Source organism: Azolla caroliniana, unplaced genomic scaffold (genome assembly GCF_043228905.1).
Source record: "Azolla caroliniana isolate FFs.n. ecotype wild unplaced genomic scaffold, voAzoCaro1.0.p SCAF_21, whole genome shotgun sequence".
Lineage (NCBI taxonomy): Eukaryota > Viridiplantae > Streptophyta > Polypodiopsida > Salviniales > Salviniaceae > Azolla > Azolla caroliniana.
In genome coordinates this window covers 5036187-5108275 of record NW_028230456.1, presented here as the reverse complement: position 1 = coordinate 5108275, position 72089 = coordinate 5036187, and the positions used below count along the sequence as shown (strand labels likewise).

The 72089-nt window shown below is 38.1% G+C and overlaps 3 protein-coding genes across 4 annotated transcripts; 1 reads left to right on the top strand and 2 right to left on the bottom strand.

Moving 5' to 3' along the window:
* Nucleotides 1-20454: 20454 nt before the first annotated feature.
* On the bottom strand, nt 20455-25275 carry LOC147850462 (tRNA (cytidine(32)/guanosine(34)-2'-O)-methyltransferase-like). The gene is made up of 11 exons (XM_087336757.1): nt 25204-25275; nt 25011-25104; nt 22937-22986; nt 22743-22792; nt 22415-22529; nt 22259-22319; nt 22069-22121; nt 21884-21976; nt 21186-21249; nt 20992-21093; nt 20455-20898 (listed from the first exon to the last, which is right to left on the bottom strand). Exons 1-11 carry the CDS (start codon nt 25228-25230, stop codon nt 20678-20680), a joined length of 930 nt encoding a protein of 309 aa, XP_087192883.1. The 5' UTR covers nt 25231-25275; the 3' UTR covers nt 20455-20677.
* An 8754-nt stretch (nt 25276-34029) lies between these two features.
* LOC147850461 (uncharacterized) lies at nt 34030-38031 on the bottom strand. The gene is made up of 3 exons (XM_087336575.1): nt 37946-38031; nt 36179-36977; nt 34030-36068 (listed from the first exon to the last, which is right to left on the bottom strand). The coding sequence occupies exons 2-3, from the start codon at nt 36965-36967 to the stop codon at nt 34284-34286; spliced, it is 2574 nt and encodes an 857-aa protein (XP_087192701.1). The 5' UTR covers nt 36968-36977; nt 37946-38031; the 3' UTR covers nt 34030-34283.
* A 3824-nt stretch (nt 38032-41855) lies between these two features.
* Nucleotides 41856-49271, top strand: LOC147850460 (protein ROOT HAIR SPECIFIC 17-like). Of its 2 annotated transcripts, none has more exons than XM_087336302.1 (10): nt 41856-42438; nt 44906-44956; nt 45074-45185; nt 45365-45441; nt 45610-45698; nt 45784-45970; nt 46149-46330; nt 46584-46686; nt 46764-47095; nt 48103-49271. In XM_087336302.1, exons 1-10 carry the CDS (start codon nt 42244-42246, stop codon nt 48623-48625), a joined length of 1851 nt encoding a protein of 616 aa, XP_087192428.1. In that variant the 5' UTR covers nt 41856-42243; the 3' UTR covers nt 48626-49271. The 2 variants fall into 2 exon arrangements, with proteins under 2 accessions (XP_087192428.1, XP_087192429.1); XM_087336303.1 differs by having other exon boundaries at nt 41858-42438; nt 45058-45185.
* Nucleotides 49272-72089: the final 22818 nt, after the last annotated feature.

Sequence of the window (72089 nt, the reverse complement as noted above, 5' to 3'; positions counted from 1 at the left end):
AGGAGAGTTTTAAGGCTAATAAGAATATAAATATGTTGTAAGAAAGAGTTATAGCAAACTCGTGAATCCCACAAGTGTATTGTATTAGATTAATCAATATGAATATAAGAATATAAATTTGGGTTGAAAGAGAATGATATAGAATCCTCGTGAATCCCACGAGTATAGTTTATTAATTGGTGTTTGTTTTAGAAACATATCCAGTTTCCAAGTATTTTTACACACAATTACATTGTGCTTCCCATCCTTATGTAGTGATGAGGAAGTCTTAGTAATCCATGCTTTTTCTCTAACTATAGACCCCATGCTTTTCCTATAGATAGACTATATGCTTTATCTAAAGTGATCATGCTTTTTCTAACTTGTGCGTTTTTTATCATGCACGCTAGATGTGTATGTGTAGCTTTTTCTTTTGTTATGCGTTTTTCTAATGTTTATCCTAGCGTGAATTTACCTTTCTATGTGGGACATCTATGCTTTAACACTAATGAAATGCTAGTGTAATGGTAAGACATTACATTATTAACATGGAGGTGCAAGGTTCGAATCTTGCCCTATGCATGTTCCATTTATTTTGCTATTTTCTTCTATTTCTTCATTTTTTATTGAATCTAATACTATATACGTTTTTCACGTAGTGTACAAAATACACTACGACACTCACCCCCTCCAAACCCGCACATCCTCCGGTATGTGCCGAAGTTGTTGGTGTTTGTTAGTCTCCTCCGTCCGGGCTCTACCCGATTGGTTTCGTTGCCGGCTCGTAGTACCCTCGACTTCTCTTGTTATGTTGACTTTGTCTCTCCATTTGGAGCACATCCATTCTTTCCACCCGAACCATTGTCGACATCCGATCCACCATAGTCTTCGTTCGCTTTTTGCATGGCCCGCTTGGTCCTTGTCATCCGCGGTAGTATCTTTTCTTGCCCTCTTTCTTTTCTTCATCAATCTCGACTTCTTTTCGGATTTTCGGTTTAGTCGGATTAGCTTACTTCCGATTCGGTCTCGTCGGATCGTCTTTCGTTTAGTTCGGCTTCCTTTCCGATTTGTATTCGGTCGATCCGGACTCGGTTGATCGGTTTTTACCGATTCAGTGCTCTTTCGGGTCGGTTTCTTTTCTTTTCTTTTCGTCCGGATTTGCTTTCTTTTCTTCGTTTTCACCTGCCTTGTCCGGTTCGACTTTCGGCACTTCTTTCCGTTGTTCGCCACGTAGGTCCTCCGATATGTGCTCGTTGTTCGGTCCTCGTGTGGTTGTAATGCATGCTTCTTTTCTCGCCGTAGCGCGTGCTTCTTTATTCGCCATAACACGCGTTTCTTTATTCGCCGTAGAGCGTGCTCTGTATTACGCGCTTCTCCCGTCGTAGACCCGACCTCCGCATTGTCGCACTTTCTTTTAGATTGGAATTTCGGATGGATCATTTTCCATCCGAACCGACTTCCGACTTTACCTTCCTCGCCGCCATCTCCCGTCTCTCCGGTCTCACGTTGGTTCTCGAACACAACCGCCGAAGTCTCTAGATATTGTTGGCATGAATCCTCGGTATTACCTTCTTTCGTAGTTTCACCCTTAGCATTATTCTCGGCTATCTCTTCATCGTATTCGTCGGCTTCGACATTCGTTTTCTCTCCGCCACCTTCCGTCTCTTCGGTCTCACGTTGCCTTTCGATCGCAACCGCCGGAGTCTCTGGAATCAGTGGTGGGGAAGTCTCGATATGGCAATCCGCCATTGATTCGTCCATAGCCACCTCCGATTCGATTTCGTCTTTTGTGGCTACCTCCTTAATCACATCCGCTTCACACTCTTTATCTGCATCAATTATGCAAACATCTATTATGCTTACCCCTTTTTGACCCGATGTCTCGGGCACTTGTATCCCGAAATTTCCTTCTACACTTGAATTATCGGCCTTATCCTTCGCCATCGTTCTTTCACAAGACGAGTGGGTGTCTTGTTCCACTCTTTCTCCCGTGGTACCATCATGTTGTATTTCGGCCTTCATATTGGCTTCATCGTTTTTCCTCAATCGACCATCCTTCATCGGCCATGTCGTTGACAAGATTCTCATCTTCCTCTCATCATGTCTCCGGCATACCCTTTCGACTTTAGCCCAATCCTCGGTAAGACCATTTGTACCTTCATCGTCTTCGAGTTCGATCCCAATGTCCATCCTTTCTTTCCGATCGATCGATCTTACGAACATTAAGACTTTATCTCCTCCCACCAATCTTCGTTCCCGCTCCGAGAGTCGAGCAAAACGATGCTCGAACTCTAGGAACGCTTGCGTTGCACTTCGGTGAGTCTTCTCCGACGCCACCCATTCGTCAAATTCTCGTCGATCTCGTCCCGTCCATCTCTCATAGTCATATGCCTCCCGTAAAGCTTCTTCAAAGGACTCCCATGTCGAGTTTTGTTGTTGTATCTTGTGGATTCTCTCTTGTAGTTCGTCCGAGGCCACCCGACTAAAGGATATCACTTGCAATCCTTCCGGTATCCGATATTGCATCATCTCCGCCTTATATTCACGTAGGTAGCGTGACACACCCTTACCGTTGAATTCCCCGTTTCGTCGCAGAAGCCGCTCTACTGCCGCCTTCATCTCCGACATCGCACGTTGTTCTTGTTGCATCCGCTCAAACATTATCATCATCATGTTCATCGCCTCTTGTTGATTCTCCATCTCCTTGCCACCCGCCTTCACGTCGGGTTCACCAACTTGTGTCGTGCCTTTCGGCTCCAGATCGTTTGCGTGAGTCGGGTGGGAACCGCCGAGGTTTTGGACTAGGAAGAGGAGAGTTTTAAGGCTAATAAGAATATAAATATGTTGTAAGAAAGAGTTATAGCAAACTCGTGAATCCCACAAGTGTATTGTATTAGATTAATCAATATGAATATAAGAATATAAATTTGGGTTGAAAGAGAATGATATAGAATCCTCGTGAATCCCACGAGTATAGTTTATTAATTGGTGTTTGTTTTAGAAACATATCCAGTTTCCAAGTATTTTTACACACAATTACATTGTGCTTCCCATCCTTATGTAGTGATGAGGAAGTCTTAGTAATCCATGCTTTTTCTCTAACTATAGACCCCATGCTTTTCCTATAGATAGACTATATGCTTTATCTAAAGTGATCATGCTTTTTCTAACTTGTGCGTTTTTTATCATGCACGCTAGATGTGTATGTGTAGCTTTTTCTTTTGTTATGCGTTTTTCTAATGTTTATCCTAGCGTGAATTTACCTTTCTATGTGGGACATCTATGCTTTAACACTAATGAAATGCTAGTGTAATGGTAAGACATTACATTATTAACATGGAGGTGCAAGGTTCGAATCTTGCCCTATGCATGTTCCATTTATTTTGCTATTTTCTTCTATTTCTTCATTTTTTATTGAATCTAATACTATATACGTTTTTCACGTAGTGTACAAAATACACTACGACAACGTTATGTGTACATAACATACTCCCCTACTTCAAAAGATTGCACTCTTGCAATATAAAGTGAGGAAATTGTGCCTTAAGCGAATGCTCGCGTTCCCATGTGGCATCATCAATAGGTTTATCCATCCATTTGATCTTGAATAGCCGAATCTCTTTAGAACGTAAACGTTTAGTACGAGAATCAAGAATTCGTTCAGGAACATGAGGTTTGTAAGAAAAATCCTCTAATGTTACAAGATCTTGGATTGTGATGGTGTTATCACCAGAGCCTAAAAATGGTTTTAGACGACTGACGTGAAAAACAAGATGAATACCAACGTTACGAGGTAAGGCAAGGTGATAAGCAGATGACCCAACTCGCTTAAGGATTTCAAATGGGCCACAATATCGTGGGGCTAACTTAGCGCACTTGCCCGTAGATAATGACGTAGAATCAATCGGGACACGCAAAAAAACTTTTTGACCAATAGTAAATGCACGAGGACGTCTATCCTGATCAGCATAAAATCGAGCACGATCTTGAGCTGTCTTGACATTTTCTTTGGCAATATGCAACATTTGGTTCATGTCTTGCAAAAAATTGCGTGTACTGTCTAATGTATCACGATGAATCGTGACATCAACTGGGGCACGTGGCTGAAAACCATACATCAACATAAAAGGACTATATCCAGTGGATGTATGTTTAGAGCTATTATAGGCAAATTCTAAGATAGGAAGGTATTGCTCCCACTTAGAAGGGGTTTTTGCTACATAAGCTCGAAGCATGTCCTCAATAATTTGATTAACTCGTTCAGTTTGTCCATCAGACTGAGGATGATCTGCGGAACTCATGCTCAACGTAGTTTCTAGTTTCTTAAAGACCTGAGTCCAAAAGTCACTAGTAAACTTGGAATCTCGATCACTAACAATATCCATCGGTAATCCATAAAAACGAAATAACTCATCAACAAATTGATAAGCCAATTGGTGAGCGGTTACCGTGGTTTTTGTAGGAATAAATCTAGCTAATTTTGTTAGCCTGTCAACGACAACCCATATGGCATCATGACCCCTCTGTGTACGAGGTAAACTAACAATAAAATCCATCGAGATACTTTCCCATTTATTGTTGGGAATATCTAAGGGATGTAAAAGACCAGCAGCTTTAAGTCGTTCCGACTTATTAATCTGACATTGTAAGCATTGAGTTACGTATTTATGCACGTCAGAGCGCATCTTAGGCCAGAAAAAAGTACACGAGATGAGAACGAGTGTGCGTTGTATTCCAGGATGACCAGCAGATGGTGCATCATGACATTCATGAAAAAATTTCTGTTTAACATTTGGTAAATCTGGAACACAGACCTTTCCACTACGGTAGAGCAAACCGTTTGTAATGTGAAAGGTCGCCTTCGAGGGTAGGGTGCTAGTATCGGCATCTAAACCAGATTCGGCTTTCGTCTAGTATTTTGAGAAATAACTGTCATCAAGGTATTTCCCTCGAAGGTGATCTAAAAGATCAGATTTTATTTCCGTGAAGCTAAGCATGTTAACTTCTTTAATGCGACTAAGAGCATCAGCAACGGTGTTCATAGAACCCTTGCGATATCGTATGGAAAAATCAAAATCTTGCATAAGGTCAACCCAACGGCCTTTACGACCAACAAGATCGGGCTGGTCACAAAAATACTTTAATGATTGATGGTCTGTTGTAACCACAAATTTATTTCCATAAAGATAGTGCCTCCATGTTTTAAGTGCGTGTATCACCGCAAACAACTCTTTCTCTTGAACCGAATACCGAGATTGAGCAGCATCAAGCTTCTTACTTTCAAAAGCAATAGGGTGACCACCTTGATAAAGAACGGCACCAATAGCATAATCACTAGCATCGGTTTCAATTGAGAAAGGCTTAGAAGGGTCTGGTAATAGAAGAGTGGGAGCCTGACACACATGCTCCTTGAGTGTCTCAAATGATTTGTCAAGTTGTTCATTCCATGAAATTGGTTTGACAGAGTTACGTGGATGACCTTTTAAAAGGTCAGTTAATGGCGTAGTCAATTTGGAATAGTTACGAATTGATTTTCGTAAAAATCCAACAAACCCTAAGAATGATCTAAGTTCACGAATATTACGAGGAATGGGCCAAAGTTTAACCTTTTCAATACGAGAAGGTTCAATTTCAACGCCATTTTCTGTAATTAAATGACCTAGGTACACAATAGATTTTTGGAAGAAGTCACATTTTGAATGTTTTGCATAGAAAGAGTTGTCACGCAACTTTCGCAAAACAAATCGAACATGTTGAACATGATCTTGCAAGGTACGGCTATATATCAAAATATCATCCAAGAAGACGACAACAAAATCACCGAGTTGATCTCGGAAAACATCATTCATCGCTTGTTGGAATGTGGCTGGAGCATTAGTCAACCCAAATGGCATGACTAAAAACTCATAATGGCCATAGCGCGTACGAAAAGCGGTTTTAGGAATATCATCCTCGGCGATGCGAATCTGATGATAACCAGTTCGTAAGTCAATTTTCGTAAAATATCGAGCCCCGTGCAAACGATCAATCAAATCATCGGCACGAGGTAATGGATATGCATTCTTAATTGTCATTTTATTCAAACGGCGATAATTGATACACATTCGCCACGAACCTTCCTTCTTCTTGACTAATAGAACTGGCGCACCCCAAGGTGATTTACTATACCTAATGTGGCCCATACTCAAGTATTCCTTAAGTTGTTTAGCGATCTCATCCTCTTCTAATCGACTAAGTCGGTAAGGTGGAATGCTCACAGGAGCAGCCCCAGGGATGAGTTCAATTTGATGGTCCACATTACGTTTAGGTGGTAAAGTAAGCGGTAATTCAGTAGGAAACACATCTTGAAAATCCTCTAAAATAGAGTCGAGTAATCGTTGCTCAAAATGTGGTAATTGTGTGGCGTCAATATTAAAATAATAAAATTGAACCGCAGGATCAATTACACACGAATAAATTAATGAACTAGAATACTCACTTAAAGATTTAGAAGACACAAGTGAATGAGAAGGAAGTTTGGAACATTGAATAAAATGTTTACAATTATTAAGTTCAAATGTGATTGAGTGATTAACCCAATCAATGGACAAAGAAGGGTTTTTATTAAAAAACCAAGGATATCCTAAAATGACATCTGCGGATTGTAATTTCATAACATGAAAGTCAAGCTTCTCCAAATAAGTATCTATTTGAATTGGTAGTTGACAAACAATGCCACTGATGTATTGAACGTTTCCATTTGCCATGTGAACTTGATAGATATGATCACTTGCGTTTATGTGGAGCTCCATTTGCTGCACAAAGTGATCATTAAGAAAATTGTGAGAACTACCGGAATCAAACAAGAAATGTGCTTGTGTTCCATTGATATATCCGACTGCTCGGAGTAAATCATTAGGTCCAAGTAAATGTGAAGGAAAAGTGCATTCACATAAACTTAAGTGATTGGTATGAACTTCAACAATATCAAAAGACTCACCTGTGTGACTCGTAGATTTGTCTTGAGGAGGGGTGTTCATTGACTTCCTCTCAAGACGACGACAGGTATCCTTTGTGTGGCCCCGCTTCTTGCAATATGCACAGAAGAGGTTCGGTTTCTTTGAGTCGCGGTCAAGAGTGTCACTGGATTGCTTACGTTTCCCAATGAACTTGACATTCGGAGTTTTGGCGAACTCAGGTTTATTGTGGTCTTTCTTGGAAGTCCTATGGTATCGCAGCACAATGTTGACGGCTTCCTCGAAAGTTGTGGGGTCCTTGTCATGGACAATCCAATGATAATCCCCATTGGGAATACCATTCAAAAAACAAGCAACAAACCATTTCTCACCCGTAAGTCCCGATTTTTGGATCTGGGTCCGAGCGTGATGCACATAATCCTCGAGAGAGGTAAATGGCTTACTAGACAATGTGAGCAAGTGTTGCGCTTGTTCGGTTTGAGAAGGTGGCTGCAAGAATTGTTTCTTAAAAACATCAACGAAACCTTCCCAAGTTGTGGGTAAGTTTTTTGCGGTCCTTAGGCCACGCCACCAAGCAGCAGCTCGGCCACCTAACTCACGACCGACATAACCAATTTTTACTGCATCGGGCTTGGGATGAAGCTCAAAGTGAGACTCCCAACGACCAAGCCAAGTGCTAATGGCCTCCTCGGTTCTTTCTTTCTTATCTCCCTTGAAAGGCGTGACTACGAAGGAAGGTTCACCTTCTTTCTTGGACTCAATAGTTAATTCTTGGAATTTCTTTTCCAATGCCATATTGGCCTGTCTCATTTCGGCCAATTGATTCAAGGCATTAGCTTTTAATTAGCATAAAATAAACTTAGCTTGCAAGGATAATATTTTAGACCTTCAAATTTAATTGTTATAGTAGTGAGCAATTGCTCAATAGTGATCTCAGCTTGTGTGCGAGATGCGGATTGGGGTTGAGAGGTCTCATTTGGAGAGATCGTTCCAACTGCGTTCAAAACTTGTTCCATGATGCACGCTGTGGGTATGCAATAAAATAAGGAGGTTCAGAAAATACACAAGCAAAATGAATGCTTGAAATTTTGATTGAAAGAACTTTATCCAAGAAAGTATCTCATGTCTTTACCCCTCTAGACATATGAGATGTGATTCAAGATCCGATAACTATGGTAACACTATGGTGTTTTAAAAACCATGGGGGAAAACATAGCTAAGATGTATTTCTCGGATCTCTATCTTGAGTAATCATGGCGGCTCCCCGAGGCTCAACCATGGTTCTTACATCAATGAAATTTCCTAGATAGCCTTATATTAATGCCAACCCATCATGTATTATATGGTCGAGAAAGTGTATTACGTGAAAAGACAAGTGCACTCACAAGTAATATTCTAGTCTTGCGAGCAATAAGCAAACGTGATGATAAAATGATAAAATAAGGCACTACTCATAAGAGTTAAGTAGTGACGAAAACAAGGGTAAAAAAAAGAACCCATGTGTTACCTACGAAAAAAACAATGTCACAAATAAATGGGAAGTGCAAGGTATGCACATATACATCCCAATATGATTGTTATAACTTGCACAATTGTGACATAAGCCACAAATTGATACAAGTGATGACGGTGTTGTGCGCAAAGATGTAATACTCAAATCCATGAGTAAAACATCAATAAGGGAACTCATATGGTTTTACTCGTTTTCTAAGGCTTGATGATAAGAGTTAAACCAAGATGACCCGTTGAAAAAAAATCGTTCAACAAGCCACTCCATACGAAAAAAATAGTGTACACGTAAAGGTTACATTAAAAATAAACGATGTAAATACTTTATACATGAAAAGGAAGTGGAAAAAGGATAGTTAATTGTGGGCGGGTAAATAATAATTACTAGAAAATCATATAAGTGAAACAATACTTATGAAATTAAAATTTAATTAGAATAATCAACAATTAGGTGTATGGAATCAAACATGCCCTAAGATACGAAACCCTAGGGTAGTTGACATGCACCTCCTCAAGACCACCACATATCCCTAGAATCGACCAAGTAATGGCTAATTAAAGAGGAAAGTGGCATAGGTAAGTGACATATACCTCGTCAAGGCCACATCATCCCTTAGAATCGGCCAATTGATGGCTTAATAGAGAGTAGAGTGGCATAGGTAGGCAACATACACCTCGTCAAGGCCACATCATCCCTTAGAATCGGCCAAGTGATGGCTCAATAGAGGGGAAGAGTGGTATACTCAACATCATATGCAAAACGGCCATGAGATAAGCGTGTGCGATTAGAGCAAACACGCTCGACCCAATGCACAAGAATAATTATTATCGTAAGAGTTCAAGAGAGGAGAGAGTGAGATATATATCGCAATATGCAAAAGGCCATGAGTTGAGCGTGTGCGATTAGTGCAAACACGCTCGGCCCGATGCATAATAATAAGTAAAATCGTAGCGTAGTAGGAGGTAGAAAGAAAGAGAATAAAACGTAATACCAATTTGATTCGACCATAAAGAACGCATAATAGAAAAAGAGAAGAGATCAAAAAAGAAGAATACCGGGTTTAGAGTGTTGTTTTGATCCTGAGAAGAGCATGACGAGCCTTGTTAGATCCCCCTCGCTCACACGCAAAAACATCAAAACAACAAAAAAATTGTTAGTAAAAGCTCTGATACCACTGTTAAGAGTCTATTACTAATCAATAGACCAAATCAAGTAAAAAGGAAGAAAATAGATTGGATAGAAGAACCCGTTCCACCCGACCACCCCCGAGCTATGATCTAGACATAGCCAACCTACCACCGACGTCCCATACCGCCGGATATTAGGATGACTAATACCTTGGAAGAGATAAACACGATCGTCGAGACGAAAGCCTAGCCCGCACCACCGGTGTCTACGACAGCAGCCTTCCGACGTGATGTACCTATGAGGGTAGCTAAGCCTCATATTTATACCTTTTCCTAGGCCCCTTGAATAGATGTGCCTTTCTAAAAGGCTCTCTATTCATTGGTTGTCTAAATCATGATAGTGCATGCACATATCATTCATTCTATCCAATCATTAGTCCCCTTTTTAATAATAGTGAACATACCCTTCACTAATGTAAATATTAGTGACCTACCCTCACCAACGTTATGTGTACATAACATCAAGTATGCAGAAACTTACTAATGAAGCATATGTAATGTTGTTAGCCTAATCAAGTTGTCAAGTATGCATAATCTTACTAATGAAGCATATTTTGTTTGGAAAAAAAAAACTCTACATCCAATTGATTTCTTGAAGCTTACACATCAATCATTTTGAGATCTTTTACAAATTGAAAAGGACTAAGGATTATAGCTCATGGTTGTCAAACATATTTATTTTCTTAATATTAGGTTTTAAAAAAAGAAAACTAGTTAAAATGTTATAGTAGTTTATCTTTGAGCACATTGATTACAAACTTATGTAGCATCCATTAGAGTATCACACTAGTTTTCGGTTGATTTTAAATTGGTAATAACATCGATAATTACGTGCTTCGTCACAAAATAAAGTTATTTCACATGTTTAAATTATAGTTATCAAAGTTTATGTGCACCATGTTGGTAAATACATGTCATATGATCAATTTAATAATGTTGCTAATGAATGATTAGCAATTGTGACTCTTTTTCGCAATTCCCCTCTAGCACACGCTGAGTTTCATATTAGTGGACATTTGGTTTAACAGAAGTATATATTTAACAATATTAACTACTATATTTGTCAACGATATGGGTATATGGCATGGCATTGCTTGAGCTAGGAGGGGTACTTTTGATATTGCCCCTAATATAATGGTTGTTTGTTATATTTTTCTATTAGACAATTCATTCAAGCTACCTTATCAAACCTAATTCTACATCCTTACTATTTAAGACTTATCAAGTTGGAGTTTTGTTTTTGGAAAAAAAAAAAGACTTATTAAGTTCATATCGCAAATTGCAAATTCAATTATTTGGTTTTTGGTGAGACATAGGGATTACAACACATATAGCAATGTGTTTACATACGGTTAAATATTTGATGCTTACTAATCAATTGCCTCACAAACCCCTTAGAGTTAAATATAGCGAATGTAACATAAAGCCCCACTTCCAAAACCCCACTAGTTAGATAGATGGCACTTGCAAGCATTGACATTATATGTGCAAATTAAGATTGTGTTGGACAACAAGTTGATGTGTGAATAACATGTAACGTATGCACACATTTAGAAGTGTGTTGGATGTCTTGGTTCATGATTAAAAATTTTATTTTATTTATCAAATGAAGGATAAATCCAATCAAATCAAGTGGTGGATAGAATTGACTATGAATAAGAAATTTAATCTATAAATAAGTTGAATGGTTTAGCTTAATGTTTTTTTTTTCCCAAAAAAAGTTTAGCTTAATGTAACCACATGTTGTGAACAAGAAGCTTAAATTTATCAATCAAATAAATGGTTGAACCAATCCCAAAAACATTGTATGTTGATGAAATGAATGGTCCAAAATGAAGTTCAAGAACATTAACTTCATCAATCACCACAAATGATTGTTTGAACCAAGCCCAAGAACAAGGTAGGAATAAAAAAACTTGATGATTTTAGTGTTGGCAATGCTTTGTATTGACAATACCATGCATTCTTCTATTTTCCATGCTATTCAACAACTCATAGCTTGAATACCAATATATAGTTCACAAAGAGCATTTGTCACCGATTCCTTTCTTCTCGGCATTTCGTTTGCAAGAGATATGGAGTGAAATTGTAGCCACTCTAAAGAGCCAATATGATGGCCTCAAGGGCAGCTCCGATGGAGTTGAAAGACAACGAATAGCCTTCATCCAACAATGATCGTCCTCTCCCTTTCTTGAGTCAGTGGACATCCACATAAGATGGAACTATCGCGTCCCTATAGGGATTTGTACATAATAATCTCATTTGTAAAATTTTATAACTAATGGAAGGAGTTTTTTATTTGGAGAAAAATAAAAAAACTTATTTTCTCATGTTGGAAAATTTATAAGGGGCAACACAAGTCCTAACAAATTATATGTATGACATTCTATAGGTGTTTTCTTTGCAATAAATTTTCTCCCACTATTATTTGTTCACAAGTTGACATGTACTTCCACAAAACCTAATGTTTATCTTAGATTTTGATTGAGGGCATGCACTTCATATTGAATTTCCAAGTTTGAGTTTAGCTCGAGCTTGTAGAGACCTTACGATGGGGAAAGACTCCCTATAGTTCTACTTATGCCCACCAAAACAACAAAAACAAGGATTGGCTAGAGTTAGCTTATTCCTATTAACTCCTTAATAAGACCTCTATCCTCTGACTCACCAAAACAACAAAAACAAGGATTGGCTAGAGTTAACTTATTCCTATTAACTCCTTAATAAGCTATGACTATCATCAACATGCATCTAATTTCTGTCTCCCTTTTTCAACAACCTTGCAAGCAAATGTGTGCAACCCATGTATGGAAAATAGTATCTACGGTTACATTATGGATCTTATGGAAGAATCTTTGTAAAAGACAATATTTTTCCATAATTCCTCTTCTCTCAGATATATTGCCAGAATTATGGGAGAGCTTATTGGTGGTAGTGCATGGGCAATATGACAATATGATGGGCTCTTTTCTTTTTTCTTTTTTTAAAGGATTTTCTTCAATAGTATTAAGAAAAAACATCCGAAGGCTACAACTTGAACCTAGCTACCAAGGAGGTTACAACTTTTCTTATACAATGATGTAAAATACTCCTAGGACCAAATATCGAACTTTGTTGAAGATGTTTACATTTGTTGATATTCAAGGAAGAGTCCATGGAAGTCGATATTGCCATTGAGTTGACATTGTAAACATGGGCACCTTTTTCCATAAGTGAAGAAGCTTTTTCCTTTTCTTGTTCATAGTATCTGGGGAACCCTGCATATTATCATATTAGCCACAGACTACTACCACCAAGTTCTCCCATATCTCAAACAACACATCTTAGATATGAATGTCTACCACATCATAAAGTCGGTTACATCAATATTTCCATAATGCCCATAATGCTATTGTGGTCATTGTTTTCCAAATCTGGACAAATCGCACCTGCTTTCGAGGTTGCTAGAAGGGACTAACTAATATCAATCTTCTATTATGTATTGTCATTGCCTCATGAATATTGTTTGCCTCATACAACATCAAGCTAGAATGTAATACTCCCCATATCACTAATCCCCATGAGAATAGGTAACCTACATTGATTGTTAGGAATAAAGACATGAATTTCTTCCATACTTGTTGAGCAAAAGAACAAGACATAGGACATGCTCGGTAGTCTCCTGAGGTTCATGGCAAAAGCCACATTGTCGCAAATTGGGTGCTACATTCCCTTTCAATGAATGACCAACTGGTTGAGACACCCTAATTGGTCCAATGTTTCTGAACTGTTGGTATCGTTACATTCCGAGAGAGCGGTAATGATCTTCCAAGTTTTACTGAGTATTGAAAGAAGGGGACCTTTACGATCTTTTCCCCCAAGGAGTGTGACCAAAGCCAACCCCCCGGATCCCATGTTAATCTTACACCAAGATCTTTTGCGTATAACCACAGGATATCACACATATGAGCAATTGACGGATAAGGATCAAGGATCCATTTCTTTCCAGTTTTGGCGACCACTCTGACTGGTGCACTTCGCAAGTCCTGTAGATAACTGCAATCAAAGGTATAAGATTGCAATCTATTGTTCTCTAGGACCTCAAAATAAGAAACGCAACCATTAGGTGAAATGCCTTTAATAGCCATCAATGTATCATTTGTGAAGAATCCAACCATAGATGTTCCTGCCTAGGTTGGAAGGTTATAAAAAACAAAGAATATGTTGTCGATAAGGTAGTCATCATTATCGTGGCACCATGAACTGATTGTAGATGTGCAAGTTGATCTTCTTGTGACATTTGTTGAAATTGAGTCCAGGTTCTTACAGATGGAGCTAGCCCATTATCCAATTTACACCAAGCAAGGTGAGTTCACAAGCCCAATACTTTTCCTGCATTATCCCGAAGTAGAGAATTGGCAAGCATAGGCTGATTAAGTAATGCATCCCCGGTAGAAGGTTTGTCCTTAAGCAAAAATGATCTAATCGCATCCCACGCTCTTATAATTCCTAGCAAAAATCTATTGGATGCAAGATTTCGCCTTGATGTTTTCATGTCATTCAAGAACAACCACTTTAGAGAGGGTGACCATGCTCCTCATGTCTTAGGAGTTAAATGCATTAACTTATTTAAAAACATTCCTTTCCAAGCTTCTGATCTTGGCAACAATCCTCTGATAATAAACTTAGTCAAGAGAGTGCTTGACTGCATCAAAGGATCTATCAAACCCAACCCTCCATTGATTTTAGGTTGAATCTACACATTCCAAGCAACTTTGGCTACTGTATGAGAGCCATGTCCCCCCCCCCCCCCCCCAAAGGAAATTATGGATCAAGCTTTGCACGTTTGTTATTGCTGATCTAGAAAATAGCCACACAAATGCTATAAACCATATTGATGCCAATAGTATTATGTTTGCTACTACAACCCGACCCGCAAAAGACAATTGTTGAACATCCCAATACACTAATTTATGTTTTATTGAAAATAGTAACAGAGATAACATTGCTTCTAGCCTTAAATCTATTCCAATCATACATCCCAAATATCGAACTAGCTCACCATGATGAAGCTATCGGAAAGTAGGACCTGGATACCACTCAAGATGAGTTTTTGCACCCACCCAAAGGCCAACTGACTTATTCCAGTTAAGCGATGCACCTGTAGCATCTGAGAAAACCTGCAAAGCATTTTGTACTTGGTCGAGATTGCCAATCTCCCCGTCAACATAAAGGGTTGTATCATCTGCAAACTCAACATCCACTACATTGGACTGTGTAATAGGTCATTTACTATGTCCCGTATTCTCTGGCAAACAAAACTGAACTAGAAGCAGGCCTGTAAAGGGCTGAAACATCTTTTATCCATGCGGCCAGAAAACCTAATCTTGACAGCACTACCTCAAGAAAGTCCCAATCCACATTATCATAGGCCTTTTCAAAGTCAAGCAATGATACTACAAGTTGTTGTTTATGTTGTTGAGCTAATGCAACCATTTCCTAGGACAAAAAGATATTATCAAAAATACTTTTATCTTGCAGAAAGCCAAATTGTGTGTCATGAATAATAGACGACAGTACAACTCATTGTCTAACAACAATAGTTTTTGCCACAATCTTATACACAACATTAAGCAATGTTATTGGCCGCCACTTGGAGACTTCATCACATTGAGCATCCGACTTAGGAATCATATATATGATTCCTTCTGTCCATTCCACAGGTATATTACCCGTTGAGAATATTAAATTAACTACTCTAGTAAATAGAGGACTAAGAAAATCCCAATAATGCAAATAGAAGCCAATTCCTATCCCATCTTATCCCATACAAACATCTTTACCTAAGGATTTAGCCGCATCAAAAAACTCCTAAGATGTAAATGGTTGTAATTACTGAGAGACCATTACATCTGTAACCTTCTATTGAATAGTTGCAAGCACAACTTGTTTCTTGTAAAAACTGTCTATCGTAAAATATTCAGCAGTCAGTAACTTATGATAATAATTTGAGACTATACTTTGCATCTCAAAGACATCTGACGTATAGGATTCATCAAGTTGTTTCAAAGAAGTAATAGAAAGAGGTCTAGTTTTCCGTTTAAACTGATGGAAGAATTCCTTATTGACCCGATCTTGCCTTTGTGACCAGCGAGCAACATTACAATAGTAAAAGAACATCGAGCGTGCTACCTGTTTTTCCCTTAAACTGCTTTTTACTTGCTGCAAATCACAACATAACAAAGATGAAGTTGGATACCTTTCCAACAATTATTGTAATGCTGCAAGAGCACGACGTAGGTTGGCAATTTCTGAATTGCAGTGATGAACAAACATTGAAACTATTTCTGTGAATAGAATCTTTGTATCGAGTATGGCATGAGCCATATTGCTAAGTAAACAGTTATTCGAGACATTGTAATTTGACCATATCTGAGTGATTGACATCTGATGATTATCATCAGATAACAATGCAGGAGGGATACGCAATTACCTAGAGTATCGCCTCTTAGTAAATGTAACATGTAACTTCAGAGGGTCATGGTTAGAGATAGCTAATCCCGGAATAATTCCTATGAATCCACCTACTTCCCAAAAAACACTACTAGCATAAAATCTATCTAGTCGAGACAAATTTGTAGCAACCGAACTCCCATTTAATCTAGAAAACTGAAGGGATCCTTGTATACATTGTCGTAGTGTACTTTGTACACTATGTAAAATATGTGTGGAGTACCCGATTGACTAAGTATAAATAAATAGGAGAAAATACTAGAATAATTATGTTACATGCATAGGGCAGGATTTGAATCTTGTACCTCCATGGTAATGATTTTAAACCTTACCAATGTACTAGTACATTATGAGTATTAAAGTTATACTAAACTTTATCCCATGTAAATATTCTAGATAAGCATGATAGAAAAAGTTATTCATACATATACACTTGAGGTAAATGAAAAAGTATGATAGAAAAGCTAATCATGCACATGTAGTGTGCATGAACACTTGACTTAAAGGAAAAGCATGATGGGAAAAGTTAATCATGGACATGTAGTGTGCATGTACACTAGAGTTTAAAAAAGGCATGATGCTTGCATGTGGTAAACTTAGATTCTACCATCACTATATAAGGATGGGGGAGCAAATTGTAAAGTTGTTGTCAATTTTTGGGTTTTCAAAATATTGATTGAATACATTATATACGTGTGTTTCACGATTTTCTTCTAACTCTCTTCCCATCTATTGAAAGATTTGGATTGATTCTTGGATTCTTAATAATAATTATTCTAATTCACTATACTCGTGAAAATTCACAAAATTCCTTCCTTCCTCTTTCATATTCTTATTAGTCTTAAACTTCTCCTCCTCCTAGTCCAAAACCTCGGCGGTTCCCACCCAACTCACGCAATGATCTGGAGCCGAAAGCCACGATAACGTGAAAATGAATGCACCTTCCATAAATCAAGCAAACCATAGGCAAAACAATAGTCCCAACACTTAGCTTCCCATCCTAAAGTTGCAGTAGTTATACCTCCCATTCTGTCAGCAACATCCTCGATCATATTAAAGTCGCCTCCCACCAACCAACAATCCGCTAAACTCACATAATCAAAAAGAGATAGCCATAACTTTGCCCTTTCTACCGCAGAATTAGGGGCATAGAGATTCATCAGGCCAACCTTTTGGTATCTTATTTTTACAATAAGGAATTGTGCACGTTTATTCATAATAGTAGTAGCTGACACAATGATAGACCACAAATGTTGTTTAATAGCAATGCATAATCCAGCTTGGCGGCCAATGGGGCCAAAGGCAGGAATCCAGAAATGAGTCCACCGTCCTGGTAAAATAGATCCATACTTCTGAATCCTATCCATGCATAAGTGATGCTCTTGTAAAAAAAGAATATCAATAGTACCTACATTAGGAGTACCTAAATACGCGCGTAAGAGTCCTTTAAATCTACGAAAAGCCTGACCACCCTAGCCTTGCACATTCCAGGAAAGAAGATGTAAGGTGTCCATCTTACATATATTTTATTGGTGTCCTTTTCTCAAGGAGTGCATCCTAGCGGCCTTTCTAGGCACCCTCCTGAACTCTTGCATGTCTTTTTAAAAGCAAATAGTTCCTTGCATACTTATGCACCCTATGATCCTTAACTTGCTTTTGAGGGGTTTGAAGTGTCAGGGTATCCTGTAAAACTGTGAATTGAAATACAGCACAAGGGAGTTTATCTACTCCTTGAGTCATTTCAACACCCATAATATTTGATTGACTAGAAGTAGGTTTTCCTACGAGCTTATCAACACCCATAATATTTGATTGACTAGAAGTAGGTTTTCCTACGAGCTTATCAAAGTGAACCGAATTAACTGAGACATTGATTTGTTGGTTTGCTTCAATTCCCATAACACTTGGAGGCATTTCCACATTTGTAGTATCTTGAGCAGAAACAACTTTTCCTTTTAATTTTTCAGAAGAAGCCAAATTAACAAATGGTATCAACTGCTGATTCTCAATAATTTTCAAGGGTAGTTGGCCTACTACTAATATTGGGAAAGACTTAGGCAACTGAGTGGAAAGTAAGTATGTCTTTTGTGAGGAAAACTCGAATTAAATCTCTATTGGGAAAGATGGGGTGATGGTTGATCCAAAGTATTCATTTCATGTGATCGATCCTCTTCTACATGGAGAGTAGAATACCTATTTTGTAAGCAGGGGGAATTCCTTTAAATTATTAATTGACACATGATGAGACTTGTCCTAAGATACTTGTGAAGATGTTTTCCTATGCCCTACCTCAGTCCAACCATCAGATTTAACCTGATACGGAACTATAGTTGTATTGGGTACATGCTTGTATGTGTCTTTATTAAATTTAGGGCAATTTTTTGCCGAATGACCAAATCCAAAACAACAAAAACATTGATTTGGCAAACCCCTATACAAGATTTTTTGAGAATAAGATTCTTGTCTTGAGTCAAGTAAATTGGGCAACAAGATATTTAAAGGCAAAACTGTAGACTTAGAAATCAAAAGTTTTGTTGATATAGCTCCCATGTACCTATCCTCGATCTGACAAGGCTTATCATAAGTCTCCAAGACTATACCAATAGTGTTGGCAATTAGATGCACAAAGGGCACCCATTCTTTACGTAAATTGGGAAACACCACCACACATGTATGATATGAATCTAAATAATGAAGTACCTTATTTGCGGAGACGTTGTGAATCCACTTGTGGAAGAAAACCATCCTCCCTTGACTACCACTGTTTTCTTCTCTAGCAAGATCGGTACCATTCTTTCGAGCTCGAACTCCACTTGATAATAGTTCCGACCAAGCATTCGGACATCCGTGATGTTGTCAACATCTTGTTTCAAAGCGGCTTCCAATAGTAAACGAAGATTAGCACGCCGAGTACAAATGCCCAAAACCTGCACAATGGTAGTCCTCTTCTCTAGACGTTGAATCTCTCTTACGATCTATGCGCGATCTTGTTCTAACAACAAAAGCTCTACTACGTTGTCTGAAATAGGTGTGATATATGGGTTAACTACACGAGAGCCCTAATTAGACTATTCACAACGGCACAACAATTGATCCTGGTTCGTCGTTGCATTGAGGAAGATCGGGGTTATGGAGGAGGTTCAAAGGCTAATCACGGGAACTGGATTGGTTGTAGCAGGTAAGCTAAAGGGAACAAACGGCTTTTCCACATCTGTTGTGGGAGAAACAGAAACCCCTACACAACCCTCTAGATGATTTGAACAACCATCGGCTATAGTAGGTTGGGCAGCGGAAACAAGTTGGTGGCGGCAAGCTGAGTAGCGGAAGGCTGAGAAATAGAAGGCTAAGCAGCGATGGGTTGGAGGGTGACAGGGGATATGACCTAGTCTTCATCATGCAAGCTTAATACTCAAATGGATTTAATTTATTGATCATTATCTATTACTATAAAATGTTGGGCTCTTTGGATGTTGTTCTTACGAAAAGGAGAAAATTACTACAGTTATGGAGGAAGTTAGCTCTGTTCACGGTCTCCTCTCAAGGACCTATCTGAAAATATCATCACCCCTAGTCCTTGCCCTAACCATCTCTTTTGTATATAACACTCTCTGATTGTACATTTTGTAGCCTTCCGACGTTTTTCTTAATATTAATGACTGATAAATTTTGGGGGAAAAAAGGATCTCTATCCTCTGTCTTGTTTTCTTCCAAACTTCCACATGGACGATAAAACATCTATTGTTCTATTCTGCTTCGGTTTCCCTTCTAAATCTATATTTTACATATTTCTCTTATTCCAATTTTGATGAAATTTTCCATAACATTATTCTTCTACACATTATTGCTTCACATTTCCATGATTTCCTGTCTCTACAATCTAACCAAGACACAATTGCAAGTGTGGGGGCATGTGGGGCAAGAGTGCAATTGCAAGTGTACTTGGCACAGACTTGGGTAGGTTATGCATGTGCATGCAAATGTGAACGTGAATGTGTGGTAGCAAAGAGACTAAGCCAACTATTTTTCCAAGATGAGGGCATGTCAACACCAATGTGGGCATGTTAACAACCAAAAGTCAACTCCTTTTCAAATCAAACATGTGAACAAGGAATCACACGTTCCACTCGAGCACATTACAATAGGAAGCATAGCATGTCACACAGCCTAACATAATGCATTGATGGCCGCTAAAGGTTTACACAATGATGCCTATACATGTATGTCAATTTCAATGCAATATGTAATTAACTGCACATTTTCAAAACATGACTAATCGGTTAATTGTTTTACATTTGCAATAACGCTACCTAATGATATATAAGACTAGGAAGATAGAAAATAGAATGAACGTTTCTTTTATGGTAAAAACTCAAGCCCTTGACAAGAAAAGTAGGTACATATCGTTTCACAAATAGCAAATGGCAAAAATTTCTCAGTATAGAACAAAGTTAGGACATTCTTACAATCATTCATATACAAACATGGATAACCTTTTAGAATCATTTGAGATCAAGTGCTATAAGGGTGTGTGTCTCTTCTTTCCTATATTGAGATCATCCTTTTTTAGATTGGATCTTTTTTTCTAGTTCAATGGCAGTCTTATAAGGGGGCGCAATAGGTGGTTGTATCGGTTTTAGCGATTCATACGAAGAGCTCCCATTGCCCACTTTTGGTAATGGATAAGATTGGTCAGCATCATAGCCACTAAGATCACCGCAAGCGAGAAACGGAATATATAGTTTGTTTACGCCTTCAAACCATGCACTGCAGCAATCTATGACACATAATCAAAGGGTCAAGACATATAATAATAAGAGATAAATATGTTGATCTTAAGACAAACTCAACAAAGAAGAATACACATTACCGAGATCATCGTTAGGGTCACTTGCTTTCTCTAGTAACTTATACAAGTCCTTTGGGTCAAAACCTTCAGGGGGAGTGTAGTTTTCGCACACCGCAAATGCCTCTGTTTACAACGAGAACATAAACTTCCATTAGAATTTTTATTAACTAAGGTATCTGATTAGACATTCAGATGTTTCAGGAAAAAGAACTCACCTATGCTTGAGTTCCGACTGCTCTTTGGCTTGGCAAATGTAACAGTCGGAAAAAATAACTTAAGCTGCAATAAATTCAATAACACTAATAATAATTGTCAATGTTACATTCACAATATCACATAAGCAAAAAAAAACATGAATTGAGCTGTATTTTTATTTTATTATTAAGAATAGAAAATGATTTACTCGAAATTTTCTTTCCTTCCATGCCTAAAGATGTACATTAAAAAAGTCCACAAACAACACATTTTTAACTCTATCTATGTTGAAATAACATATTTCAATAATAATGTAGTGGTGTGAGATTGAAATAAACATATTACTTCAAAGTTTTGCAATCCAGATTTGTTGAACCCATGTTTGTCCATTTCCCCTTTTACGGGGGAGTTTCATTTTCCTCTCTATCCATGCCGTCTCCAACCCAACTACCATATGCCACGTATAAGAATTTCGATTGTTGTAATATTTTAGACTTGATGTTTTTTATGTTGTGGGTTTACACAAATTTCTTGGTTTTATGGCACCACATAATACAAATTCACCTCTAGAATATCCCATGATCCGATCAATACAAGACCGATCCGATCATGTGTCAATGATTAGACATGTTGTGCATCACCTTCTGCAACATGGTTAATTAACAACCTAACTGATCAACTATTACAACTGGGGGGGGAGGGGGAGAGAGGGGAATACCTGACAATAAAGAAGGCTTGTATCTTTGCCTCGAAAAATTTTGGCAATAAACTTCCCACCAGGCTTCAATACATGTGTCACAATTGTCAAAGCCTATAAAACTCGACAAAAAGATAAAATTCCGAGTTAAAATTGAATCTGAATGTTATGCATGGATATGACGATAATCAAAGTAAAACACTCACAGCCAAAATGAGCTGTGATTGAACAAATTCATCCATGTCATGAAGTCCTGTCACTGTATATTAACATAAAATGTGCCAAAACTAGTTTATCCATGTTTTGTGTTGCAAGATGATTTCGCAGAGGCATACATAGAAACCACTCATTCGCATGCATACTTATTAGTTTTTCAAGTAAAATGCTGAAGGATACCATCAGGAGCCCCATCACAAACAACTAAGTCTGCTTTGCATCCATCAAAATGCTTGATAACCTGACATATATTTAAATGAATTACTTGTCTAAAATACTGCACAATTTCACCACACTTTTCGAATATATTTTTTACACCCATTTGAATTTTGTTACCAGCTCTGCAGTGCGTGCACTTGTGATGTCACCTTGAACTTGAATCACCCCATCAATTGGAGTCATCGGTTGCAAATCAATGGAAACAATAAGTGGGAGAGACTCCTTGCATTCCCTGCAAATGTGATGACAAATAAATAGGCCATGAGTTTAACTGCATCCCAGGGTCCCCATTGAATGGGGGGGGACTAACTTTTACAGTTTTTCAAATGATAAAATTTTGATAGAAAATTGCGCTAAGACAGCTTGATTTTGCTAACCAAGATGGCATTTGCCTATCAATTGAGATGCAACAAAAAGTAAAATTGAGACGCGCCTAAAGTTTTACCTGGTATCCTGAGCAAGCTTTGCTGGAACATATAGTTTTCTGCTCAAAACCTTCAAACATGGATTTTATTAAAGCATATATTACATTCAGAATATATTGCAACATGTCAATATCCTCTATAGAATGTTCTTTGTTTTTGTGAGGTTCAATAACCAGACTAAGAATGAATTCTACACACTAAGAAAAATCAATACCTGACTCCAACTACCAGGCGCTGCACATAAGTCTACTACATGCTTAACACCTGCAATATTGGTTAAATAGTTCCCATCTCTCTATTAGATACAATTGTGCATGATCTCAAACTAGAACTACAAAGAGATTTATAACTAATACAATATTTTCTCAAGACTTCAACAGGACTGGAGTAAAAGTAACAACTCAGTTTATGCCACTTCAGCAGAACGAACTTAATGTTGCAGAGCTCAAATTTGTAAACAACATTATGTTTACCTTCCGATCTGGCTAATATAACCTCATAAACCTATAAACGAATACTTGGAACATCACATATATGAAGGCAATGCCTCACATTGTTCTTTAGCACATGATCTCATGTCTCTCTTTGTTTCCCACTTTGACAATATAACATTAGCAACTATAATCTTTAACTATATTCTAGGCCATAGTGACTTTTGGACATTAATCTCTCACTCAATACGCCAATAATTTGGATTCAATCTCTTTCCCCATCTCTAGGAGTTGTACTACTTTCCTTCAGCCATTAATCTCACATTGGTATCAAATACCAGATTATCATTGTAGCATTGCTGAAATTTCATTTCCCAGCTCCATTACTTGTCGGGAAACAAACTCTAACAGTGGATGGTGACAACAGCCCTTCTAAAGAGAGAAAAAACCACATAGCCCAACTCTTCATTTCAATGAAACATTGCTACTTAGAATCTATCTCACACCTCTAATCTCAAGAACATGTTGAGGTGTGAATTTGAAATGAAGAGCCTAGGAGCTGTTAAGAAAATCCTTGTTATGAATATTTACAAGGATAAGACAGATGGCAATTTGTGGCCTACTCAAAGAAGCTGTACGAAGTAATTTCTGAAAAGGTTTAGTATGCTCTATGCTAAACCTGTAAAGACTATATTAGCAGCCGATTTTTCCCAACAACAGAAAATGAGGTGAGGTATATGGCTCAAGTGTCAAATGCAATAGGATGCCTGATGTATGCAATTGTGTAAATACCAGAGATTTTACATGTTGTCAGTGTTATAAGCATACACATGGAGAATCCAAGAAAGGAGCATTTGAATGCAGTGAAGTGGATATTCAGATATTTTGCTAGCAGAATTGATGAAACCAATATTCAGCTTTGAGCAATGTAGCGAGATTATGTGGTAGATCTGGATGATAGAAATTCCATGACCAGCTAAGCTTTCAAGTTCACTGGAGGATTGATTTTGTGAGAGTATATCCTATAATATATAGTCTCTCTCTCTCTCTAATACTGAAGTACAGCACATGGCTGCCATCAACGCAAGAAAAGAAGCTTTGTGATTGAAGTGTCCGATCAAGGGATTTGGTTTTCAGCTAGAAATCATTATTTGCTATGTGATAGTCAATATGATATATTTTGCAAGGTCAAAATATATAAGTGTTCAACGTTACAACATAGAGAGGCAATCATCTCTGAAGAAATATACTTGTCGAAGTTTTGTGCACATAATAATGCATTTGATATGATGACAAAGTTAGTTTCGTACACGAATGCATGTGAGGTGCTTAGCAAATTGCTGAGCTAAGTAATAGTGAAAAGCAACAGGCGAACTTGGGTTTTCTAGCATGTGAAGTTGAGAGTTTTCTCTTGTATTTCACTTGTAATCTTGTTCGCCAGAATTCTAATCTACCTTCCATGGATGTAGATAACTTGGCATAGCGGCGTAAAATTTCTTGTGCTCTTACTTTCACATTGTTTTGTTTTGCATTTACTTTCCATAGCATGATTTACCTATAGTGTTGTATTTACCTTCTTTTGCACTCTCTCTCTCTCTCTCTCTCTCTCTCTCTCTCTCTTAAGTACCTTACCCTAGTGGCAAGTTGTTACACTACAAGCACTATGTCGTGGGTTCGAAACCCAATATTAAATATTTCATACATATCTCTTTTAATTCACTAGATGCCACTGTGGAATGTAGGGTTTGAATCCATGACCTCCTGGTCTCCATTGGGCAACCTTAACAACTGAGCTACATCCATATGGTCTCTCTCTCTCTCTCTCTCTCTCTCTCTCTCTCTCTGTGTTTTCCTAACCTTCGAATATGTTGAATTGCTCATCAATCTGGAGAAGTTTGAAAGCGCTGCGAGCCCTCCATCCTTCCTCTTTAGCTTTGCGGTAGTAAATGTCCTGTTTTTAATTTTGGGAGCAGAGAGGCATAAAAATCAAATTAAAAATGATGAAGAATCAAAAATCCTGCAAGAAGAGAAAGAGAGAAAGAAGATTTACACGTTTGTCTTTGGAGGATTTGCCCATCCGTGTCTGCTACAGAGGGGGGAAGAAGGAAGAAACAGAGGAAGGAGGAGAAGGATGAAGTATTTAGTGAGTGAGTGAGATATAGATGAATAAATCAAGTTTTTTCAAATGTAGCCCTCACTCTTCTTTTAATTTATAAAGCTAGCCTTGACTCTTGATTTATTCAAATGAAGCCCTCACTCTTCTTTTAATTTATAAAGTTAGCCTTGTCTCTTTTCATGAACACCTTTGTGTGTGTGTGTGTGTGTGTGTGTGTGTGTGTGTGTGAGAGAGAGAGAGAGATGAAATACCAGTACCACTATGCTTGTGTCTCTCTCATATATGACATATTGGTGAACAAATGTGCGTCTATGTATGTATGTGACTGTGAGAGATGAAATATGATATGTTTGTGCCTTTGAGCGAGATGAGATATTGTTGAACAAGTGTGTTTTGTGATAGATATAAACTAGGAATCATCAACGGCTTGGCCCAAGCCTAAACTGAACCATTAAATCGTTTTTAAACGGTTTGGCAATTGGTTCAGTTCATTTTAGGCTTTAGCTTCCTTAACTAGTTTGAGCTCGGTTTGGGATAGCTCAAGCCGTACCGAACTGATTTGAGCCAAACCGGTTTCCACACTAGTTAAAGCTTAGCGGCTTGGCTAAGCCGGTTCCTCGGAACCAGTTTGATTTAGGTTTGGAAATACCGAACCGTTGCCAATTCCTACACATAAACTACTATGCATGTGTCTCTGAGAGATGTGAGATATTATTAAACAAATGTGTGTGTATTGCAATACATGCATATACATTTAATGTGCACCTAAGGACTTTATCATGGCACCAATTGATCACTATCTTTGAAGCCCTCATGCCATCGGCTTGCAACCAATCTAGATAACAATGGTTTCGATATTGTTAGTCGGTTGCCTTCCATCATATATGAGTTCATAATGCGAAGGGAAAAATATCTACTAAAGAAGGACACAAGCAACTCATGAATGTTCAAGACCATATTTTTTATGATTTATTTACAGTATTATTTTTATCAATTCTCATTAATCTTGTGGTTCCATGATCGTCCTTTGACAAAATGTGCAAATCAATAGATTAATTAGAACGCACGTGATTATTTTCTTTGTCTATTCATGTTCTTGAGATTCACACCTCAACATGTTCTTGAGATTAGAACTTATTCTCATGGATAACTATGACCGTAAGTGACACTCTCAAGCCGCTGAATATACGAAGAAAATAAGTTACCATGAAAATATGTATTTAAATGAAACGTTAGTACAAATATAGAAGACTTCAACGATTGAGTTTAGATATGTTATCCACTAAAGAACAATTTGGGGGGGAAAACATTGCCTCAATCTTTAGGTAGAATATGTTAGGCATGCCTACTCAATGTTTCTCGGCGGTTACCTTATTTCTCAAAAAGGAGGTTGTGGGTTCACACTACAGACAATATGTTTCCTTCGTTATAAAAATTCTTTGTAATTTAGGTCGTGACCATACATGCTTGCATTTTTGACTTAAAAAATATGGCTTCATGTTTGTATGAAGACTTTTTCCAAGACAACAATAGCATCACCCTTTTACTTGATAGTGCTAATAAAAATGCGTTTGACAATATGCTTTGCATACATAGGGTATGATTTTGCAATTTTGTGATGCTACATTGCATCTCCTAGCAATTCTTCCCTTGATTGTGGATTAATTAGCAATGGCGGACAATTAGTAAATAAGTACAAGATAAGGAGCCTATTCATTTTCCATGCCTCAACTTTTGTGAGAAAGTTGTTGTTTGAGACAAAAATATCAAATTGTTGATGTGATTTTTTGCACCATAACTTTGAACATACCACTTTTGGCTCCAAAAGAACAACCCTTTACATATTACATTATTATCAATGGTGCCTTTTCGAACGTGTCAATTTCGTTATCGTCATGTTCATAGATGCTTGTCCTTCTCTTTATAAAGTGTCATGACGTATGATGGTATGACCATAAACTACAAATGTTCTCTTCTATTTGATGATAACGGACAATGGTACTCTTGAACTTATGCGCCACGAATCTAAGATTTGATTTTTGTACTTTGGACTTTTTGTGTCATCGATACATTTTATTCCAAAATTGGTATTATTGAAAGGTGCTCTTTGGCTTATCCGTAACAATACATATCGAGTAAGTAGTATGTAGAGTTGGCAGAATTATTGACAATGGAACCTATCTATGGTTTTATTTTATGGGTCAAGGCATATGCATAAAGTAAAGAGTTTAGTATATACATGAGATGGAACTGTGTATAGTTGAACTTATCAACATGAACAATTTCATGGGAAGGATGTCGCATAAACACCTATGTAGTTCACTATTCCTGAATACTACCTCTCGTCAGGTCTATATTTTGCCCTTTCCATCGTCGCCCTAGCCTCGAAGTCAACATCTAATTGAGTTGACAGTCAAAGAGTGTAATGCAAATAGATGCTTGCAATGTGCATTTCAAAGACAATTTTTATGGGAATATGATGTTTGTTTGTTTGTTTTTAAACAAGATATCCTTCCATTAGTTTTAAAAAAGGCACATCATCTACAATGTTATGTTTTCCGAATCAAACTCCCTTTCAATGATCTCATTATGGATTTCTTGCCCTCTTCTCATAGCTTTTAGGCTTATGCATGCCTTCAAAGTAAAAATATAGGTCACAAAATTTCGCATAGTCCCTTTCAACTACTTCTTAGACTGCTATAGACATATGTTTGTCCCTAAGCATAAGAAATAATAGTTATACATTGACACATGCCTCATGTTGGTGGAGAAAATACCCAGAGTGGTGTCTGATACCTCCAACGTATACCACCATTAACCATGCAAAATACCTTCATCCTTTCCCATCTCTTCTTAAAAACCTCTTGCTTTCGAAAGACTACATCTGGATCACCTTTGATAGCATCATATTCTCCTTTTAGTGTATGCACTGAGGTCATCCAAATCTCCTTGATTGCATCCACAACATTCCATTGAATTTGCTGAAATATCCTTCGACATCTACGAGTCCACAAAACCCATATAATTATTGAACTAATTGTCTCCCAAACCACGCCATTTTGGACTGAATTAATAGGCATGTATGGCGACACTTCCTCAACATATCGACCTCTTGTATATAATGCAAAGTTAACATTTCCTTTTTCATAATCTTGTACCTCACCCTTAATATTAGCCCACGTAACTGCCCCCCATTTATATATTCTAGAGCCATAAACCTCATGCAAGAGACGTAAAAATCTTTTCCAAACCAATTTGGCAGCCATACATGACCAAAATAGGTGATAAAGAGACCCCACTTCTAAACCACAAAAATCACACATCTTATCCACTTCTTTACAATACATCCAAGCCCTAACAGGAACCACATAATTAACAATCAACCATCTAAATAGAATAATCTTATTTGGAATTTGTATAGCCCATAGCCATTTCCAAAATGTTGTCATGTGAGTAGGATCCACATTATAAGTCAACCATTTTGTTGTTGTTGTCGGCCAATGGGGTACCCTACGTCTTATCATCTCCCTTCCCAATCGAACGGAATACTGAAAAAACAAAATTGGCCTAACATCCTCCCCAGAATATGATGTAGGCAGCCATACTGGGAATATGATGTTGTTACCAAATTTTTGGTGAATTAATATAGGATTATGAGCAAAGGAAACATTCAATCAATTTAAGATTTTGCTGTCAATTTCAAGCAAGACATTATAAACAATTAGGCAAGGTCCCAATTATCATAAATGTATCAGTGCTCTATCGAACAATGCCCGCAATAATGTGGCTAACATTGTTTACGTATCCCTTATCTCCCTAGACGAGAGAATACATCTATGATTCTCTGGCCATTCATATCAAGGGCAACATCCAATCTAGAGAAATATATAAATATATCTAAGAACCCAAAAAATAATATTATGTAATCTAAGGTCAACTTGACTTTCAACACTCAAAGTGTGGCACCTAAAGTGCATCCAACAACCAACTTGGTTGCATGCCCAAAATCCATCCATATTTTAGGAAAATATCAAGAAGTTGATGAAGGTAAAACAAACATAAAATGTGAGAACAAAATAAAACAATAAATACTATAAAATTAGAGTTTCCTAATCTATGTTTATAAATAAAGCACAAATGTTTTTTAAACTAAGGATAAGTCTAGAAGCATAATGCAAAGTTGTAATATTTTTTGTACAAAGGCTCATGCATGCATGGCATAGGAGTAAGTTGTATGCTAGCATTTCACTTCGAAACTCCTTCCATGCTTAGGTTCACCTATGATTACCATGTTACAACTTTACTCCAATCACTAATCCAACCATGATATGCACCACAAAGAACACCAATATCGACTATTTGTTAGATGGGATGGAGAATATTTTAACAAGTTAAAGGAGTCAATAAAAAGGTTGAATATTATCACCAAAACATGTTTCCAATATTCTTACCACTATGATATAATTGACATTACATACAACAAAGTTTTAGGATGCCATTGAAAGAATTTCTATCAATATAGATGTAGATTGTTTATAATTGTTGGGAGAGTAGGTCCCTCCGGATGGGATATGTGAGAAGCAGAATCGGCCAAAAGGCATCCAAAGGCTGAAATCGGATGAAGGCCGAATCAGACAATGATTGATCCGATCCCCGGTCTGACTCAACCGAATTGAACTCATCTGATTGGGCTATATTTGTAAATAGCCTAGACGTGCCTATTGTAGGCTATATTTGTAAATAGTCATATGAGTATAAATATAGGTAGGGCAAGTAGTTATTAGTAGTTATTGTTGTAATGATGATGAGAGTTGAACAATTGGGATGGTCGTGGTGGTACAGAGCATGGAGAGTTAAACAATTGTGGTTGTTAGAGAATGTAGAAAGCATTCTCTAGGACTCTAAGACTCTGTGTGTGTGTGTGTGTGTGTGTGTGTGTGTGTGTGTGTGTTGTGGTTGTCATCTGTTTGCATAGATGAAGACTTTGAGCATTTGGTTGTGGTCGGATCATAGTGTTGTAATAACTCTTGTGTGTCTGGGAAGAACTTTTTGTATACCCACTCATAGTGAAGTTGTTCTGGAGCCTATGGGCTCTCCTGGTTTTTCCCGTTAGAGTTTTCCACGATAAACTCCGATGCATTTGTTTATTTTTTCTTTTGTTTCATACCTTGTCTCTCCGTGTGTGGTCCTGCATTCCGATTTTCTCAACAATAATTGGCACTACTAACACTTTCTTGGTTATGTCATATTATTATATAGTAATGATATTGATTATATTTTAGTTTTTGCCATATGGTGAGGCACAATGTAGTGCTTAGAGTTGAGCATGTTCAACAATCCTCAAATTCTCCTGATAATGTTAAACAATGATGAGGTTTATTCCAAGCGTTATGGGATGATTACATATGAAACAAGCCAATTTGTTCATTTTTACCCTAAATGGCAAACCTAACTAAACGTGTATTTTGAAGGATATAAATATAAGAAAAACTTTCCTTGCTCCATATTTTTCATTATAGGCATTCTTCATCTTCTCAAATATGGGAGCTTTAACTATTGAATCATACCATGGATGTGACGAGACTTTCCCAATCTTTAGGTATTATTACGATATATTGAGAGAGATGTAGATAGCAAAGCAAGGTGTGCACTCTGTGACGTAGTAGTCGCGTTTTGGTCTAACACACTATTATCGTTCCCTTTGATTGCATCCACAATACAAACACTCATGGGTGCAAGCTTAACGCAATATATATCATGTGTCAAGGGGGTGAAAGGGTTGTCATGCTTAAACTTTGTTCTTTTCAATTATATGTCTTTCATGTATGTGTGATGTCTCTTAAGATAGTAATTAGTTTAAAGGCAGTAGTCCCATGCATGGGCATAACTAGATATAAACGGTTCTTGGATATTGGTTGCTAGGAAAGGGAAATGTAAACAGAAGTTTCATGCAAACCACTTTCTATGCATCTAATTTCTCAAATGTTAACATAATTCAAACTTGACACATATAGATAAACATATGTATGCATACATGTATAATAGATGCCGAAAATGTCTCCAAGGGCAAGTTTGTGCTTCAAAATTATATTCATAATTATAGACATGCCAAGATAAAGTGTTTAATAATAAAATTTAATTCAAACGCATGAACCACAACCTTTTCACAAGTCTTGAGTGGAAGAAAGTTGGTGATGGTTCGAACTTACGAGGCTCTTCCTACAAAATGTTATGTTAATCTAGGAGGGGGAGGGGGGGGATTTGCTCGTAAGAACAATGTGAACACCCATACAAAACATTTGTATAAGTAGAAACAAAATATTACTCGTGTATGGGATAAAGATGCTCAAATGCCCTCAAACGAATGTTGATTATTGCGTAGTTTTTTGGCAAATGTACTATTGACTAGTCCAATTCGAGTTTCAAATAACATGTTGTGATGTATTAAACCGATAACAAATATTCCAATGTATTGAAGCAATGGCAAGTAATATTGATTTGTAATCTAGTTAGAGAATTCTATTTTAAAATATGCATTTTGGAGACTACATCTATGGCCTATTCATGCATGCTCTACATGTATAGCCCACACACAACACACACACCAAATCATGAAACATTGGCACCAATTGATTTATTTTACACCTTTGTTCATCCTTTCAATTCCAATGAATTATCAATAAAAGTATTAACAATGATGTTTTGGAACCCATTCATCATTTTTATGAGTCTAGTAGTGTTTTAAGTTTATATGACATTGAGTGGGTTGGGTCTTATTAAGGATTGTTAAGTACATAACAAAGAACAATACAAACTAAATTTTTTACATAATTCGCTTACATTCTTTCATAAAAAACATTGGTGTTAACAGCATATTTGAAAATGGGTTTAGCTACAACAATATGATAGAAAATGGGAACTATCCTTTTGTTTATACTATGTACAGAATATTCGGTATAAAGGCAACAAAAACTCTGGTTCTTTTCAAGAACTTGAGGGTTTTCATTGTTGATCTTCATAAAAAAAATAGAACAGTCGAATGATGAAATATTTAGTCACTACTAATTCATGAAATATGATATATGTAATCACACTCGATGTTCTCAAAGTATTTTGTACAAATAATATAACGCCATGTCTCAAAAGAAGAATATGAGAAAGGCCTAAAATTATGCTTAAACATGTACAATGGAACTAATTATATATTTATTCATAGCTCTGCAATAGTGGAAGAACATTGAGGATTACATAAAGGTTAATTTAATGAGAATGATCTAACATGGTTTCATGGATTTTTGTTAACATAAAATAGAAGATAGATAGTGGACAGAACTTTTGAAATCATTAATTATTGAACTATGAAGTGAGAGGTTCATGGACTCATTACATGTTAATTTTTAAACATCCTTAGAACACATAATATGTCACCTACGTACAAATGGAGATATGTGATGTTAACTATATACATAACACCACCATGGGATCACTTCGTCAAATCCACCATGGCTTTAAATGTTCATTGTTAGTTCAAAGAACCACCGCAGCATCAAGCTACATTGTAATGTTGCACATGAAATAATGGTTGAGGGTTTGAGGAGCATCAAAGCAAACACTATTTTAAATAATATAGACAATCAACATTGTGATCTTGTGCGTGTGGCATTGATCATAATAATAATAAATAATTGAAGTCAACATCATAATTAAACAATCTTCAACAAGCAATGTAATGTGCATACAAGAGGATGATTAAGATTGCCTTCTACACATTAAATTCAGCGTCTTTTAGACATAAACCTCTATCATCTTAGCACATATGTGTTATTATAAGCACATGTATGTCCAAGGGATTGGATTGAATAAAATCTATAGTGGATGGTTCTTAATTGAAGTGCAGAGAAAATAAGGACTAGTGCCAATGTGGACGAAAGTCTAATTCCAACAATGGCCCATGTGAGGTATTGACTAGACCACTATTGACTTAATTAATAAATTGATATGGAATTTACTCTAGGAAAAGAATGTGGTGTGGTGTAGGAAACGAGGCAATGGTAAGGTTTGGAAGATTTGAATATAAGTTTCACATATGATTTGGCTATTACAATAATAAGATCTCATAGTTTTCTGGGATTGATGACAAAGTGCATGAATACTAGGATAATATCATGACAAAAAAGTAAAAGAACAAAGAGAGGATATGCAAATATAGATACATTGGCACATAGAATCGGCACATCTGACGATAAAATGAATAACCTAGGGAAGTTAACCCTTTTTACCAATTTGTTTCTTCGAATTTCCTCTATGAATGAACAGACTACTGCTCAAGAAGACGTGTTCCAAAAATTAACTCTATTTTACGAGGAAGAATACAATGGTGGACTATGCCAAATTACAAGGGTTTAGAAGGGATACCTCTTCGCAATACCTGTCGATCAATGTGGCTACCTCCATCTTCAAAATAAAAATCATGGGTGAGAGTTGAACTCCCGATCTACAACTTAACAACTAGGCAAACTCCTCCAATTCTAAGTCTTGCCACTTTGATCCTCTTGCAAAATGATAAATTGCAATATGTACCTATTAGCACCAAACATATGTATAACACTACCATATCACCATCACAAGGAACCATAGTGCAACTATATCAATCCTTCACGAAACTGACCTCTTGTATAGACACATTGAAATTGATATACACACATGTGTGCGTGTTACCAAAGCTACAAACTTTCGCAAGTTCCACAGACCATGCAAATGGATTTGAAGTTTTTCTTAGCATGTGCCAACAATGGCCACAACATGCATCCAAACATTGGGCATACAAAGGTTTTTTTTTGTTTCTAGTGACCTCCAGTCCCTTCGATGCATAAAAACTATGTGAAGATTTATGGGAACCAATAGGTATATAATGATTCGAGAAATAACGTATTACATATTGTTTGTAGAAGCCAAAAAGGAATGCCCAATAACGAGTGACAAGACATAGAAATGTCTTTGAGAGGGCTTGATTACTAGTGAAACCATGGTCTATCTTTCTGTAAGGAACCATTCTCTACATCCACCGAAACATGTTTGGCAGGATAGACGAGAGGGCATGCAAGTGCTTCAGACTCTATTATACAATAGTCGGATACATTTTGTGATGAATGGGAGGGTCCGAGACTTTGTTGAGGACGAGGATAAGCCGCATACATTCCTTGCATTTGAATATCATATGGACATGCACTGCTGCCAATACTAGCACTACTACTGCTACTGCTACTGACTAATAATGATGCTTCATGAACCCCTTGATGTTGAATCATGCTATGGACTGTTGTTGCCGGAAATGCATCGTTGCCTAACAAGGCTTTGTAGGAATTGAAAATCTCCCCTTTTCCGGTATCCCCCACCATTGATACTGTAGATGCCGATGGATACACATTACTCAATGGAATGTGCATTCCATAGAGGGCTATCGGGTCTTTATTTCTACACAGAAAGAGAGATTCAACACTATTTGATATGTCCCCATTTTGAATATTTGGACAATGCATTGTCCCGACAGGGTGCTGCCTCAGAGTAGTAGTACTTTCTGTGTGGGTTTGCTTCATGGTATCAGTGGAGCTTTCTATAGCCTCGGTACATTGCTGGACAGCTACTGAACAATCACGCATTTTCTCTTCACATTTTCTCAATGATATACACCTAGTTTTATCATTACCTCGATGTTTGCTATGTTGATGCTCATCAGAAGAACGTCGTCCTTTACTCTCTTTGCTTTCACACTGCCCAGAAGCTTTCGTATTCGTGTTTGTGTTCCTAGTTGTATTTGCATGCTTGACATTCGGTTCAGGTAGACAGATGCCACGAGCATGCGGACCACCCGAATCACCGGTTGATATAGCCTTGCTTTTCCTAAGCCTACCTTGGTGATGTTCACAATAGCTAAACCCCGGCTTACAATACTTGGAGCATTGCCACTTTTTACCATCTTTTCGGTGGCATCGTTCCATTGACTGGCAGGGGCTAACAATAGTTCCTATGCTCCCAGAATTCCACACATTTGGATTTGAGCCTAACAATGATGCTTCTTTACTCGATCCACCATCTTTTATGCCATTCTTCTCGCACTTCATTTCACAACTAGACATCTCAACACATCCATGGCCATGTTGTTTTCCATCGAAACCTTGCTCATATAGCTTCCCCTTTCTAGCATCTCTAGTATCATCTTGCAACAATACAGAACCAGAGTTGATTTCATTCAAATTATGCAAATTTTGGTCAGAATGCATTGTAGCTTGATTGTTGACATCATCTTCAGATTCTCCATTGTTAGACAGCTTCCTTATTAAAGAACTATTGCTGTCTTTCTTTGTCTTCTTTTTTCTCTTCTTATGGTGATGCTCACAATATATGGAATTCGGTAAAGCGAGCTTCGAACATTGCCACAATTTTCCATCACTTCGATGACATCGAGATCGATCGAGCTCTCGTTTCTTAATTGACCCACCTTTTTCCAAGACGTGATTCTTCGAGTCTATGATACCATGGGTTTCTGAGACATTCATTGGGCCATCAATATTTTCGGACATTATTTTTCTGTCTCTGGTACCATTTACTTCTTGTTTAGTAGGGCTCAAGGATGACTTCTTTCCCGACTCCTTGATTGGCTTCAATGTTCGTTTGTAATTTTGATGCAAATCACAATACACCATTCCTGGAGTTGCAATTCTCGAGCATTGCCATTGCTTCCCATTGGACCTTCGGCATTGCAATGGTGTGGCATCACCCTTCTTTGTAGAGCACGAAACCTAAAGGCAGGGAAATATACACATATATTCAAAGTATAATACCATTAGAGAAGAAAGAAAATAATTTTTGTAGCCATGGAATTACAGCACACAGATTTATTTTTGCTTACTTGTGTACTATCTCCATCAATATCGTCCGGAACCGAGGCAAGCGAGAGAGAGAGCTTATCATCCGTGACATTGGATGGTGCGTCATTTTCAGATTTGGTTGATTCTTGCATCAAAAGATTGAAGTTATGGCCACTTTCCTGCAAAAATATTCCACCTTCTGAGAGAGAATGATCAGTGCAAATGCCTTTGATCATCTCGCTCTTCTCTGATGGTTCATTCCAAGGAGGAGGAGTAGAGATGATGAAGTTGTATTGCAAGCTCGTATGACCATGTCTGGAACCATACATTGACATTGACATGGTTGAAGGAATGCTGAAGATGTGATCATCTACATCATCGTGGACAGTTTCTCTAGTGATTCCATTGCCATTGTCCCTCAGATTAGGAGGTTTTTCTTCTTCTTCGACAACCTCGTTCATTCCATCACTTTTTGCGCACCATGCCCCTTCTGCATTGTTAGAGGTGTTGATGTTATTAATGGAATTGTTGTTGTTGTTGTTGTTGTTGATGTTATTAATGGAATTATTGTTGTTGTTGTTATAGTTGGTCTTGTTCTTGCTCTTGTTACTACTCTCCATTTTTGAGCATCTCATGGAGGGAAAAGCAAGCTTGATGATGGGGAAAAGTGCAGCTCGATCTTCCTCTGGCAAACCATCGACAAGATTGTTGTTGTTGCTGGTAACATTAAGGTTACTGTTGATATTGTTGTTGTTGTTGTTTTCATGGTCCTTTATGCCATGACTGGAAAGATTTGGAGAGAAACATGAAAGCTCCTGTGGTCTCCTCATCTAGCTAGCCCTGGTATGACCACAATCTGAATAAGAATCAAAGCCAAAGCCGATGACAAGACTCTGAACCAGAATCCAAGGTAAAGTGGGAGCCAAAGAGTTGGAATTATAATCACAAGTCAAAATGACACAAAGGCATCCTCATCCCCAATGGATTAAAGGACGACTCTATATGCAAACAATATTTACATTTTCGTTTTTCTTTGGTTGCCTTTAGGTGTCATATCATGACTTCACACATTTGAAGACGTTGTTGTTAAGCATAGCAAACAGATTTAGGTTTCAAAGTTTTGGTCCATAGAGTTTTTGGAATTTAAGACTTTTGCTGTTCTGTAGTTTAGGGTTTTATAGTTTAAAGGTTTAGGGTTTGGGAATTCTGAGTTTTAGAATTTACGATTTCGAGTTGTCGGAGCTAAAAAAGAATTTCCATAAATTAATGTTTCATCTGTGTCGACATTACCATAGAAGAAGGGGGGGGGGGGGGGGGGGAGGTTGGGTCTCCTTCCCAGGTGAAAAAAAAAACCCATTATTATGGAGCATGAAAATGGGAGTAAAAGAGAGTTAGTAGTATTCCGTGGTACTTGGAAGCAGAGAAAGGGAAGAGAAACTATATACAGAGAGAGGCAGGCCTACAGAGAGGGAGAGGAAACAGGGGTTTGGGGGGGGGGGGGGGAGGCAGAGTGAATCAAGCACACAAAGTATCGATTCTAGAAAGAAAGAAAAACAGAGCTTACGATATAAGAGTATATACTACCTGGTTAGAAAGTAAAGCCTAATTCTGCCGAGACAGAGAAACATGGTACAGAGCGAAGGAGACACAGACACACACAGAGAGAAACAGAGAGAAACAGACAGACAGAGAGAGAGAGAGAGAGAGAGAGAGAACAGAGAGAGAACAGAGAGGAATGTTTGTCAGAAAAGGGGAATGTATGTGCCTTTTGGAGAGAGAGAGAGAGAGAGAGAGAGAGAGAGAGAAACCTGATGGGTTTTCTTCGTGAATCCTCGTGAAGTAATAAAAACTTCAGCCATGGCAAGCTACAGAGTATCAGCACACAGAGAAACAGGGGAAAAGCATATATACATATACATATGTATTTGAGAGAGAAAGAGAAAGAGAGAGAAAGAGAAAGAGAGAGAGAGAGAGAGAGAGAGAGAGAGAGCGAGCTTTCTTCTCTCTCAATTGGTGGAGCAGAGGCTTCTTTTTCTCTTTTTTATGTTTTGTTTTTGAAATGAAATTTTCTGAAGCTATCTCCTTCTCCTACTGTATATGTATGTCCAAGTGTGAAACCACACATACACACACACACACATCCCATGGACATGGACATTGTCCAAGTGTGAACCCATCTATATACATGATATGTATATGTATATGTATATGTATATGTATATATATATGTCTGTATGTCTATATGTATATGTATATGTATATGTATATGTATATGTATGTGTATGTGTATGTGTATGTGTATGTGTATGTGTATGTGTATGTGTATGTGTATGTGTATGTGTATGTGTATGTGTATGTGTATGTGTATGTGTATGTGTATGTGTATGTGTATGTGTATGTGTATGTGTATGTGTATGTGCGTGTGTGTATGTGTATGTGTATGTGCGTGTGTGTATGTGTATGTGTATGTGCGTATATGTGTATATGTATATGTATATATGTATATACATAAGTGTATATGTATGTATATGTATGTATGTATAATGTGTATATGTATATGTATATCATAAATGTATATCATATATGTATATATATACATATACATATACCATGATCTCCTTGTCGTGAGTCTTATTCCTCCCCACACTTGAACCCATCTCGCTCTTCCGTATCTGAACTTTTTTTTGTGCCATGCTTTGGTTACCGCACACACTTGTGAAAATCCCCAAATTTTAAGACCTTCTTTTGTTTTGTGCTGCAAGTTATTGAACCGTGCGTGTCGTTGCGCACCGATGTGTCCCCCTATGCTCTCAATTTATTGGTGGCGAAAAAACCTTGCCTTTCAACTCCAATGTGTTAAGGCATGACCTAAAAACATGTTATTATGTCGAAATGAGGGTTGAATCTGAGTATGGAATCCAATTGCAACTCATTACAACTGAATTAAGTTCTTGTTACCATTAGTATATGCTTTACCATAGAGCAAAAGTTGTAAATTTATGGAGAATGGTTGTGAACATTAATGTTTTATACAACCCCCGGTCCACCCTAGAGCCTTTCTACGAGCAAGTAGTGCGAGAGGTTATTGTACTCACTGCCACCAAATCTATCAAATATGGATGTCAGGGTATAGAAAGGGTCAATGATGACCCAAATTGTTTGTTGTGTGTGATCTCTATCACCCATGCAATTACACTAAATAAACACACGTTGTGGCTCAAAAATGGTGGACACATATGGGTAAAGAAGGCTATGAGGCCCAAATTGGCTACATGTGCATAGCTTGATCTAGATACCCATCCATGCAATCACACTAATAAACATACACAAATGTTATCAATGTGGTGATTTCAATGAAGGGAACGATAAACGATCATCTAGTTGGTTGTACATTGCTTCAACAATCAACTAATGGACAAATGTGATTCATGTTAAAGAGGAAGACCACCACCTTTGTTGGGAATCTGTGATATGTGCTTTGAAGGCAGAGACAACAAGCAACTAAACCATGGTGGGCAACTTCATTTGAATTTTGTCCCTTCATTTGGATGTTGTTGCGGGTTATGAACACAAATTTGTGAATGCACTATTATGTTTCTAATCCATTGTTTGTTTTCCAAGCTGGCAAGAAATCAATTAAAATACCCTTTATTCGTAAAAGTAACCAAAATCCCTTTCTTGCTTGAATAGTAGTAAAGTTGTGTGAGTTTCTCAATTTTATTGGAATATTTAGAATAAATGTATGTGTTTCTATCATACTTAACCCCTTAATAAACCAAAATTAATGCAAGAAACTGAACTCTTGACAACATTTTCGTAAATTAGAGCACCCAATTGTAGTTACATTATTAGTTGATTGCAAAGTGGCTCAACAAATAAACATCTCGTTGCTACTTCTCATCAGTGTAACCCATAAAAGGCTTCACAATGCCAACCTTGGTCCTAGAAAGCACATGTCATGGTGAGAAGACAATGTTAAGTATATCCTTCAAGCATTAGGTATTGAAAGTATCATTGTAGTTACACATCATAAGTGAAGCTTACCAATATAGTTTTTACTTATATTTTTCTGAACGTGAAGTGCTTAAATTTGAGGAAGTGAAGAATCAAGTTTGTTACTAAAACCAACATAGAATATGTGAGTTGTTAACTTGTCATGAAAAGCCCTTGCCTGGCCCACATATCCACCCTCACCATAGTGGTTTGGGTGGGGGTGCACTACAATCTTAAAATCTTATAGAAAAGCACAATGTTGTTTCTTTTGCAAGGAAGCAAAGTAGACACCAACTTCAAATGCACCCAAACAATATATATATTTTGTACCAAGAGTTTCCTAAAGTCATTTTGAGAGTTGTCTAGGATCAAATGAACTATGGTTTTGCCATTAAATAAGGTTGATTAAGTATTGCAGTTGCAAGGCCCACTTTCTTGGTGGCGCCATCATAATATTATTATTAGTGACGACACTCATAAGTTGTTGATGAACTATAGCTTCCAATGAAGGTAAATTTTGTGTGGGTTGTGGAAAGACGAGGACAACTCATAAATCAATGGAAAATGTGTTAATAATGTTTTTCATCATTAGTTTAGACATGCAATCATCTACTTCTCAAGGAAGGCATGAATTTTCAAAGGGAAGGTATAAAAATGAACACAAGCATGGAATACTCTAATTGGAATACCCGAGATGAGATATCGAGGAATGGATGAATGAAAGGATCATTTAGCCGAAGTTACACGTTGGTGCTAGTGGATATCTCTATCAAATTTTGTGGATGTACATGGTGGCTTGCTCATGTTATGGTAAAGATACACTACTTTTGTGACACCCACCAAATGCACTTTGATAACACACCATTATGATAGGCTAGTTAGATTTCATACCTTGCTTATTATGTTCATAAAACAACATAAGTATACTACAAAGGATTGAAATGTTCCATGTCAAACATCCATGAGAGTCACCTACCTATTTTCTTACCATCATCGGGTCTCGTTTATGCTCACAAAATTCCGGTGTTGTGGCCATTCTCAGTGGCAAGGGTCAAGCACATGAAGAATATACATAATCGAGTCAACTCGACAATCAGAGGATGAGATACCAAATTTGTGCAACACTTATGTCTTCTACGACCGCCACACTGTGAACCTTAACATGGAATCAAGCCCTCAGACGCAACATACATTCACTAAAGATTGCGAGCGAAAAGGTCACAAAACTTGCAAGTCCGAGTGGTATGCACCAATTAGAGGTGCATATAAGCACAACCATTTTTCTTGGTAGTCATGATTGAAGATCCCGAAATCCAGAACATGCTCGCCCAGCTAGCTAGCTAGGGGCTGTTATGCGAAATCCGGGGTGATGGAAGGCTCAACAATGATCATATTTTCATCGTAATGGGGGTCGGGGTTGGGCAAGCGTATCTGATCCATTGGGAAATTTAGTTATCCGCGGAAGCGGGTTATTGGGAGCTACAAGCGGGCGAGAGACGACGACGTGTCTCCGAGAGCAGGTGTGTCTGGTTCCGGTTTCCATGGCAGGGCCATGCCGGGTTCCGGGAGTGGGCCGGGATCTACACACACACACACACAATCTCTCTCTCTCTTTTCTCTTCAGTTTGGTAGGTTGTGTGGAACATAGCAGGGGCAGGGGCAGGGGCAGGGGCAGGGGCAGAGCACTATCTATCTATAGAGACTATCTCTATCTACACACACTCTTCAAGTTTTGGTAGGTTGTGTGGAACAACATACATAGCATGGAAATCATGTTCTTTCTTCTTCTTCTTCTTCTTCCCTTTGTTCTGCTGAAACAGAAAACTAAAGAGACTTATGGAATTGGTTGCAGAGCATCAGATCACCACCACTTCTTCTTTCATCATCATCTTCTTCCATCATCATCATCTTCGTCCATCATCATCATCATCATCATCACCATCACCATCACCATTATCATCACCATCATTATCACCATCACCATCACCATCACCATCACCATCACCATCACCATCACCATCACCATCACCATCTCCAACTCTTTGTTGGTTGTTGAGACCACTCCATATCCTTCCATCTCCTTCGGATTCTCCTCTACTCGGCCGCCGAATATATGCCCCGGACAATGGCGCGTGGGAAGCTCCTTCCTTTGCTCCACAATCGAAGAATCTTTGTGATCCCCCGCGTCTCTCTCTACAGATCCTTCGTACTCTGTGGGCTGGCCCTGTTTCTTCTCTTCTGCTTCTTCTTCTTTGCCGCTTTCTTCATCGTCGAGCCTCCAATATCTCTTCCGGCTCTAACGGCTCAGGTATGGAAAAGAAAAGAATTTCGCATTATTTTATGTGTAGCTATTACGTATCTTAACGATGAAATGTTATCTAGCAGTGAAGAATTTGTATACATCTTTGTATCAATGATTTTTGTGTATGTTTTTATCATTACATTCATCAAATTTTTTGTAATATCAAAGAAACTATATATATATATATATATATATATATATTATTCCAAAGCTCAAGAATGAATGGTATGTGTCCATTATCTGTATATGTTCTGGGATAGTTTTTTTTAAAGATTTTTTTATGTGTTCATATGCTCGCTTAGGCACTAAAGGTTGTTTTTTGTATTTTTGCTTCCATTATATTGATTAGGTGCCTGAGTTTTCTCCTTTCATATATAGATAAAGTATTATATAATCTATATATGTTTTTTCATCCAATAGCTTAAGCATTCAAGATTTTGCATATGTTTCATTCGTGTTCAATAATACATGGGAGAGATTTTATAGGCATTTAAATTATCCCCATATATTTAGAAAATATCCTTTCTACAACATGATTCCTAAGTGGTAAGAAAGTCAATCTATCTATGTGTTGCATCTTCCCTCTGATAAAACCTCGCAATCCATTATTTATGTACATGTTTACACAGTAAATAACCAGTCCATACTATCTAGATACTCTTGCCCTCTAATTATTTCACAAATTAACTAGGTTTTCAATAGCAGATCTGGGAGAAATCATGATGAAAGTGGGCCGAAAATGAAAATAGAATAGCTGTTATTACTTCAGTATGCTCAAAGAGACTTTCCATGACTCAGATTTCCATGGTTCAAAACATAAAATGAGACATGCCTTCCAGCAATTATTTCCTAATAAATGTCAAAGAATCAGTTGATGAGAAGGTACGATAATCACATTTAAAACAGAGTGAATGGAAAAGATGAGATGTGGACAGGCAGGAAACTCCCAGAAACAGAATGAGAGATGTACACCTGATTAGCTGTAGTACGACACTCCAAAAGGGCTTTCATTGTTTGCAGAAAAAGGGAAATGAGGAGTTATAGGAATAGATAGGTCATGACCTGCCTGCAGACATAGCAGTGAGGTTGCTAACACCCCTCTCAACGGAAGGGATGGGCTGTGGTACCAACCAAGGGGAGTTGAAGATGGACATCGAAGGTCATGACTCATTGATTGTCCCACCCTGGTGAAGATGTTGATGGCATTAGTAGAAGAGGTACGTCATGTAAGAAGGTCTTCATTGGTGTCACACTCCCAAGCATAATGGTATTATACTTTGATGTGTTTGATTCGGACATGAGACATTGGATTCTGTCCAATATAAATGCTTCTTACATTGCATCTCATATCACAGAGATTTACTATAGTGCTGGATAAGTAGTGCCATGATTCTTTGGAATGTGAACATATGCAGGACACCCACTGATGAAAATGGGAAACCAAGGGTGTTAAATTTTGAATGGCTGTTATGTTGGAGTGGTTCTGGGTGTATACCCCTGTAGAACAAGTGTCAGTCCAAAAAATACCACAGCAAGGAGGCATAAGAAAGCGTAGCACAGGCCATTTTAAGAATCTTCTGATTCTTTTGTTCTGTAACACCACTTTGAGATGGAGTTGTGGGAACAAGAAGTGGTTGGATGCCTTGAGAGGTGCAAAAGCAATCAACATCATGAGGATGAGAAAATTTGTCCCCTCTCAGTATGGAATTGTTTGACTTTCCATCCATTTTCAGTGTTGGTCATTGTTATCCAAAAAGCCAGATAGTTTAGGAGAACCTATGAAGATTGAGAAATTGAAGGTAATACAAAATTCAGAAAAAGTGGATACATCCATTAAAATTGTAAATGAAGGATTAGACGCTTGGGCTCTGATACAGAATGAATAGAGAAGACAGTAAATATATAGACTGGATGGAAACTCCCTGCAGCAGCATAAGTGATAAAGAGTGCAACACTGATACAACCGAAGAGAAGGCTCACAACTTCATATGATCGATAAGAAGGAACAGAGGGCTAATAATGAATATTGGCTGAAGGACTAGAGGGTTCATGATCCAAACTCAGATGTGCAGCTGATTGATGTAATGAGATATTTACACAATGCTAAAAGGGTTTTCCTGATTTGTCTGAAAAGGCAGGTGAGGATTTATAGGAAAAGGTAGGAGTTAGAAGAAGTTTGGAGAGGATTTATTGGTCATGATTTTCTCGCTGATGTGGCAGTGAGGATGCTAACAAAATATATGCAAGATATTCCAAGAAACTGGCACATTATTATGTGTGTGGAATATCTGTGCCATCATATACCCTAGGAACTTATCTCCTTATACATACTATGTTTTAATGTTCTGAAGTCTAAATAATTCAAAGTGTATCCACTTATTAAGCTAATATGTGAATGTAATATTTGATGCTAATAGGGATACATGAGTTCTCCATCATGTCTTTTTCTGAAAGAATCAGTTTATTTTAACAGAATGAACCTATCTTGCTATGGCCAAATTATACTGATGCAACAAACGATTCTGTAAGACTTCAACATCACACATTTTAATCTTGTTAAGTGTGAACTAGCATTTAACTAAGCCAATGATGTTTTTATAGATTATACATGTCATTTTGATGCAGTGGTTTGTTCTCTTAGGCTCTGTCAGATACATTAGATAGGAGTATGATGCAAACATCAGACAATGTATGGACCTCTAAGCATTCCAAATACTACTACGGTTGCAGTGATCCTAGCAACTCTTTTATGAGTAAGTGTTCTCTTAAATGCGAATTTGTCATATGTGTTGCTTGTATTGGCATGGATGCCATGTAAAAGGTGAACATATAATATTTTACTGATTAAAGCAACTTATCATATAACAATATCTGTGCTACGTTTATATTTTACTAGCATGAACTTACTATGGTCATGATATGGAATTAACAGGACAAGTATCCAGGAGTGAGTCAAATGGTTATTTGTTAGTTGAGGCTAGTGGAGGTCTAAATCAGCAAAGGACAGGGGTAATGATCTAGCATCATTAAGTATGGTTGCATGTAAATTTATTTTTAGGATTTTGTATGGATGTATACATTTTATAATATGCACATGTGTATATTTATATGGCAGTGTCCTATAAAATGATTAATATTTTCGCAAATTTAGGAAGGCTTACTCAGATTTGGTTTAAGATTGTTGATGCAGTTGTTGTTGCCCGGATTTTAAATGCCACTCTTGTAGTGCCGCATTTAGATCATACATCCTTCTGGAAAGATAGCAGGTACTAATGAAATACATAATTGTTTTGCTAGTTTAAACAGGAGCTTCTCTGATATGCTTTATTCCTTCAATTGCTTCACATGCAGCAACTTCAGTGATATTTTTGACATAGAATGGTTCATTACGTCACTTCAGCCATATCTATCTATCATCAAAGAGCTGCCTGCTAATTTACCAAATTTGGAAGAGAGGATACTCTCAATACGCGTTCCAAGAAGATGTACTGCAGATTATTATAGGAAGAAGGTGCTCCCAATTCTACAGAAGCACAAGGTTGGGAACTCAAAAGCCAAAGTATAAAGACATTGAGTCCTTAGATTCTACAAAATGAAAGACATTATTTAGTGCAATATCTGGTTGCTAGGGATAGAAGTGGACTATGCTATCTCTTAAATTTATATCTTGAGAGTTTGTGCATTAGAGCTAGAACATTATATTTATGAAATTGCAGGTGATTCGCATGACGAAATTTGATTATAGGCTGGCAAATAGATTGGAGGAAGATCTACAAAAGCTTCGATGCAAAGTGAATTATCATGCATTGCAGTTTACAAAGGATATCCAAGCTATGGGGAATATGGTTGTTGAAAGATTGAGGCATCAGAGTAATCATTATATAGCTATCCACCTCAGGTATATGAGTGAGGATGAGTGAAAATGACTTATGTGATGAAAGGACACTTGACCATTTCCAATCAATAGGGATGATAAATCCTGCTTTGGACATTGTATAAATGATAATATGCATTCACGTGTTTGGCTAAGTGTCGTGTGACATGCATGTCTCCCAAATCAATCCTGAAAAGTGCATAAAATTCTTTTATGGATTTTTTCCGTCAATGATCTGTGTTAGCATATTGTTTACTGAGTGCTCTAAAACCTGCAGATATGAACCTGACATGTTGGCCTTTTCGGGGTGTTATTATGGAGGTGGGGAGAAGGAAATTAAGGATTTGGGGTTGCTTCGGACACGATGGAAGGAGATACATGTAAGACCAGTATCAATCCAATGCACAACAAAGAGAAAGTAATGCACTTACTCACATTAATGCTTATATTTGATCAGCATCGCAACCCTGATAGAGAGCGTCGGAATGGAAGGTGTCCACTTACCCCAGAGGAAGTTGGCCTTATGCTTCGTGCATTGGGTTTTGGTAGTGATTCTTTGGTCTATGTTGCATCAGGGGATGTTTATGGTGGTGAAGCCACTTTAGGCCCTCTGAAAAGAATGTTTCCACAGTATAATACCAAAGAAATACTTGCTAGTAGAGAAGAACTCCATCCATTTTCTGGTTATTCTTCACGTTTAGCAGCAATCGATTACATCGTATGTGATCAGAGTGATGTTTTTGTTACAAATAACAATGGCAACATGGCTCGTATTCTTGCAGGACGCAGGTTTTTTCTTATCTGTTCTCTTATCACTTCTTTGATAAGGTTACACATTCTTTTATTATGTGAATTGAAACTAACACACTGTATAGCCTGTTTTTTTAAACATGATATTCCTTTCTTCAAAGTCTAGAGTCCTTAAAACCTCTTCAGTTTATACCTTGCAATTACCTAGCTAAATCCATGTATCAGAAAACTTGTGACATTGCAAGCATGCATGCAAGTGCTTAAACTATACATAAAGATGTTAAGAAACAAGCTTGAGTTGCTGAGCTTGAGGGGGAGTGTTAACTAACCACATTTAATGTGGTTGGTTAAGTCTATGACTAGAGTTACACTAACCACATTAAATGTGGTTTGTTAATACTCTCCCTCAAGCTCAGCAAGTCAAGCTTGTTTCTGAAGTAAAGAAACTTGGATTTAGCTATGAAATCATTTTGATTACACCTTGACATGCATGGCATACTTAATCCTCTCCCGATCTACTAGATTGAACCAGATTTTTGTCATGATCTCAAATTATAAAAGTTACATTTGCTTGTTTTTTTATGTATGGAGTGTGCATGATAATCAAGTCATACAATTATGGGAAAATGTAGGAGCATACCCGACTGTTTCCTTATCCTTTTGAATGCCCCTGAGTTTCCATCATTTACCCCAACTCAAATCTTAAAAAATTACTTTTCCTTGTTTTTTGAGGCATGGATTGTGCATGATATTGGGGTAATACAAATAATGGGTAAAAATAAAAAAGGCCTGAGTTTTTCCTCAATTCCCCGATTACCCCAAGGTTCCATACTTTACCCCAAATACCTGTGAGCAACAACTGAAAAGAAAGGAAAAAGGGATGAATTGACCAGGATTTTACTTGCATTCAATGTTCTACAACACGATATGAGGATTTTGTTGAGGGAAAAGGTTGTAGGATTTGTAAAGTTGAATATTCAAAAGTATGTGTAAGGACATTATTTTACATCAGCTAACCTGAGTTTCGTTTTCTCTATATTTGCCAGACGCTACTTTGGCCATAAACCAACGATTCGCCCAAATGCAAAGAAGTTGTGGTCTCGCTTTGTTGCGAGGAGAAATATGGCTTGGGATGATTTTGCATCACAGGTGCAAAGATGGCAGAAAGGTTTTATGGGTGAACCAAACGAGATGAGACCTGGGAGAGGCCAATTCTTTGAAAATCCTTCTGTGTGTATCTGTCAAATATCAAACAGAGTTCATAAAAACTGGAAAGGATTACCAGATGCAAGGATCAATGGAGTTGGAAAAAGCGACAAGAAATTTCCTAGCAGTAATAAGGTAGAAGAGCAAAAGACAGGTGAGAATAATGTCACGAATCAACAACATCGTATAGAAGAAGGTGAGGGTGCTAGAGCCAAACAGAAATATGTCGATAATCCAAAGAAGGAAGATGTAGTAGAACAGGAGCCGGTTGAACTTTCTGATGCAGATTTTGAAGATTATGTGGATGGTGGTGGCAGTGTAGAAGACATGGAAACAGAGGAAAGTCAATGGCTATCATATTAGGAAATCAATCCATCTGTATATGTGCGTGTTGGGGGGATTTATTCAAATTCAAGCATGCCGATATTAAGGAGAGACTTAAGAAATGCTGAAGCACAGCTAGAAAAGAAGTGGAACTTTACCCTTGGTGAAGATGAGGTAGAGCTCCAGAAGAGACGATCATCATCACCGGGGAGGCTGATATAAAGGACTCTGAAGATATCATAATTTTACGATTCAGCTTCAGCCGTCCACTATGGATCTTTTCCTAAGATTTCTCTAAAATGTCTTCACATACCATAGAAGAAAAAAGGATTAAAAACGAGATTCAGCTGAGGCCGCAAATTGACCTCACCACCTCTGGTTTAGAGGAGGAAGGGTGCGAATCATTGGGCTAACGACCATGGAAGGTTATACTAACTACCATAAGCATTTAATATACATTTATAACTTGATTTGCTTACCCTTTGGAGATTGTCATAATTTCCTATTATAAGTTCCATCACCATTGCATTGTAAGGGCGCCTTTCTCTTATGGTGACTTCAGGCATATACAGTGAAGAAATGTGATATGTAATGCTTTTTCGGGCACTTCGATGAAGCATATATTGTAGGCAACAAATAAATTCAACAACATTTGCACACATTATATATATTGGTTTATTGTGACGACTGGTCTAAGTAATTCTTTTTGGGTGAGATAAGAGTGACACATTCAGAGTTAATGCTAAAGCCATGTTAAATTCAACCCAAAATTGTAATGCATGGTAAAATTTAGCTACTCACTAATTAGTAATAAATTAAATAAAGAACCAGCATGATTAGATGGGTCACAATCCCATTATACCCTTGTGATGATAATTTGCTACCTATATTCCATGTAAAATTAGGTGAAAAGTAAATGAGGTGTTGAAAAAGAAGCGATTGGATTTGGGATTATGATAATGTATGCCCTTCTCTTTCTCTGCACAAATGGAAGTCTGCTTTCTAATGATAGGGGGGGATCATGTCAATATGTAATTATCATCTTTGTTTGTCATTATTCTATCTGATCCTTGTATGCCTCTAGAGTTTCAAACTGAGGTTCTCTCGCCTAACATGTCTTGATTAGCATACCAAATCAGACAGGACATTGACATGGTCTCTATATCTAGAAAAGAGGAGGTAGAGATAACCTTGGGGAAACATTATGAGGGCTACATAGCCACTTCTATAGCTGTAAATTCTGTTTTAAGGTATTTTTCTTTGCGAAGTTTTTTTCTTTGCTCAATAACAATATTCAGCAAAATTTGAAATTTAAGCAATATGATGCCTTTCATATACTATGAATGCCATTGAGCTATGTTCAAGATTTTCTAGCAAATAATGCATATGCTTCTTGTGTTTCTTTGGCTAATATGCTTTTGGAACGACGGATGAATTCTTCATATGCCTGCTCATAATGGAGATTAAATAGTTTCAAAAATGTTGTGAACCATCAAGCTACTTGAGCATTAGTGGAATCCATTACCCAACTTTGCAAAGACATTTGAACTCTTTGAGGATCTCATAAACCTATTTCATAGATGTTTTGGAAACCCAAAATATTGTGTCATCCTAGAGAGGTTGGAAAACATTTTGGATTTTGTTATGTCTACCTTGGCCATAAGGAAAGCAAAGAGAACGAGCATATAAGACCAATTCATTGTTGAGAAATTGTAAACCCATTTTTCCTATTTTAAGAAGATATTTGTACTTGGGTCGTTGAATCCATCAATGTCGTGTACTTCTTTTGACATTAGGTTGACATGAACAATAAAGATCCAACCATAAAATGCAAAGAGAAGTTATAAATCCCAACAAAATGCAAAATTTCTCTTGGAGCAAGTATGTGATTGGAAAGCCCCATCTTTGACATGTTTCAATATTGTTCATACATAATCAGAGAAAGATAAATTAAGCTCCAACAAGAGAAAACCCAAATTCCTTGCAACTTTAAATGTTGGTGGTATCATGTTTTGATGTACACAAATGGCAAATTAGGTAACAAAAGACCGGGGAATCAAGAGGTCCAACAGTTGGTGGCAAAGGATAATGCTATTAGGAGGGCGATCTTCTATTGCTTTCAGAGCGAAGGTTTTCATATGGTGTGTTACAATAGGTGGATTACCTCTAGGAGTTGCTTTGCAATGAAGGAATGTTGGTTTAGCCTTGTGTTATTTTTGTATAGTTGTCGAGGAACATAGGGGTTTATTAGTTGTTCGGGAACAATATGCAATTAGATATTATATTTGTGGTATTCGTTGAAGGTGAGGTCGACTACCTCCTTTGCAATTTCAGTTTGTGTTTGACTTTCTATAATGCTAGGGATTGTGCATAATTAGTGTATTTAGAGTGCTTAGTTTTTTATGCTCAATATTGATTTCAAAGGCACACTCAATGCTTAAAAGGCTCAACAGTTATCCTTGTTGTAGACTTGTAGAAGGCCGACCCAAGATTATCAAACGTTTTTAGGCTTATGGCAAATCATTTTTGCCATTAGGTAAGATGATGGAAAGAAGGTCCACCTCGAGAAATAAAGAGATAAGGGATAGTGTGGAGAACTAGATGCTTGATGTTGCACCCGCATCCATTTTAATTATACATCATGTAACTAATACAACTACTATTTACGATGACATAGAGAAAGAGGAAGACTCATGTAAGTGACATGGCACCTAGTTTGTTAAGTCATGGATCACTCCATGATCACTATATGATATATGTGTTGACCAAAAAAGGCCTCTAGTTATCTATTTAGCTAGTTCAAGTGACGTGAACAACATTCCTTGAAACATGAAGGACTAAAGTGAAGCACAAAGGCAAAACCATTGTAGTGCAAATATTAATCTAGCAAAATTGCTAATGCTAATCCTCATATGATATAATGTATACAACAACAATATCCAAATCTTCCAGAAATGTCCAATATCCAAGACTTGGTATTAGAATCTCAAAACATCCCCATCATGATTGCATACATGATATAAATGTGTGCATGAATACACACACATCCATCCATGCATATACATGTGTATGTGTTTGCGTGTGCGCACACGCACATGCTTGTGATTATGTGCATTAACATAGATACATGATCTCTATCTTTGCCAATCATTCTACTCTACATCATATTGCACTTCAAGATCACCTTGACATAATAAAGATTAATATGTTATTCATACTTTCGTGTGGAATTTATTGGTCGATATTGTAAAACAATTAAATTCAATACCATTAGTAAGTCTTTGCTCTTGAGGAAAACTATACAGACTCTTCAAATTTAGTAGTTCATGATATTTTCTTCCAAAACCACATCCATGCTAGACTTAGCAATTGGCAACGGTTCAGTTTGAACCGAATTGAATTGCGAAACAACAGCTTAACAGTTTCAACAATTCGGTTTGGTTCAGGTTCAAGTTTTTGTTAACAATTTAGTTTTGGTTTGCTTCGGTTTGAGCCTTTATCGGCTTAACACTTTCCGGTTTAAATGGTTTGAAACCGTGGTAACTATTTGATGGTTTAGGATTGACACTTTATTATTTTCTTAAATAGTTTTTGAACATTTTAATCCTAATTTTGATATTTTAAGAAAAATCTTTAAATTTTGAAAAATTAAAATGAAAAAATGAAAAATTGAATTTTGACCTAACTTGAAAACCAAAACCACGGTTTTAACGGTTTAAAGGTTTGAAAATCTCTAAAACCGTTTGGTTTGAGCTTGAATTGTTTGTAATAGTTTGGTTTAAATGATTTCATGGTTCAAGTTGGTTCGGTTTAAGTTTCAAAATTTTTAAACAACCAAACCATTGGCCGTTGCTATCTAGACTTTTGTAACTGCAAAGATGTGAAATCAACGAATTGTGAGTCCTCCCCCAACTAATCTAATGTTTGTAAAAGAAAATAGTTTTTGAAAATGGGTCTTCTGACCACCACCATAACTTCACCATTCTACCAACAAATGTAGCTCAAAAGTATGCATGTACATAAACTTATAAACTTATCGACACATTATATTTATATAATTCAACACAAATGCAAATTCTTATTGAATGGTTCTCATATAAACATTATGAACAAGATTCCATTCCTCCATGACATTTTTTTGCTTGGATGACAATTATGAATGAAAATCAATGATATATATTGGTGTCAGAATTGGCAAAGTAGCATGGCTACACACTTTTTGGGCGAGGAAAGCACAATACATTCTTGGGTGACTAGTTGGGATCTTGATTTCAATCAAGATGAAAACATGATGCCATGTAAAGCAAAGACAAATATTATATCTAAAATAGGTTAGAGTCAACGTTAGCATCGTATTTTAAAATGCTATTGTTATGATATGCATGTTCAGCTAGTTACAACACTCTGACATATTTCGTCATTAGAAAACTTTTCCACGTTTTGCTTTGTTAAAGCTGCAGGATTGAGAGTGCAGCTGAGCGTTTTGTTCATATCTTTTGTTCTGTTTATCAGAATCACGCATGCAAATAATCGTTGGAAAGCGCTTTCGGAGACCTTTCCAACGAGATATAGCACGTTGTGAACAGATTTCCGAGCGTGAAGCAGTGCTCAAATTACTGTCGCGGGCTTTGGGGGCTGCCGGTCGAGATAGAGTTCATCCTCTCTTGGGGGCTTCCTACCAAGATTGACTTGATTCTATGGTGGTCTACACTCGATGGCTATGACAAACAATATAAATCTTGGTATGTCTTTATTACTGCCTACTTTCGATACAGGCACGCCAATGTCAATGGATATACAAGCGATGTCAAAATCAATGGTTCCACAGATTACTGATAAATATGTAAGCAATGCAATGAAAAGACCCAAACGTGTGGAAGACGAGGTTAACATGTCATATGCTGATGCAATGCGTAGTAAAGATGATGCACATTGGGATTATTTGAGATGCATGGCTAATGCTTTGATGGAGGATTGCATGAAAGAAAATGCTAAAATTGCTTCAGAGTTTGATGCGGAAGATATTTTTAAGGTTGAGGTGGATACAAAAAGAGTATTTGTCATCTTTTTCTGCATTTTATGATAGAGGAGTGATACTTTTTTTTATTGGCAAAATACCTGCCCTTCATTGGGTCAAACAATGGCTACGTGGTGTCTTGGATGCGGATTGTGTAGAGGATGTGTATGTTGGCCCATGTGGTTTCTATGAGGTGGTATTGAATTCAAGTGAGAATAAAGAAACATTACTTGCTAGGTTGCCAATTTTCTATGGCAGGAGTTTGGTTCATGTTGTTCCTTGGAGACCATTGACTGAGTACTTAGATATATTGAAACAAGATTGTCTGGTATGGGTGGAGGTAGAATGTAAGCATTCCACTATGTGGCCACTTTTGCATTTAGCAATAAAGAAATTGGGGGAAATTTTGGTGCCTCCTAATGCTAATGCAATGAATTGATATCGAATGTGTATTCTTTGGAATACTGCTATAAAAAGACCAGGTTGTCTACAAATAGATCGTATTGGTATGCCACCAATGTATTTCAAACTTAAATGGGGTACATTTGTAGGCCATTGTTTCCATTGTGGAGAATTAGGGCATTTTATGACAGAATGTACTCGTACTGGTAAAACTTTAGAGAATCATGAGGTAGTGGAGGATATTCATGAGAAAGTACAACATGATAAGGACCCTGATTTGACTATGTGTGAGAATATTGAGGAACAATGAGGTGTGATTGAGAAAGGGCCAAAGGCATCAGATAGGGAGGGTCCATGGTCGGTAGATTCTGGAAGAATGAATAGGTTTGGAAAGGGCGCGTGGAATAAATCCAATGAGGGTATGAAGCTACCATTACAACAAGGCTCTTTTGGGCGTAGTAAAAATTCGGGTCATCAAGCCGATTTTCCTAGAAAATTATCTTTTGATAGTAAAGGGAATTTGCATAACCCTTGGAATAAGCATACTCAAGTACAACATAACAAAGGGAATAGGTCAAGTGTGTCAGGATTCCGTTCCCATCAAAATTCGTTTGCAATCTTAGGAGATTTTTTTCAAGATTTAGCAAATACATTGATTGAGAGGGAAAAACAGGTTCCCTCATCTAAAGGAAAGGCTAAAGTATGAAGGTGACAACATGGAATGTAAGAGGGATTTGTTCCCGATTTAAGATGCATGAGGTGTGGAGTGCTTTGTTACACAATCAGTGGGATGTTTTATGTGCTGTGGAGCATAAAGAACATAAAAATGCAGGTTTAGTGGTTAACACTAAGGGTTATATGCTATGTTATTCAGGAAAAGTGAAAGGTGATTATTCAGGAGTTGTTATGTTTATAAGAAATGTGTTTTGTCCTCAAGTTATCTTTAGTGATGATTTTGGTCGATTTTTGGTTGTACAAATCTCTTATGAAGGCCAAATTTTGTGGTTGGTTGGTGTATATGCTTCAAATCTATCTCAAAAACGAAAGTTGTTGTGGCAAAATTTGGCTTCGCTTCTTAAGCAAGGTCAAGCAGGAATAATGATGGGGGATTTTATGTTTGTTGTGAGGAAGCACAATCAACTTCTATGCATTCTATAATGAAAAGATTTGAAACTCAATCTTGGGAGCAATTAGAAATGGATGTTCTACATTGTGATGTGTGGCCTTGCATTCATGGTGATGAGCCAGGTTGTACTTTTCGATCAACACAATACACATCTACTTGGAGTAGGTTAGAGTGTATGTATATTATGCATACTGATTCTTTCTTGCCAGAGATTTTGGATATTTCCATTTCTGTTTTTTTTTTCTTTTTTTTCCAAAAAAATTCTACTTCCATTAGTTAAGAAAAAGTATATGGAATAATATACAACTCATATATTACAAGCCATTTTGCAATGGCTACAACAAAACATCATGTATAAATGAAGCAACTAAGCCTCATCACATAATTACTCGACAGACGCCCATCAACATGAACCTCACACACCCACATTCAGCAAAGACACCCGCCAATCACTTCACAATTCAACACCTACCTCTATGTTTGGTACCCTAGGAGGGAACAACCATCTGGGAGGCTGATATATCCACTTTGCATTGCCATCCACCATTTGTAACATCGAGGAACCTCTCCATTTTAGAAGGAAGTGGTACCTAGCTTCTTCACTTGCATCAGAGGGCCCTTGAAGGCTATCAAACTTACCTCGTAAAAGACTCCTTACACCTTGATACCCATACTTGCCAAACAGTAATGCCAACCACTAAAAGCCAAACATCTACATATCGGTCTTGTATGAAGAATGAATCTCCTTGACCTGCAGGCTGAATTGTACCATTCACACCTTTAAAGAAGGGCTATTTCCATTCCACCCATGAAACCATGCAGCTGAGTCAGTAGCTAACCAAATAAAGATTGCACTTGATACCTGAACTTCAACCTCGCATCGAGCCAGAATTCTTAAGCTCCTCTTCCAAACTTCTTGGGCTCGCGGGCAACTCCATAAACAATGTGCGATGTCCTCCAAACTCGCTCCATAAGCCTTGCAGTTACTCATGCCACCCCTTTTCCCCAGCCACTCTCCGGTTGGAACAACACGATGGGTGATTAGCCAAAAAAACACCTTGACCCTCTCGGGGAGGGAAGAGTTCCATATCATGCTCTTGGTTTTATCTACAAAGACCGAATCAACAGCTATATGGGTCCATTTGTTGGCACACTTCTCACGATGCAAGCATAATTGCCTACCCAAGCGAGTTGAGAAATCAAAGAAACCATGTGATTTACCTTGTTCGTCCCTCCACACATATTTTGCAGGATCCCATTCTAAACACTCAATTGGCTTGCCTTCAACTACATACCAGATCCAATCCTCCTCAACCTCAACGACTGATGGATTCACCTTCCATTTCTTACCGTCTCGTGCCACAATTCTAATCGGGAACCAACGAGCACCTGCAACTATAGATCCCAACTGGATGATCTTCCCATTCTTTCCTATACCCTTGGCATTGATAACTTTTCCGGCATCATCACATTGTCCAAACCATTCACCCTCGTCCCCATTACTAATAGGAATAGAGTAAACAACTTTATCGACTAGATCAAGCATCTTCCTACCATTTCTGAACTTTCTCGCATCTTCATATAATTTATCCCGATTACTAGGGGACAACTGCATCCAATTTGCCATTGACTGAATGCCAATACCATGCAATATAGCCCACGACATACCCTTGTGTTGGCCATGCATCTTCCCCTCAGTAGACTTTAAGGTCTCGTTCCACGATAGGGGTTGGTGCATCCATTCAACATTAGTACTTGGACCTATACGCCTAAGATGCCCGCGGAGCATATCCCACACCTTCATCACTGACATACATGTGCGATCAGCCAATCAATTAGATTTCCTAAGCTTTAAGTCCATGCAAAAAAGCCATGATTTATGTGGCTTCCACTGTCCACCAAGTCGTGGACTCCAAAGGATGCTCCTATTAAAAATCAATGTTTTCCATAACTCATTTCCAAGAAGCAAGCTCCTTACCAATACCTTACATAGCAATGATTGACTTTGTACTCCAGGGTCTATCAATCATAGACCCCCCTTACTTTTGGGAAGAATCAATGTAGACCATGATACTTTAGCTGCCGCGTTGTCTTTCCTATTCCCAGCCCATAGAAAGCCCCTAATACACACTTTAACAATACGAATAACATGCTTGTCAAACATCCACACTGAGACCCTGTGCCACATAGTAGACAAGAGCACATGGTTAGCTACTGTGATCTTGCCAGCTAATGATAAATTCATCCCTAACCAGATACGGATTTTGTTGCAAATTTTACTTTGAATTTTTTGCAACTGAATTCTTTTGTCAATATCTACACCAATCCACATTCCCAGATATCTAAATGCCTTCCCCTTTTGCAATCCATCTGAAATCAACATTTGGTTTCCATATCGGCTCGGGCTCCGAGCTAATCCAAAAACCCTTGGACTTATTCCAATTGACGGCGGCTCCCGATGCTTTGCAAAAAAAATCAATAGAAATTTGTGCCCTCCCCAAATTCGCTTCATTACCTTGGAGGTATAGCATCGTATCATCCGCGAACTCCGAGTTGAGCAAGGACTTCCTTGTGTTAGGGATTGAAAGACCATGTAAATTTGCGGTTTGACTATTCAAAAAGGCAGACATTGCTTCAGTAATAAAGAGGAATAGAAAGGGGGCGAGAGGACAACCTTGCCTAATAGATCTAGTTAGAGAGATTGTAGCTCCTTTCCTCCTTGCAATCAACACCTTACTTGAGCCATTCTTATATAGGGCTTGAGTAGCACGCCTCCATTCCCACGGTAGCTCAATCACCTTCATTACTTCTTCAAGGAAATACCATTGCACTCGATCATAGGCTTTCTCGAAGTCAAGCATCAGACAAGCTAAGTTTTGCTTGGTCTCCCTTGCTGTCGCAACAGCCTCCCAAAACAATATCACATTGTCCATAATAGATCGATGCTCCATGAAACTAGTTTGATTGGTCTGGATGATATCTCCTAGAAAGGGCTTCACTCGCTGCACTAGTATGTTAGCAATTTTTTTATAAATGAGGTTTAAAATGGTGATGGGCCTCCATTGTCTAATCTCGTGCGACACCTTCTCCGATTTAGGAATAGGTATATCAATCCTTCATTGAAGTTGCTCGGCATCCTTCCCGTTCTCCACATTTCCTGGAATCCAGCTTCCAAACTAGGAAAAATATGCTCCCAAAATTCCACGAAGAAGGCTTTGGGAAGGCCGTCAACTCCAGAGCAAGCCCTGCTATGAATCCTATCTAGCCCCGCTATAATCTCTTCCTTCTCTATGGTCTTTGACAATTGTAATTTGGCTACCTCTCCAATCTTGGTCTTCAAGCATGCAACGACATGCTGCATCAAGTGAATCGGTGGGGCTTCTATCAATGTTGGAGCTAAAAGGTCTCTGTAATACTTCGTTGCCATTTGCAAGAATTCATCTTGGTCAGTTGTCACCGAATCATCCTCTCTCTTAAAACTTAGAATAGGCTTTCCCTTCAGTTTTGGAGCCTTGGTGAGAAAAAACTCACTGTTAACTTTATCTCCCTTGACAGCCCACTGCGCTGCTAACTTTTTGAAGAGGAATTGTTCCCTTTGCTGCCTAATCTCCTGTAGCACCCTTGTAGCTTCTTGCAGTCTATCTTTTGCCCAAGAATAGTGAGGGTCTACGTAAGCTTTTGAGCTGAGGTGACTACCTTCCTCAGGCGTTGTAGTTGGGAACGACACCTTACTTGCTCCTCTCTAGCCGCTTTCTGAAGAGCATGTGAAGAATTAATAATCTTTTCCTCTAGTACCTATAACGGGTCGTCGGATGAAGGAGATGTTGACCAAATGTTAATCACTTCTTCCTTAACCTTCTGGATACCAAAAATCTTCGAGGGAATCCTCAAATTGCACTCACTCTTCTTCTTATGAATAGGATCGAGAGTCAAGGAGATTGGAAGGTGATCGGAGTAGGTAAAGCCAGCTAGAATGGGTGTGCAACCGCTCCAATCCTCAATTTTGGGGCTCACATAGATGCGGTCCAATCTTGAATGACATCCTTCACTCTCCTTCCAACCAAAACGTGAAAACCGCAAGGAGTTCTCCTCAACCACCATACTAGAATACCAAGAATATCTGATTCCAAGCATAGCAATTAGGAAACCCCATGCTCTAAGCTCCTCTCCCTGTAATAAGTTCGAGTGAGCCCCTTGACAATCATTGGTCCTCTCAGTCATGTTGAAATCTCTTGCTACTATCCAGTTGTCATAAGAGGGAATTTTGTTTGCCAACTCGCTCCAAAAAGAGGTCCTCTCACTGCTACTATTTGGTGCATAGACATTCAGCACCCCAAATTTCACATTCCTCCATTCTAGGTAACAAAACATGACCCTTCCTTCTATCAGTATGCCATGGTCCAAAATGCCGATATCCGGTGATTTTCTCACCGAAATACAGACTCCACCTCTCCTCTCTAGCATGCCGTGACCTGGAGCCCACCATGTGTGCCAATCCCCTGGCAACGGGTCTTTGAACAGTTCTGTCCTTTCCCGGCCAAGGTGATGCTCTTGTAAGAGCAAAATATCAATCTTCCTACATAAGCTAACAACTTCAAATTCCTTCCTAAAAATTCGCTTCTCAAGCAGATGATGGGACCCACCAAGTCCCTGCACATTCCAAGAGAAAAATCTCATTGACTTGGGTTCAAAAGAAGGGCCAAGGGGGATTCACCCTTGCTCGACAAATATGTCGTCATCATACTCCATATGTTTTTCCACTCCATTCTTATTTCCCTTTTTTGATCAATAGGTAATTCACCACACTGGAAGTGGAACTGACCAGGATTTAGCATAAGATTGTGCACCCTCCCCTCCATATGCAAACCAAGGGAACATTTGGACCAAGTTCAAGAATCTCCCCATGTAGCAAGGAGCTCTTCCCTTGTGCATGCAACCCCTTAGCTTCGTTTTCAGATATAAGGTATCGCATACACACTGCTGCCCTGTTACAGAACGTCTTCAAAGCGGAATTTTCTCCCCTTCCATCTTCCATATTAGGCTCCAATTCGAAGGAGCAACCGATCTCCGGTCTACTAGAGTCACTATTGATGAGAACCATGTGTGCTCTATTCCAAACGTGAATTCTTTCCTTGGGAGTACCAATATTCACTATGACTTTGGGTACCTCCATACATTGCATCTTCCAATCTTTCATCATAACAAAATCAACACCCACAAGCGAGGGATTTCCAGCCTCAATCTGGGCAGTCATTTCCTGCACTTCACTAATACCCACATCTGCATGACTCTCCTTGTCCTTCCCTTTCCTAATCCATGCCTTAACCATTCTTAGGTCTGCTGAAAATCTCTTGCCCCGGCTTTCAGAGGGTTCTACAAGTGTTTCGAAGGTCTCGACTCTTGGAAGTAAATCAATCGGAGTTGTCAAAATTATCTCACCCTCTTCGGGTTCCTCTTCCCTCTGTGACAAGATATCAAATTTGTTCGAACTGAAACCAACACTTGTAAGAGGACCCTTTTGATTGTGAATGCTAGATCTAGCCACTTTCCTTGGCGTTACCCATCCTTCTTCCCCAGTGACTTGCTTCCCAACATGAGCGAGGATCCTCTGCCCACCCATCGCTGACATTGGGTTATCAGGCATCTTGGTGCCTTGATTTCCTTTGCCTTCTCTTTTCTTCCAATACAAAGGGCACTGTTTGGCCCTATGACCCATTTCCTTACATGCAAAGTACTGGCCCGACAAGCCTTCATAGCTAACCTTCACCACCCTTAGGCCAAAATCCTCCGTGTGGACTCTAATCTCTGTTGGCAATTCTTTTATGTCTCTAACCAACACCTTCAGCTTGGGGTTTTTAGCAACCTTATCGGCAAATGAAGGTTTCTCTATACATACCATCCCAACATTGTGTGCCAACTTTGGGATCAAATTTTCCATTTCTTATGATTTGGTTCTTTCAGATCATTTTCCATTAGTGTTTGAATTTAAATATTTCTTAAGACAACCTCCTCTTCGTTTTAATTCATCTTTTTTAGACCATGAAGTATTTCATGGTTACATGTGTCAATTGATTGAGAAATTCAATTTACATGTTCAAGATGTGGGATTCGAGGCTTGGGAGGTATTTGTTGCAAATGTGCAAAAGCTATCTAGATTTTATGGAATGTATAATGCCTTTAAAAGAAGAAGAAAAATAAAAGCTTTGGCTACATTGTTGGGATGATGTAATGCATTACTAAGTTATTGGCCAATGGATGAGCAATTATTGGATATTCACAAAATATTATCAACCTCATCATGTGATATGAAGGTTAAGAGTTATCAACAAGCTAGACTACATAAGTTGAGACAAGAAGTGGATGATTGTAATTGTCAATCACACAATTTCTTTCATGCCCTTCATGAATCACATGCGAGGTATAATGTGGTGCAGTTACAAGAAAATGGGAGGATGATTATGGATCCTCATATGATTGGGACAAAATGTGTGGATTATTATAAGCAATTGTTAGATGTAGAAACTCATGTTGATGAAACTGTTAATTATGCTTGAGAGGTGTTCTTGAAGGAAGTTACAAATCATGTATCAATAGAGGTTTCTAATGTTTTGGATGCAGATATATCAGAGGTTGAGGTAGAAAATGTGATTTCTCATCTTGTGAATGGTAAGAGTCCTGGTTGGGATGGTTTAACAAATGAATTCTTTAAGAAATATAATACACACTTGAAGAGGTCCTTTGCAATTCTATTCCAGAATGTTTGGTTCACAGAGCACATGCCACAATCTTGGAAGATTGGTTTAATAAAATTGTTACCTAAAGTGCCATCTCTAGTGTCCTTTGCTCAATGGAGGCCTATATCTTTGATGGGGGGGATTTATAAGATTTTCACAAAGATTTTGGCTAATAGATTACATACAAGATTGCCACCTATTATCCATAATGCTCAATATGGTTTTTTGGCCAATAGAGATATTTTGCATAATATTTCAGATGTCAATAGATTTTGCTGTGGAAACTAAACAAGAGATTGTGATGTTGCAATTGGATCTAGAGAAGGCATACGATCATGTTAATTAGTCCTTTTTATGTCAGGTGAAGCATCGAATGGGGTTTGGTGATATATACATTGGGGGATGCTTCAATGTCACATGTCATGCTTCATGGAGGAGCAACACAACCTATTTCGGTGAGAAAGTCAGTTAGACAAGGGTGCCCCCTTAGTCCGCTTTTGTTTACTATTGTCACTCATTTTGTACTTGTTAAGCTACATAATATGATGGTGGATGGAGATTTGGTTGGGTTAAGATTGCCATCTAGGAGACAGTGTATTGTTGAAGCGCTAGCAGATGATCATTTTATGTTTTTGGGAGCTACATGTAATAATGTTACAAAGGCTACAAGGTTTGGGATTTGTTTTCTCTTGCATCAAGATTAAAGATTAATATGCATAAATCAGTTCTTATTTCATGTACTAAGCAAAATATATTGGAGCTTGGCTGGTCAGGAAAGATTGTTAATCGTGGGGAAATTTTTCGACACTTGGGTTACCCTATCGGAGTAGAAGTTTCACATGTTAAACTAGTTGATTGGGTGTCGAGAAAGATTGAAAATAAGTTCATCTATTGGAGATCTCAATCATGGCCATTTCATATAAGGGTTAAAGTTGTGCAATCCATTATGATACCCATGGTTTCTTCTTATCTTCCATTGTTGCCATGGTCTAAGAAGGTAGTTGAAAAGGTTACCCAATCCATGTGTTCATTATTATGGGAGAAAAAGGGAAACATGGCATTTCTTGGTTGGCATGAGATCATATTTGTACTCCAAAATGGCTTGGTGGAGTAGCATTATTGAATGTATATGAGCATATGGTAGCTCAGAGGTTTTCATTACTCATTTCTATGTTTGCAAACACACAACCATGGATAGAAATGGTGATTTTCTTTATTGAGAGAATTGGCATCAAGTTTGGCAAAGTAAGAGTAGAAACACATTGGTGGAATATAGTCAACTCCAAAAGGCAAGTGAAGTGTTCAATGTCTTGGGTTGTTAATCAATTATTATCATCTTGGCAGAATGTGTTAGAATTTGTCAAGTGGGATCCTCCATCACATAGAGAGCATGCAAATTCTCTACAACTAGAGATTTTGGCAACATCAAGGGTGTTGGATTGGGAAAGTAAACAATCTTTGCAACATCAATTTAATCGAATGGCTCGATTAGGATTGGTATCACGAAAAGATGCAATTTTGACTTCTCAAAGAAGGTTGATGACTTTTCGTATTGCTAGATCAACATTTGGAATTCCACACAATTATTGGCACATTTGGGATACATTACAAGGATGATCAATGTTGCAAGGGCATGTGCCACATTTGAATGAAGATTCTCTATATCTTGATTGGACATTTGTGGGGGGGAACAACTTAAGTATGGTTTCAACAAATGAGGCTTATCATACAATTATTGGGAAACATATGTGGTTAGAAAATAGGGTAATTAAGGTATGGTCTTTTCATAGGCCAACAATTTGGTGGAAAGGTACTTCAGAAGGGTTGGTGTTCACATTTGTCATTTAGAGCGAAGATGTTTATTTGGAGGGTTATGGTTGGTGGATTGCCATTGGGTGATGCTTTATGCAAAAGAAAAATTACTAGTGGTTTATGTTTCTTTTGTACGGTGGAAGTAGAGCACAATCGACATTGATTTATTTCATGTCCTGTTACAAAGATGGTTTGGAAGTTTATCAATGCAATATGGATGTCCTTGACAGGAGTGATACAATCTCCTTTCAAATGGGTTTTTGCACAAGTGGAATTAGGAGGTCTTTCACCTTCTTTTTAGATGATTTTGGATTATTTGAGGTATTATGGGCTTTGGTTTATTTGGCATATGCGAAATGCTTTTATATTTGATGAACAAAGGGGAGTGCATTGTTATGTGTTGAGATTGAAGGGGTTCCTTTTATGGCAATTTTCATTGTTGGAGATGTCAAGCATATTCAATCATGAAGAGAGACAAGTATATAAGTTAGTTGGACATCACATTCGTCATTTGGTTTGATAAGAAAGGTTAGGGGATGTCGAGAGACATATTCATGGTTTGTAATGATATGAATATGTATCTCTCTATGTAGATATGTAAAGTTGACTTACAAGTTGTAATAGGGTTTTTTTTACATGCAATTAATATAATTGTGTGATTTTACCAAAAAAAAAAAAAACTAATGCTCAAGAAACAAAGTATGTAAGGTGGAAGGATTAATAAGGACAAATAAAACAACATCATGGGTTCTTAATCACTTTGATAAAACCATTACTTTTCATAATGAATATTCTCTATTCTGTAGTCTCATCTCTCCATTGTTCAATAAGACATTCACATTCTATACTATTCATGTTACAAAATAAATGTGTTGTTTAAACATTGGAAGAACAAAACCACAAAAAACCATCATTATGCACTCCATGTGAGTTACATATTATATAGTCCAACAATTGTGAATCTAAACTTGTAATTTTCCTTCGATAATCACAATTCAAATAATCAATGCCGAAATTGTTTCATCACAATTTATATAATTCTCCTCTCATCAATCTTTCAATCATGTCAACTTATGGCACATGCAACTTCTAAGGTGAAGACAAGTTTGTCTCTTATTATTATATATATACATACATACATACATATATATATATTCATGGGTAACCATGGTTGTACAAACAAGCATGAACTTAACTAATGGTGGAAAATCAAATGAGAGCAATAACCAAAGCAAACATAAATCCCTAATAGGGTCAACACAACTGAGAGCTCTAACTATAAGAAGGTAGTACGATTCAATATTTGAAAGAAATGACCATGTCTCTAATGTCTTTCTTAAAATATTGCGCGATGATTGTTTTATTTCAAATATTGAATCATATTGCCTTCTTGTGGTTGTAAGTTGTAACACACGTTAAAAATGACTTAACATTGATGACCTTTAAAGAAAATATGTCAGGTGAAAAAAAAGGTCACATTATGGTGGAACGGCTCAAGCCAAACATAACACAGAAGGTGTTTTTGACAAAAACTTTGACACTTATTATGGCAAACAATGTCTTATTCATTTTATGTTAATGAATCGTGTATTTCTATAGTTGTCCGAAATCAACCCAAGTAGTTATGTGATATCATGTGATCATGTTTGTGGGCCATTTGCTCATCTATACGTAGTGTCATGGAGAGTGTGGAAATTAGAGCTCTTCTCTGTACAAAGAAATTAAAATACACCTTTGTCTATATGTTCAATGACATGCATTCCTCACACTAGTGAAAATGTTTCATTGAAAAATGAAAAAGACATGGAATTGGTTGATTTCATATGATCACAAGAAAAGGATCTAAATTATTAATGTAATGAATTCTATTGGATTTTCCTCTTTCCATGTAAGATGTGTTAGAAAATGTCAATGATAAAGCATCGAACAACATTGGAGGTGTGTTCCACCAAGAATCAAATTATGAATGAAACGAACAATATTTTAAATCTCGGCCAAATCTGTTCTGTAAAGAGAAATATCGTATATTAATGGAATAAACAATAATCATAAACAAATGGAAAACAACCTTCTTGAACAATCAAAGGAAATGTTCAAATGATAATTATTGATTTTTCTTCTTGTTCTTAGATGAACATTATTGGAGACAATAAAAAGGATTGATTGTTTATGAATAAAAACACACTTGATTGAAAAATCCATTGAAAACATGAAAGCTAACCCCATCAAATTTACATGTGTATACATGTTGACCATATGGTTTGTGGTGTGGGCTCATGGATACGATGACTGCCTGTGAAATATGAAGTGGTAAGGATGTACTCTAATAGACTTTGAGGGGGTAAGTTATCAAGGGGATACGATGACTGCCTGCGAAATATGAAGTGGTAAGGATGTACTCTTATAGACTTTGAGGGAGGGTAAGTTATCAAGGGGGGTGAAAAGGGCATGATGAAGAATGAGTTTTGATTGGTTTTGTTACTTGTAGCACAAAACTTGTCAGTTGGTTCTTCTCATTACATTTGTTGTTGGTATTGTGCATGTGTAGACAAAGGGATATATACCTAAATGCTAACACCATGATTCTCATGACGACTAACTAGTGGCGACAAAGGCATTTCGCACCATGTACTTTTTGCATACTTCAAGGACGCACATTGTGTACTAACCAAAGTTACTTACTAATGATAAAAAAACGGAGAAGTTCCTTTTGCACATCTATGCGATTAAGTGTGTCACATGCAAGGGTCTTTGTAAAGCACATGGGGTAAAAAAGCACTTGCATTACCCAGGGTTAAAAGGGAAATCTCTTATTGTTTTTGAATGAGAGTGAACTTTGTTGTCTTTTGCTACTTTTAATCTTATTCATATCCTTCACACGCATCTATCTTTCTCTCTCTCCTTTTCTGTCAAAGCTTAAAGAAAGCTAGAACATTAACCCTTCACATTGATGGGTCATGTTATGACATGCGTTCTTTTAGGCCACATTTAAATGCCCCCTCCCGCTCTAGCTCTCCTTACTCTTCTCTACTTGCCTATGCGGCTACGATGACTTAGCTTGGAAGGAATAAATGTCTGTCAATACTCGAACATTAGCTATGAAAGTTATGGTCCTGGATCATATACATTAGTTTTTGAGCTTGACATAACTTGTTTGGCAAAGTGCTTCTATCTTCTTGCCCGTTTCACCCTTGCACCACAGACAAAACTTTAACGATCCCACTTTTGTCATGACAAATAAATCTGTGTTTTGTCCACTTTCGTTGGTTTCAAAATTTGGATGATTTGGTCCATTCTCACTCACAATATTATCCATCACAATTTTGGATATGATCAATAATTGACTCAAGTATATTTCTTTCATCCAAATGTCCCTACACCATTATACTCCTCTATTGTCCCTTGCTGCAATCCAAATGCGTCACTACATGCCTTACTTTTGAGTTGTTACATGGATCACCACTATGGGCATCTTCATGCATGTAATATATACCTCTAAATTTTGTTTTCAATTTCAAAGGGTTTCTAAACTCCCCCTTTCCGAGAAGTGCATTACCCTTTTCCAATCTTCTCTCGTTTCTGTTGGGGAATAATCTTTTAGGTTGTCCCATTGGGTGGTGTCGTGTAACTTTCTAGTTCATTGCAATTATGCTGCCACTTTATTTTGTTCAAATACCCCCCACCTAAAGCTACCCCTTTGCCATCATTCTCACATGATTTTTCGGCTTCAAGTAAATATGGGTGCATTGTCTCATATAGACAAAGTGGGTGATTACTAGGTAACATCGTAGTGGATGTTCTAATGTGTAGAATTATTCACCTCTTTCTTGGAAAAGTGATGTGCAATTTACGCCTTGGTGCTATAAAAGCATACATTTCCCCCTTACAAGCAAACAAATGTAACCTTCAAATGTTTATGTTAGCAAATGCTAATGGGTATACCATGTCTTGAAACTGTTAGCTGTTTCAATGCTGGCACAATATTTTCATGTTGTATAAGCATAAGCTTGGATTCAAATACAAAACAAACCATAATGTTGTTCCTATAATATACCACAATCTAAGCGAGAAATAGAAGCCATTAACCTTGCTTTTGGAGGATTGCTCATGGAAGACAAGATATATGAGGGCATACAAATGTACTATATCATAACAAGTTGTCGAACTCATATTTTTTTAATGTTAGTATAGATTATCGAAAACAAAATGGAGAATAACGAAGGGATACATACATTAACTAGCTCTCTCATGTCTAGAATTCACAATATAAACAAAGAAAATGCATAATTGATCTCATGTATTTCTAGCACTTTGGAACATTTTTTTACTACAAAAACAAGTCACAATACTTTTCTTTATTTCTAGAATTTTACCCTAGCATTATATGACACATCCATAAATCTCATGAAGTTGAACACAATTTGAGCAATGGAAATATTCGTGTTTTGTGACCTTATATCCAACTAGTTGATGGAGTGCACATGTTGTTCCATGCATATATAGGGTAAAACATATTGGGCGAAGCCCATCAAACACTTGGTTACTTTATACTCGCGCTTTTTGACCATAAGTAGTGCATGCAACCTTGCTTTAGGATTTCATTTGTATACGAAATATTCCGCCTATTATGACAAATCTCATAAATAGTCTAAATTGCAACAAGAGGACTCTAACAATAATAGTCAAGTATATAATACATCCCTTGAACCAATCATCTTTCACTAATCCAATTGATCAATTTTTATAACGATCTAGACATGGTATCTTTTTGAAACATTGCATTTAATACATTATCTACGAGAGTTCCAAATTTACAATTTGATCTAAGATGTTTTGCCCTGTCAAATGCGAGTATAATTCCATAGTGTAATGGTCGAGTTATTGTTTATGACCCTGACTTAATATCTTATGTTCAAGTCATAAACAAAGTTTAGTTCAATAAGAGACTGGGAGGTTTTCAAAAGGAAAGGGAGGGTCTGTTTGATAGTACTAGGTTTACTGCTAGGCTGGAAAAGGTGACCTATTTGATAGATAGGGTTGTTGGTGGTCTAGCTAGGTTGAATGAAGAAGAGGGGGCCTGGTTTGGGTGGTTTGTAGGTGAGGGTGATGCACAAATTATCTGTGGCAGGTGCCCATCTACTGACTATCGTTTGTGGGGCAACCTATGTGCTTTGTCAGACAACGGCCAATGGTTGGCAGTGCGGGTGGCAGTGTTGGAAGGTAAGAAGTGGCAAGTAAACCTGTACCCAGGGAAGTTGGAAACTGATTGTAAACTTTGGATAGTTGACAACAAGCCCATATGTGATTTGGATTGGGATCCACTAGAGGTGTGGTGGCAGAAACCAGGAATGGACAAACTGGAAAGGTTTTTCGAGTACAGTACTAAGTTAGGAAGGCAAATCATTGGCTCCAAATCAATGGGCGTTGTTCTAACTCGCAATAGTTGGAGGGATAAAGGCATATCTGATAACTTGTTGAAGTCATTTTGGAGGAGACAATGGGCGTTCGATATGCTAGAAAAAATAAAGCTTTGGTTGTGGCTTCTTAGTCATAAAGCAGTACCGGTGGGGGAGTGCCTGAGGTGTCGTGGTGGTGAGGTTGGTTGCAAGATATGTGGACACCCTTTGGAATCAATCCCTCATTGTTTTTGGAATTGCGGAGAGGCTATTAGTATTTGGGGTAGAAGTTTCAAGATAGTAGCATCATGTAGTGTGAATGGGAGAGTTGTATGGGGGTCCTTTCAGGGGCTAAAGTTAATAGGGGAAGGCTGGGTTGAATAGTTAAACCCCCACGATCTTGGATTTATAGTGTAGGGTGGCAAGGTGTTTCAACGCGATGGAGTTCAACTTGGCACTAACACAGAATTTTTTGAAGAGATATGGATGATGGTGGCTTGCTTATCAGTCTAGCACATTTGGACCAGGCGTTGTAAGTTTGTTTTTCAACAGCAAAAGCTCCCTAGCGGTGAGGTGTTGTTAAATATCTGGTTCGAGCTGGTATATTGGCTGCGGGGACGGTACGACTCGATTCAGGGGGAATCTGATGTAGCTGAAAGAGCTCGGTCAAAGTTCCTGATGAAATGGGGTAGTTCTCCTATGGTGGGCAGATCATCATCAGGGCTTGAATGGAACTACCAAGCACCTCGATGGCTGTTTCCACCAATGGCTTCCATTAGTGACCAGGTGCTGTAAATATGTATAGATATGGTACAAGTTAATTACTAGGTTATAGAAGTTGTTGGGATACTTTTGTTGAAAATGAGGTGGGGACTATGAATACTTTGGTGAGAAGGCCAGAGTGAGGGTTGTTGAATTTTTGGTGGTCTATGATGTAATTTGTTTGCTAACTAATGCGAAGCAGTGGTTTTTTGGGAAAAAAAAACAAAATGTTTAATGTTGCATTCTTATTTCTTTTGTGGGATGATGTAAGTTTTTTTTTTTTTTTCCAAAATGAAGCTACTTTCCCATTAGTTAGGAAGGATTATTACATAGAGAGTCTACAAGGAGACTTATACACACATCGGGGAGTCTTCCTCCGATCCAGTAAAAGAAGATGAGCCTACTTACAATGCCTTGCGGCCTAACTTAATGTAAGAAGCTACCTATATCTAAGGCGATGCCCTTCAATGTTGCCTAGTACGAGTCGGCTCTTGGGGCCTACAACGAAGAGAGGGTGGCAGGTGAGTAGGAAACAACCAACGTGGGGGCTAGTAGTTCCACCTCGGGCCACTCCCGCCTTGCATCATCATAGGTGTGTTCCGCCATTTCTGCCAAAAGCGCAAACGGGCTGAGACCACATCGTTGGAGTGGCTGCAAATCTCTTCCAGTTGCCCTCATAGGCAGCTGATAATCGCGAACCATATGTCCATGATCACTTCCTCCGGGGGCCATACCGTACCTTGGAAAACCTTGAGGCAACACGCTTTCCATATATACCACAAGGTGAAACCCGGGATCAACAGCCAGATTTCTGGAAACCTAGGGGATGCAAGCTGCAAGCCTCTTTCGAAACGGATCTTGATGATTTTGCCTCTCGTGGCATACATAGCACCAACTATCCGCATTGACAGTGTCCGTCCACCCTTCGACCGAGTGATCAATCCATGCCGCAACGCTCCACGAGGCTGTTCCTTCAACTTCACATGCCGCAAGGAGGCGAGTCACTCTATCCCATACCTTTTGAGCTTGAGGGCAATCCCATAAACAATGTCTCAAAATCTCAATAGGTCGAGAGCACAGTGGAAGCCTAACGGGCCACCACGTTTATCTAGCCATTTGCCAACGGGCACCACATTATGACCGATCTGCCACCAAAAGAGCTTGATCTTTTCAGGCATGTGGAGACGCCAGAGACCCTTCCAAAAGGTAATGAGCGCCTCATCGGGGATGCCCAATGTTTGCCAGCCATTGCGAAGGGGGCTGCCTGACTGCAGTTGCATAGTCCGACCCAATTTAGTGGTGTAATAGAAGAAGTGATAGAGTCTATCATCATGTTTCCATCTGAAATCCCCTGGGTCCCAATCTAGATCGACAAGGGGGCGACAGCCGTATACCCTTAACCTCCAATGGGGTTCCACCTTAGCAACATCCGGGTCTGTCTTCCAGATGTTGTCAACCTGTGCCACCACTCGGATTGGGTGCCAAGAGCCCCTGCTCTGACTGTCCCCAAAAACTGTATCTCTCCCCGATCCGCTCACACCCTTTAGCGACCTCGTCAAAGAGACCGAACCATGCATGTTCTCTCGCCTCCCCCATCGGAACCCTGTCAACTGCCTCAACTATCAGTCTCCGCATTTTCGTCGCTCCCTTGAGGGGAGGGAAAAGGTCCTCTTGGGCTCTTCCTGAAACAACCATGCGTCTCCAATCGTCTATAGATAGGAGGCTTGTTTGTGCCAGCTTTCCCCATGCTAGGCCCTTTTGTTGCCCTAGCATCGTGTCGTCACTTGTTCGCACGTGAGGATTCCAAAATAGTGGCTGTCTAGTCCATTCGGTTAATGTCTCCGGGGTGTGCTTGACCAAATGCTGTCATAGATGGCACCATGCCCGCAAGATGGAGTTCACGACCCTATCCTTCAGATGGCAAGCCAGCTTGGGTGGGACTCCGCTCGTGCAACACCAATTCAAGGAGTCGGGCCAAGGCCTACCATACTTGGGAGTCCCTGCTTGCAGCCTGTTGCGAAGTAGTACCTTCCAACACCCCTTATTTGGTAGGAGGCAGCGAACCACCATTTTAGCCAACAATGAATGACTCTGCATTAAGGGGTCTATGAGGCCAAGCCCCCCTTTGGCCCGTGGTTGCGTTAACCAACACCATGAAACTCTGGCGGCAGCCCTTGGGTTGTCCTTACCTGACCATATAAACCCTCTGATGGCAGCCTTAATCGCGTGTAGACTTGCAGGGTCCATAATCCAG

Coding starts and splice junctions, on each gene's coding strand:
- LOC147850461 (XM_087336575.1), bottom strand. CDS start 36,967: ATGAGGAGACCACAGGAGCTTTCATGTTTCTCTCCAAATCTTTCCAGT. Junction 36,069..36,178: donor TTGATGGAGATAGTACACAA/GTAAGCAAAAAT, acceptor CCCTGCCTTTAG/GTTTCGTGCTCTACAAAGAA.
- LOC147850460 (XM_087336302.1), top strand. CDS start 42,244: ATGCCCCGGACAATGGCGCGTGGGAAGCTCCTTCCTTTGCTCCACAAT. Junction 45,442..45,609: donor TAAATCAGCAAAGGACAGGG/GTAATGATCTAG, acceptor ATTTGGTTTAAG/ATTGTTGATGCAGTTGTTGT. Junction 45,699..45,783: donor TCCTTCTGGAAAGATAGCAG/GTACTAATGAAA, acceptor CTTCACATGCAG/CAACTTCAGTGATATTTTTG.
- LOC147850462 (XM_087336757.1), bottom strand. CDS start 25,230: ATGGGCAAATCCTCCAAAGACAAACGT. Junction 25,105..25,203: donor AATCCTCCAAAGACAAACGT/GTAAATCTTCTT, acceptor AATTAAAAACAG/GACATTTACTACCGCAAAGC. Junction 22,320..22,414: donor GTGCACGCACTGCAGAGCTG/GTAACAAAATTC, acceptor AATATATGTCAG/GTTATCAAGCATTTTGATGG.